The sequence below is a fragment of the Diceros bicornis genome, chromosome 23, assembly GCF_020826845.1.
Source record: "Diceros bicornis minor isolate mBicDic1 chromosome 23, mDicBic1.mat.cur, whole genome shotgun sequence".
NCBI classification, from domain to species: domain Eukaryota; kingdom Metazoa; phylum Chordata; class Mammalia; order Perissodactyla; family Rhinocerotidae; genus Diceros; species Diceros bicornis.
The window spans coordinates 57537811-57609899 of NC_080762.1; the positions used below are offsets into that span (position 1 = coordinate 57537811).

The 72089-nt window shown below is 42.0% G+C and overlaps 1 protein-coding gene and 1 long non-coding RNA gene across 7 annotated transcripts; one reads left to right on the forward strand and one right to left on the reverse strand.

Annotated features, from left to right (window-relative positions):
* Window positions 1–10032: 10032 nt before the first annotated feature.
* Window positions 10033–26802, reverse strand: LOC131420614 (uncharacterized). 5 transcript variants are annotated; one of them, XR_009223597.1, is made up of 3 exons: window positions 26687–26802; window positions 25714–25975; window positions 10033–10181 (listed from the first exon to the last, which is right to left on the reverse strand). It is a non-coding gene; the product is annotated as an uncharacterized LOC131420614 (long non-coding RNA). The 5 variants fall into 5 exon arrangements; XR_009223600.1 differs by lacking the exon at window positions 10033–10181 and adding an exon at window positions 11525–11733; XR_009223596.1 differs by lacking the exon at window positions 10033–10181 and adding an exon at window positions 22820–22880.
* LOC131420598 (ral guanine nucleotide dissociation stimulator-like) lies at window positions 16298–21638 on the forward strand. 2 transcript variants are annotated; one of them, XM_058566779.1, is made up of 7 exons: window positions 16298–16500; window positions 16617–16933; window positions 17700–17879; window positions 18290–18393; window positions 20481–20552; window positions 20952–21026; window positions 21623–21638. In XM_058566779.1, exons 1-6 carry the CDS (start codon window positions 16398–16400, stop codon window positions 20992–20994), a joined length of 819 nt encoding a protein of 272 aa, XP_058422762.1. In that variant the 5' UTR covers window positions 16298–16397; the 3' UTR covers window positions 20995–21026; window positions 21623–21638. The 2 variants fall into 2 exon arrangements, with proteins under 2 accessions (XP_058422762.1, XP_058422763.1); XM_058566780.1 differs by lacking the exon at window positions 20481–20552.
* Window positions 26803–72089: the final 45287 nt, after the last annotated feature.

Below are 72089 nucleotides of genomic sequence, written 5' to 3' on the forward strand. Positions count from 1 at the left end.
CCCATCAGACTGGCAAAACTTTAAAAATCTGACAATGCTGACCTGACAATTCCCAGGGCAAGGGTGACTCAGACACTGTTGGTGGGAATGGAAATTGTTAAAACTTCAGAGGATGATTTGGCTGCAGCTTGTCAAGTTTCAGATGCACGTCAGCCTCTGGCCCAGCAATCCACTCACAGGCAGGTGTCCATTCTAGGGAGTCCTCCACACATGTGCTCAAGGAGACACGCACAAGGATAGTCATTAAACATGGTATGGGAATGAATTAATTGTGGTTAGTAGTTATTTAAAAAAGAAAGGAAAAAACGCATATGGGAAAGAATCAACCCTGCTGGCTACATATATGATTTGAGAAGGTAACTCACTGCTTTGTCTCCTTAATAGTACGTAGCACAGAGAGCACTGTATTAGGAATCCTGAGACAAGCATCTGAGCATTTAGTTCCAACTCTGCCACTACGTAGCATTCAGACTATGGACAACTTAACTCGAGAAACCTCACTTTCCATTTCCTGGAAAATGAAGAGGTTAGACTCTACGACCACTAAAATTATTTCCAACTCAACAATTCTATGATTCAATAAGTCAACAACCAAATTTATATTCCAAAGTACCTATGTTGAGAAACTGCTTTTCCCCAGACACCCTGAAATCAGAAACTATCAGAGAAATAGGACATCTTAATATATTGATACATAAAATGGTCCAAATTTCTTGGTATGTCTATGATGAGCGTTTTAATCAAGATCGTAACTCAGAAAGAGCATATAAACAGCTAAACCCACCATATTGACTTGGGTCACCCTCAGGTAAAACTTATATATCCTCTCCCACTTTAACATTCCAAAACAAATTCACCATACTAATGAGTCTATCTTGTCAAGTTCAGGTCTGTCTAGCCAAAAGTCATTCATGTATATGGTAAGATTTTAACAAAGATAAAATGATGAAGGGCTTTTTGTATTTTTGCCTGTTTCATCTATAAAGATCTTACATTATAATTTAATAGCTTCAGCCTGCTACAATAATTTAAAGAGCCTTTTGAATCTTGTAATATGCTATGTCCAACAGGATCTAGTAAAAAAATCAGTAGTTCAGAATCCAAAAAAGCGTATTTAAAAATTTCATTACCGCCAATACTTACACTTCAAAGACACCAATAACCAACATGTCATTTCTTCCTACTGCAGAATTTAATAGGTTATTAACTTCTGGTATCATCAAAAAGCATAATTAGGATGATATCATTAAAATGTATTTTTTAAATCAGAAATATTAAAACTAATGATTAAACTATTAAACTAAATGATTAACTAAATATTAAAACTAATGACAACTAACAATCTGTTGTCTTTCCCTATGGTTTATCTTTTCTAGAATATCATATAAATGATATCCTACGGTATTTGACCCTATGACCTTTCACCTTGTCAGTCAAATCAAAATTTCAAAATTCTTTTTCCTTGGGCTTTCCAAATCTAAATTCTTACATCTAAATGAGTACGGAGACAAAACACACACTACACACTACTTCTAAAATCCTCCTCCTGATCCGATTTTAATTTTAGCACCAACTGCCTAGAAAATCTTTTTGACTGAAACCAAAATTCCGTACAGATTATGTCAATCATCAATTGATCAGTCATCAGTCTATGTTAACAGAAGGTGAGTTATTATTAGGAAGTTACATAATTTGCACCAACGATTGTTTAAAGCTTCTTTCATTAAATGCAGTTTACAACAATTCACAGGCTTCAAAGTTCGCCTTGCAAATATAGAGTCAATTACCAGAAACCATTAATGGGATTAGGCTTTTCTATAAAGGTGGTCCCAAGGAAGTAGGAACGTTTATTTGTTTAATGAAGGCAATGAGGAGCCCAATAGCCTGAGCCAGAGGTTGGGCTCCCACCGCCTGGGGCAGCCTGCCAGGAGCCCCGTCCCCCGCCCCCGACACCGCGCTCCCGCCATCTGTGGTGGAGATCTCCAAACCGAGCCCACCGCCCAGCACCTACCTCAGCGCTGCCTCCTGCCCAGCGCTCCTCCACACTGTAGAAAGGAGAGCTCCCCAGCGCTGAAAATCCTGGAGAAAGGATCCAGAAACCGCCAATTCCCACCACACAAACCCCTGCAGCACCACCTCCGCACCAGGGACCCCGCCTCCAGTGCACGCGCCTGGGGCGCTCCAGCTCGCTGGCGCCTCTGCCGCTATGAGCGCCGGTCCTGCGCATGCGCGGGCCTCCGAGGCTGCAATGGGAACCGCTGGGGGCCAGCCGGGAGCGGGTGAGGGGTTGGAGACCGACGTGTCCCTGAGATGGAGAGCAGTGGCGCTCTGCAGCCCTCGACTCTGCTCTCCTTGGATGACCTTCAGCTCCTGGAGAAGATCTGTCTTCCCTTGAGGCGGCTCCTCCTGTCCTGAGAAGCACGTGACATGATCTAAAATTTGTTTAAAAAAGGACAATGACATTGTCGGGGGGAGAGGGAGAATCTCCCTCTGCCCTTTTCCTTAAGGTTCTTATGGCTGGCCAAATAATCAACAAGACAGGTTAGCAGGAGAAAATAATACCAAGTTTAATAACATGTATACATGGGAGAAACTCAGAAATGAGCAACTCGTCCCTCCGTCTAAGCTGCTTGCTTAAGTATTATAGCTAAAGGTGAGGAACGTGTTGGGGGTGGGTAGTGGCCTGGGACTTCAGAGGGCAGGAGGACAATTCTTTTCAGGGTCATCTATAGATAATGTGGTCAGGGAGAGACAGAGTTTTTGATAAAAGGGGCTTGGTGCATTTCCTATTGTAACCTCTATCCTACATTATCTTTACAGCCATCATGCTAGAAGATCTGTTCCAGGAAGGAGCCACCATGTCAAATTCTTTAGGCAGTTAGTGGGGGAGGTCAAATGTCCTTCAGAGAAAACAATCAAGGTTAAGAGATATATTTTAGGATGGCCAAATCTTGACCTCCCACAGTCCCACCTTTGAAACTAAAAGTTTCACAGTCCTTTTGAAACTTAAAGAAGCTTCATAGTCCAGAAGCTGTGTTGGTAGATTGTTTCATCTCACTGAACACATTTCTTAGTCCTGATAATAGATCAGTTCAATTAAGTTCCTTTTGGAAGGTGGTGATGCAGATGGGCTCTCAGGGTTATGCCTATTTTATGGAAGCAAGCAATCAAGTATTTAATAGAAGCATTTCTATGGAAACAAAAGAAAAACAAGGTTAATGGTTGGAGCAAATTGTAAACCAGTTTCTGAGGTCAGAGAACAGCCAGTTAAGATGATTTTTAGATGTCAGCGTCAAAGTATCTTTTGCAGTTTAAAATGTCTCTGATGATGTCATCAGGTCATCTCAAGTTTATATCAAGTCCATCAGCTTCAGTTTGTGAGGCTTCAGGAAAAAGGGCAGGTTCAGTTCTCAGTGATTCCAAATGAAAATGATGGAAAAAATCAAAAACGTTAGTTTGGAGATCTGTAGCCAGATATTTTAGGAGACTAGAAGAAATCAGGATCCAGTCCAGTCAACAGATATAAAACAAAAACCTCAAAAGACAACAAAACTAGGATCTAATATCCGCAAATGTATACTAGAGGTTTTACTGAAATATACTTTTTTCTCTCTAAATTCACCCTCATTTTTATTAAGATAGCAAAATTGAAACTAGTTTGCAAAATAAGTCTAGTTCCAATAGAGTTGGCCCAATTATTTACATAAGTACAGCAAGAATAGCAATTGATCACATAGGCTCTTTTAAATCTGCTTTGTTGGAACTTTTATAAGGAATCTCAGATTGAACTTTAAAGGTCTCTCGAGGCCAGGAAAGCCAAGCCAAGGATTTTGTCAGACTTTGCCTGCAATACCTATAGATTTGGGTGAATTCCTCTCTTCCGAGGTTCCCCAAAATATTTCGAGGTTCCTTATACCTGCCAGATAAGTGACATTCTTTACTTATCCTGGTAAGTGCTGCTTGGAACATAAGGTACCAGGCCAATATTTCCACGTGGCTTTATTCCATAAAGTCCAATTTTCATTCCTCCAAAGCTGTATGGTTATATCTCAAATATGATGTTCCAGTCACAACCTTGGTAATATAACCAGTGTTTCCAATTGTGTCCTGTTACAAGGAGAACAGATTCTTATTGAACTTATGCAAATAACTATATTGCCATGAAAACAACAATACTCACTCACTAAGAGTTTCCAAATTCGAGAGATCAGATAGAGAGAAAAAGATAAATATTTCAATTTTGCTTACAAAAGTATCATTTACCAAATTGTTATGTCATAGTTAGCTCAGGAGAAAAGAGAAAAAGTTTTCCTTAAATCTGAAAAAACAAAACATTAAAAATTCAGCAATACTTCAAATGAAAAATCATAAAAATTATAATCATCTTTATCAGTTCATTCAGTCCTGTGTAATCCACTTTTGATCCCAATCTTTTTGTTAGCAGCTTCATGAAGTCATCAGTTTCTCCATCAGATTTCTGTAATTTCTTACCAAGTTCAGTTTTATGATCAGAAAGTTTGTCAGACCTGTATTCCAGTGTAGATGTCAGAGTCCTTTCCATGAATTTTTCTGAAGTTGAATGCATTTTGCAAAAGCATTAGAGCAAAGAAATAAGTCTGTAAACAACAAGACCTCAAAATGGCAACTGACAGAGAAATTTGGTTAATTTTGTGACATACAACACTTTAAAATAATAATAACCAGAATTATGACTGATAATCAGGACAGATCAGCATTTCAGTAATGTTATACAATTTTAAAACACCTATATCAATAACATTTGCCCACATAATAGCACCTAAGCAGACTTATCATCACTTGTCTGACAATGCTTTCCATATAATTTAACATACTGAATAAGCCTAATAAGTTTAGTATCTTCCTCCTTATAGAAAGAGAGCAAATTTCTTTGAGAAGTTCCAGGGCCCTTTGAAAATTCTCAAAGAAAAAAAAACACTTTATTTAAGATATGAATTTTGGGGAGCTTGTCAAAAATATAAAAAGTCAAAGCAAACAGAGCATTAACAGTCCAAAAAGCCTTAATAGAGAGACCTCAGTCTTTTGAACACAGGAAATTATTTTAACAGTTTTTTTTTTTCTGTCTTTTAGGTAGACTTACTCAAAGGTAAAGAAAAATCTTTTATAACCTCTTTATCAAGTTTAAGAAAATTATCCTTTTAAGAGAAATAAGACCAAATTATAATTTTGTACCAGCTTACTCTTGATATTAAAACTCATTTACTTAATAAATTTATTTTAATCTTAGCCAACTTGACCATGTAAAAACTCTTTTTCTAGAATTCTTTCTACAAACCTTCTATAACTTTTTTTTTTACATTCAGAGTTTGTCCCACGTCTTTCTTTTCCCTCCTAGTACTTGAGGACAAATTTATCTTTCTTAATCAATCAAACAAAATATTTCCATTCTTTGTTCCTTCTTTATACATCTTTCCTTGTACACAGACATATTTTTCTTAATTTTTTGGTAGCTTCAATCACATATACTAATTAGAAATTTTAACCTTTAGAAACCTTAATTTGTAAGTAAAAACTAAGTAAACAATTATAGACTTTTACATTAGTATCTTGTGGCTTGGAAAATTTATAAACACATCATAATTTCTAGACATATGTTACTTTATAGTACAATCTTTTAATAAAACACATGTTTACCAATAGACCCAAAACACCTTTTAGTTTTCCTGTAATGAAAAGCCAAAAGTAGACAAACGTACATTTAGCAATCAATGTCTAATATCTTATGTTATTTGGAAATGATGATACTCAGAGAATTTTTATCATAAAACTTAGCAAAACTCTCAAGTTTTAAGTCACCAAAAAGAGTTTGGAAGCTATAACCACCGTAACACATAATTATTGTTTAAAGTTCATCCAACATTCATCTTTTTCACAACTATTTAGTTACTTATTCCCAATAATTATTTAGATTGCCTACAAGACTTCATAAGACATTAGATAAAATTAGCCATCATTTAAATTACTATTTTTGTTAACCAGTTCTGTAATAGAAATAACATCAGTTTTTTTCCTACAAAATTTCATGTAAATTTCATCACCTCTTATACCTTTAGACATAGTTATCATTAAGATTTTTATCAATAGGTCTTCGTCTTCTAATTTTGGACAAGGGAAGCATTCCCAGTCAGACATTTTAAAACATACTCAGGCAAAGTTGATGTAACCTCTTTATATAAAATTAGCTCAAACATTCCAACCTTTATAATCTTATCAACACTTACACTTTTACATATTCTCAGTTCAATTGTAACCTGAGTCAAAGTCTTAAGGCTAGTCTAATTTCTCCCTTCCTTTTTCTGGCCTTTTCTTAGGTACCAAATAAATAATTATGTGAGAGCTCTCAAAACAATTTTTTTCCCCAATTTAGAAGTTTTCCCAATTCAAAGAATCCGTCGTCTGGCCATTGACGAGTAGGATCTTCATTGGTATATTTATTCCAATAGTGACTCGATCCAATAAGCCTTTTTAAGGAAAGACCCGGAGGTAACTTTCCATGCTTAGAATAAATCTTTACCAGGAACGCAAGAGGCATCCCTGGTGAGCGCGCAGATGATGTAGCCCCCATGATCCACAGAATTCACTCCCAAAGATATTCAGAGAAAGTAAAGTAAAGACCTTCATTGCACAGGCGGTATGGATGGTGTCTCCGGTCTCCCACAATAGTGTGGGACGCCTCCAGTCACAGACCCGCTAATCTGTGACACCAGGCAGGTGATACTGGAAAGGGATTTTTCCGGCACTAACAAGCAACAAAGGTTAAGATGACAAAAGACCTTATGGAGTGGGCACTTTATGACAAACTCCCCTGAGAGCTTGGCACAGCCGGACAAAGACAGTTTGGAACCCCAGTCTACTCGACTGACCACCAACGTGCACTCCAGTAAATGCACCTTCCGTATGGTGGAGACCAAGGAGAATATTCTCACTGGTCACAAAGCCAAGTTCTCAAGACACAGAACAAGACAGAGACTACTCTGGGAGGAAAAGGGATCAAGATCAAAACCAAGAGTACTCTACCAAATTTAAACCAAGAGTCACTAAAAGCACAAGAAACTAGTTTCCCAAATATTTTCTCCTGCCAATCTAAATTTAGAAAGAGAAAAAATTCTCACCACTTCCTTCCATTGGACTCCGCAGATAGAGATTCCAGGAGGCTGACGTGGTAAGAAGTTTTACCTTTTGCCAGCTTTTGTCAGGCGTTCCCGTATCTCACCATCTGCAGTAGTCCAGGGAGAAGGCAGGTCTTCCAGCCAGAGAAGGCAACTTGCCACCAGTGTGGATCCTGCCGACTACGCCAAAACTGTTGGGGGAAGAGGGAGAATCTCCCTCTGCCCTTTTCCTTAAGGTTCTTATGGCTGGCCCAATAATTAACAAGACAGGTTAGCAGGAGAAAATAATACCAAGTTTAATAACATGTATACATGGGAGAAACTCAGAAATGAGCAACTCGTCCCTCTGTCTAAGCTGCTTGCTTAAGTATTACAGCTAAAGGCGAGGAACGTGTTGGGGGTGAGTAGTGGCCTGGGACTTCAGAGGGCAGGAGAACAATTCTTTTCAGGGTCATCTATAGATAATGTGGTCAGGGAGAGACAGAGTTTTTGATAAAAGGGGCTTGGTGCCTTTCCTATTGTAACCTCTATCCTACATTATCTTTACAGCCATCATGCTAGACGATCTGTTCCAGGAAGGAGCCACCATGTCAAATTCTTTAGGCAGTTAGTGGGGGAGGTCAAATGTCCTTCAGAGAAAACATTCAAGGTAAAGAGATATATTTTAGGATGGCCAAATCTTGACCTCCTACAACATCCTTAACACCCGATGTGTGTCGTGTCCCCAGAAGAATTCTCTGCTTCCCCAGAAGACTAGACAGCGAGCAGCTGGGACCAAGTTCTGTCCCAGGAAGGAAGGATGCTGAGTGCGCAGCTGTCTCCCCTACCCTGACTCCTTCCCCTGATCTGTGGCCCTGATGGTGTTGGGGGTGCGTGTAGGTGATGACTCTCAAGTGTTTGCCCACGGTATTACATTTCTTATGGTTTAGTGGTTAAAACGGGAGGCTAGCTGTCAGTTTCTCAGAGGATTTCACTTGCAGAAATGTCTTTGGACAAAGTTTGTTTTCTTCATTTCTGATTTTTAAATTCAATAATAATTAAAATACTTATTTTCTTAATTTCATTGGCATGCTAAAACAAACTTAAGTCACTTCGTTTTCACCAAATTGCCCACATTTTCCTTAAAATTTTGGAAGTATTGCTGTTTGAGGTAAAGAAAGTGGGAAGAACAATTACCCTCAGATAATATCTTCCCAGGTAAAGGTACGAACACATAGTTAAGAGCCATTTTGAGGTGGCTGGCGAATACATCCAGTTTGAGTTCTACAATGGATGGTCCAAAGTAAAGGTCAAATTAGTAATTTTCTGAGGAGTTTGCAAGTAAATGTTCATGTCGCCTTCACCTAATAGGTCTGCTGATTTAAATGAAGGTTGAGCTTAATGATAAAAGTTTTCAAGAGACTGAGAAATATTAAGTAAATGTACTTTAAAAACAAAAGTGCAAATTAAAGTAAAGCCCGCCATTATCCTCTTTAAAACAGAGTCACAGTAGCACTATTGTCAAGGTTTAAGAAGGAATAGAAATGCTTTATAAAGTCAATTCTTCACTTCTAAAGGACCTAATGTGACATTCTAGAAGTCTCCATAGTCTTTTAGTCATCTACATTTAAATTGCTCAATTTATGTTTTAAAGACTAATGAATCTGAGGGCAAAATATTCAAAGTCAGTGTTTAATTGTTTTTCATTGTTGCAAAGTACATGGGTATAAAGTGTGGCTGAAATCCATGGTCTTGGAGAAGAAAAATATACAGAACTTATTTATTACTCTCACAGTGTGTCCTGACTTAATCCTACAAATGTCCCAAGAATAAAGCCTCAGTGAATTCCATTCTGTTCTTAGATATGACATCTTTCATTCATAATGAATAGTCTCAAATTAGGCTCTAGCTAGTAACTATGTTCCTGATGCAAATAGGCAATAAAAAAGAAGCCGTGCTTGATTAAATTGGGCTCAAGAGGAGTACTTAGAACCAATATTTGTTTTTGGCTTTGTTTTTCTTTATCAATTTCTTTCTCCTCAGCAGAGTCAGCAGATAAATGACACAGAAAACTGAGAGACTGGAGGGCAGGGTCTTGAGGAATATGAGATTTCCTAATCTTCAAGATCCTTTTTATCTTTAAAATTCTATGGTTTTTGCTGTTTATGTAGGGGTTCATTTTTTTCATTATTTCTAATAGTGATCATAATAGTGAGACTAACACAACTTAGCACCTGTGGAACACTTTTCAACGTAAAAATTTAAGTTATTCTGACAATTGTTAATATTTTAAAAAGCTGTTAAGAGCTAATCTGATGCTCAGAGGATTTTTAGCTTAGTGAGACTGTTCTGTACATAATAGTGGCTACATGTCACTATATGTGTGTCAAAACCCATTGAACTGTACAACACAAAGAGTGACCCTTAAACTAGGGACTGTAGTTCATAATAACGTATTAATAGTATGTCAACAAAAAATAACTTTAAGCAAGGGGCATTGACTGATGGAATTGTGGACTTAAATTTAGTTATACGGATAGCCAACAGGCACATGAAAAGATGTTCAACATCAATAACTTTCAGGGAAATGCAAATCAAAACTACAATGAAATATCACCTCACACCTATCAGAATGGCTGTAATTAACAACACAGGAAACAAGTGTTGGAGAGGATGTTAAGAGAAGGGAACTCTCGTACACGGCTGATGGGAGTGCAAATTAGTGCAGTCACTATGGAAAACAGTATGGAGATTGTTCAAAAAATTAAGACTAGAACCACCATACAATCCAGCTCTTCCACTGCTGCGTATTTATCCAAAGAACATGAAAAAACTAATGTGTAAAGATACATGCATTCATTCATTGTGGGTTTCTGCACTACTACCTCAAGGAGTGCCACCCCCTCAACCTGAACAGCCACCTGGCACTACTAGAAATGAAAGACATCCCCTCACCATGGATTGGAGGACTCCTTATTCTGACGATGTCAACATTATCCAAAGAGATCAACAAATCCAGTGCAGTCCTTATCAAAATCCCAAGGACATTTTGTGCTAAAATAGAAAAAAACCCATCCTAAGATTCTTATGGAATCTCAAGTAAGCCCAGATACCAAAAATAATCTTGAAAGGAGGTAGTAAGTTGGAGGACAGATTCTTCCTAATTGAAAACTTACTACAAATCTACAGTATCAAAACAGCATTGTCATGACATAAAGACAGACATATTGACCAATAGAAACAGAATTGAGAGCCCAGACATTAACCCTCACCCATGCGATCAAATTGTTTGACAAGGGTGACAAGATTATTCAATGGGGAAAAGTCTTTTCAACAAGTTGTGCTGGAAAAAGTGGATATCTACATGCAAAAGAATCAACTTGGACCCTTACCTAACACTGTATACAAAACTTGATTCCCAGTGAATCAAAGACCTAAAGGTAAGAGCTAACACTATAATACCCTTAGAAGAAAACATAAGACAAATCATTACAAGATGGGACTTGGTAATGATTTCATGGATATGACACCCAAGGAGCAGGCAATAAAATAAGAAAATACACATGCTGGGCTTCATGGATATTAAAAAGTTTTATGTCTCAAAATTCATTATCAACAGAGTAAAAGCACAGCCCACAGGATGGGAGACCATATTTGCAAACCATGTATCTGACAAGGGCTTAATATCCAGAATATATAGAGAACTCCTAAACTCCACAACAAACAACAACCTAAATAAAAATTGAACAAAGTACATGAATAGACATTTCCTCAAAGAATATCTGCAAATGACCAATAAGCATATGAAAAGATGCCCAACATCTGTAATCATTAGGGAAATGTAAATCAGAAACATAGCGAGAGACCACCTCACATTCATTAGGATGGCATCTATCCAAAAAAAAAAAAAGAAGAAGAAAAATACTAGAACCAATGTTGGCCAAGATGTGGAGAAAAAGGAACCCTTGTGCACTGTGGAGGGAATATATAATATATAGTTGATGTAGAAATCAATATAACAATTCCTAAAAAAAAAATAAAAAATATAATTATATAGGATCAAGCAATTCCAATTCTGGGTCTATACCCCCCAAAGAGTAGAAAGCATGTTCTCAAAAGCATAGTTCAACACTCATGTTCATAGCATCATTATTCATAATAGTTAAAACATGGAAACCACACAAGTATTGTAACTGACAGAGGGCTCTCTGCCCAAACACCTCTTAAGCCAACCATGGGCTACCCACTCTTCGTAATAAAGGGAAAAAGCTTTATTACGAAGTTGGCCAGCAAGGAGACAGAAGACAAAGGTTAAATCGTTCTCCCCGATGGGCTGTTGAAAAGGGCTTTTTAAGGAAAAAGGAGCGGGTGCGGGAAGGTTGGGGGCAGTCCTAGGCATTTTGTGCAAGTGCAGAAGATTTTAATGTTCTGTCATACATCCTATGTTCAAAAGGTGGTGTTCTTAACATGATCGGCAGGGGAGTTCTTGGTCTCCCAGGTTATCCGCCAGTCACTTGTGCAGTAGCGGTTTGAGTCTTGCCAGCTGTCTTGTAGTCTCACTGGCTCAAAGCTGTTGAAATTTGCTCAAGGAGGAAAAACGGAGTTTCTGAAAAACAACTCACGGCCCAAGATTAGATCCTTAGTAAATATCACATGGGACAAGGTTTAAGAAAGTAGTCTCCAAGAGACCGTTGATAAAAATCTGGCTGGGGCCCCATTTTATTTTGGGCTTGGTTTTGAGCCTGGCTATGGTATCAGTCCAGGGATGTATGGATGAGCAAAATGTGGAATATGCATACAATGGCATATTATTCATTACTAACAAAGGAAGGAAATTCTAAGATATGGCACACCGTGGATGAACCTTCATGATATTACTCTAAATGAAATAAGCCAGTCACAAAAATACAACCTTGTGTGATTTCCCTTCTATGAGATTCCTGAAATTGCCAGATTCAGAGAGACAGAAAGTAGAATGGTGTTTGTCAGAGGCTGGGGGGAGGCGGAATGGGGAGTTTTTCATGAATGAGTGTAGAGTTTCAGTTTTGCAAGATGAGAAGAGTTCTGAAGATGGATCGTGGTGATGATTGCACAGCAATATTAATGTCTTCAATACACTTAAAACGTACTTAATGTATCTATGGGGCCTGATGACTTGTCCTGGCCGAGCACATGCTTGTGCTGTTGCACATTTTACCCCTCACTGTATAGTTGACAAACTGGCCCAGAAAGAGGCAAGTACTGTCCCAGACCACAGGAGGTGGTCAGAGTCCTGAAGACTAGAGAGAGCTCCAGCTTCCTTGGCCAAGGCTCCACCCCTTCCCTCAGGTTTCCTTTGGCAATGAGAGGCATTAAGATCCTAGGGGATTGCTGCCCACCCCTCTCCATATGGGGTCATTTTCCTCTCCTCATCATCGAATGTGCACAGGCACACCCACTCTCACTGACGTCTCATGTGGGGACCACGGAGGTGCAGTCAAGAAAGAGCCAACACCGGGGAAGTGACAAGAGGCAGGAGGGAGAGAAGTTGCAGGCAACTCTCCCACGGGGCAGTAACATCTGTTCTCCTAGATACATGCCCAGGGCCCCAGAGATGGGCAGAGGAATGTGTAAGGTTCCTAGGTTTCTACCTGTTCCAGACCTATCCCTGGCCCAGCCTAGGGAGCACAGGACTAGGGTCCTGCAGTCCACCTCTGTGGTCACCCAGAGTTGTGATGAGCCCATCCTCCCCCTTGTGTAGGCATTGGGAAGAGGAGAGAAGACCTCAGTGATGGTCCTCCTGTATAAAGTGGAGTGCATCCAGTGGGTGACTCCAAGTGTTCCATGCACTCACAGCATGTCTGTTGGACTGGGTTCTCTGTCGATGACCTACTGTGCTCTGAAACCCTGAGTAAACGCTTTCCAGCCCCTGGAGATCCTTTAGAACTGAGGCGGCTTGGGGGTTTGGAAACATGAGAACTGTGGATAAGGAAGAAGATGCCAGAGCACTGGACACCAAGTCCAGAGTCCAGGGAGAAGAGTAATTCTTGTGGGAACCTCAAGGTCCTCATCTGGAGGTAGGGGGAATCATTGTCCTGGTTGAGGTTAGGATGCCTCAGGAGTGAAGAGGACACCTGGTGGGAGACAGCAAGAGTGGGGGAAAGTAGGCTCCCGAGATTGCTCCCACTCCCTCGAAGCCAACAGGTCCTGCTCCTTTAAGCCTGGGACCCTGGAGAGCCTCTGCTTTGAGGACACCTGGAGAAAGTTTCCTTTCTGTTTGATGGAGTTCCTCCCTGGGTTGCAGTGGTAGTGCTGGACATCAGGGGGTGGGCAGCCTCTTGTGTCAGTGGTGGCCAGTGAGTTTTTTGATTTTTTTCTTTTCCGGTTGTATTGAGATATACTTGATATACAGCACTGTGCAAGTTAACACTGCTGTGTGGTATATTTGAAAGTTGCTAAGAGAGTAGATGCTAAAACTTCTCATCCCCAGGAGAAAATGTTTTATTTCTGTTTGGTGATTGATGTGAACTAAACTTATTTTGGTAACCATTACATAATATATATACATCAAGTCCTTCTGCTGTAAACCTGGAATTTACACAGTGTCCACTGAACTTTGCTAGAGCTCCTGGAGCAGTGATGAGTCAAACAGAAGTATTTCTGGCTGTTCCCCTGCCTCAGAAACAACTTGTACCTCCTATTACTAGTGTTCATCTCCACAATCAAAGTTGGTCATAAGCAGGGGGAGGGGTGCAAGAGCTTCCCATGTACTCATTCAGCAGCTGTGCACTGAACAGTCACCCTGTGCCAGGTGCCCTGGTGGGGTGAAGTGTAGGATGAAAATGACCAAGTGGTCCCTGCCTGCCAAGAGCTCACAGTCTAGAAGGGAAAGGGACAAAAGCAAAGACATGAGAAAGAAAAGAGCAAGTGCTGTAGAGAAACACAGCAGGGGGCTGTGAGGGAGGGCTGGGGGTCACTGGGTAGGAGGGTCTGAAAGGCCTCACTGGGGTGACATTTGATGGGACAAGAATGACAAGAGGGATCCAGCTCTGCATGAGTCTGGGAGCAGTGTGTCACGGAGATGGCACCACTAGTCCTAAGTCTCACAGGCAGAAGTGAGTTTGGCCAGAAGAGGTTAGAAAGATGGCCAGTGCGGCTGGAGGGAGGCTGAGAGGAGAGAACAGGAGCTGGGGTGGAAGGTAGGGCCAGGGCCTGGTAGGCTGTGTCAGTTACCTTTCCCTTTCTGACTTTATTGCCCCTAACCTTGCATTTCAAAACTACAAATGTTGACTATCTCACAATTTGTGTGGAACAGCAATCAGGCACGTTTTAGCTGGGCGCCTCTGCCTCAATTAGTTTAACAGGTTGGGGCAGTGGCCTCAACTGAGGCTTGACTAGAGGAACACTGGCCCCCAAGTTCACTCTCAGCCTTCAGGGTTCAGTTTGGACTGAGAGCCTGAGTTTCTTTCTGTCTGTTGGCCTGGGCACTCCCTTGCTTCTCCCCTCTATAGACCTCCATATTGGGCAGCACCAAAACACCAGTATTTGATTCTTCACTTCCAGGGATTCGACAGAGCGAGAGAGCGAGAGGGATGGAACATGAGAGAGAGAGTAAAAGGAAGTGAGAGACATTTTTAGTTAAAATTTAGATGAAACATCCCATCACTTTGGTTGCTATTATGTTCAGAAGCCAGTTACTAACCACCTAGTGGTTCCACAGGGATGGCTATATCATGGGTGGGGCTTACTGGGTACCACTGTGGAGGCTGCCCACCTCATAAGCCAAGATGAGGCACATGGCTCTCATTCTACGTAAAGCAGCAAACAATTGAATGGTTTTATGCCACAGTATGGCAATATCTGAATTTCCATTAGTATTAAACCCCTCATGATGCTGACCTGAAAATGAGGCCAAGCTGGAAGTCACTGTCCCAATATTACATTCCTGGAACACAGGCCTGTTTTGAGTGGTGTTCTGTGCTATCTCCCACCCCTCCTTGTTATTCTTCCACCTCTAAGTTTGGGCCTTAGCTACATATGACACCAGCCCAAAGGGGTAACAGATATTATCTCATATACACTGGGTGACGCCCCTAGGAAGTAGATTCTAGCCTGATCCCCATGGTACAGGTTTGGAGACTGAGGAGGACCTGAGAGACACAGTGACTTTCCCAGGATGCAGAACTGGTAAGAAAAAGGAGATCTGCATTCATCTCTGTCTCCCAAAGCTAGGACCCTAGTGAGGTTTGCAGGGAGCTGTGGCTAGGGATGTGTGGGCTCCTTGTGTACAGTTCAGGAGATGACATGGGGGAGGAGGGTGAGCAGCCCGGGGGCAGGGAGCAGCTCTGGGCAAGTTTGATTGAGGGAAGGGGCCCAGGTAATGGAATCTTGAAAAATGACCTCACTTCTTTGGTCATAGACCTCAACAGATCTTAGAACTCTGGTAACCAGGCACCCACAGACCCCCATCCAGCTCACTTGACTGGCGACGGTCAACAGACAAAGATGTTTAGTTGTTGTGTCCCGATTTTTGGAAGATCTGGGCTCAAAAAAGCCCAGAAAGAGAATCTTTTTCGTCGTTGCCGACGTTGGCTCAGCCCTCTTCCCCAATGCCTCTGGGCATCTGGCAGGAGGCAGCGAAAAGTAACAACGGGGCAGCCCAGGAAAGGCTAGTGCAGGCCAGGGCACAACTGTGGTCCCACCTGATCAGCCCCACACTCCTTGCACCTCTTCGTGTGTGTGTGCATGTGTCTGTGTGGAGGGGGTAAGGCAGGGCATGAGGGGCGGGTCATTCTCAGCCAGGATCAGGTTGTTAGGTGTTGGAAGCCTGGTGGGTCTGTCATGTCCATACCCCACATCATGGTTGGCAGCATGAGAAGGTGAGTTCCTCTACTCATATGTTACCGAGCCCTAGAGGTTTCATCTCTTTCCCTCCCTGACCACAGTTCTTTGCAGGGATGCCCCTCTGTGCCTGAACTGAGGAGCAGACTTTCTCTTGGGGGTCGGCACCAATGGCAGTGTGCAAGCAGCCCCTGATTCCTTCTGGCCCAGCTCCCAGGCAGTCTTTGCAGAACTCCACTCAGGAGGTCGTCGAGGAGCTGCCCAATGGTTTCGACTCCACCAACTCACTAGACGAGGGGCAGGTGCACGAGGCCACCTGCACCATCCAGTGTTGCTCTGAGATGAGAGCAGGAGCAGAGGGTCTCCACACTCAGGACCTTGAGACGCCGGGCTTGGACCAGAACTAGGGCGGGACCAGACTGGGGCTGTCCCTTTTTCAAGCTAAAGGGGATGTACATGCAGGTCACCTTGCCTGGTTCGGAGCTGAGCTGCCGTGACCCTCTTTCCCTTGCCCGGTGTGAGCTTCTGGAGGCCACTGAGGCAGAGCCAGAGGGTAAAGGGGACTGCAGGCTGGGTATTCCCGGAAGGGAAGTGGGATCTTTCCTGTGTTTAGAAGGACACGTGGAAAGTCAGCTATGTGGGTGAACCTTTCCCTTTATCCCGCTGCAGCGCCAGCTGCAGAGCTCCAGCCGGCCGCAGAAGCAGGGCAGTGGACAGTGGTGGAGGTAGAGCTGGCTCCAGCTCCGTCAATACCACCCCCTCTAGCGCTGGAGCCAGCGTCCCCTCCCTCAGCAGTGTTGGAGCTGGAGCAAGGGCCCACGTCGGCTCCAGCAGGAGTGGGAGCTGCTGAGCTGGAGTCACCTGGACCATCACTTCTAGTGGGAAGTCCATCTCCACCTGTGGCCATTAAGGAGGGTGAGAAGAAGCCTAACCTCACGGCCTTCCCTCCTAAGCTTGTGGTGGAGCAGTTGACCGTGATGGATGCGGTGAGTAGCTGGGCTCTCAGGGCAGAGGGGCAGGCCTTCCCTCTGCCGTCAGTGCCCCAGACCTGATCCGGACTCCTATGATCTGGGCCCAAATCCTGGCGCTCCCCCTTACCAACCTTACGACCTGGGCAACTTTCTGAACCCCCAAGGCTTTGCTGTCCACCTGCAGACCGTAGAGGTGGACACTAACAGGACCTGCTGCACAGAGTGGCTGTGCCGGCTCCATGAGGTAGAAGAGATGGAAAGCTGCGCGGGGCCTGGCCCATCAGTGGGGGAAGGGAACTCACTGTGTGCAGCCAGGTCCCTGGTGGCCCAACCGGCTGCTCAGGAGGCTCAACAGCCTCAGCATTTATTAGAGACCTGATGTGTACTTCACTACAAGGGAGACAGACAGAGCCTGTGGTTGTAGCTGCCGCAGGGGAATGTGCATCAGAATCGGAGTGGGACCAGAGGGGACATCAGGGTGGTGGAAGATGCCCCCTTGGGATGAGCCTAGTTGAGCCACCGTCTGGAGCTTGGAGTTAGCCAGGACGGGCTGGGTGCAAATGCCCCCTCCCTTCCCTGCTAGTATTGGGTCCTGGGTCATCCTGTGCTGGGTGCCCGCAGTGGACAGAGAAGAAAACCCAGGGACTCTCACAAGGCTCAGACCACATCCTGAGCTTCCTGAGCTCCAGCTCTAAACTGTGACCCCTGTGCAGCACTTTGGGGGCGGTAGACACGGAGCTGGGGTGTGGCAGGGCTGGGTGACACTCCCCCTGTTCCCCAGGAGCTCTTCCGGAAGGTGGTGCCCTCTCAGTGCCTGGGCTCCACCTGGGGCAAGAGGAACAAGCCCGGCAATGAGCACCTGGCACCCACCGTCCAGGCCACCGTCGACCACTTCAGAAGGGTGGTCAGCCTTGTCATCACCACCTGCCTCGGGGACCCGAGCATGATGGCCCAGGACAGGGTGAGGGTGGTGGAGCACTGGATCCAGGTGGCCCAGGTGTGCTGCGGCAGGCCCAGTGGAGCCACTCTCTGGAGCCTTGGGAACGGCCTCTCCACCTTTATCAGCTCCCAGGATTGCAGTGTGTGATCTAAGCCCCTGCACAGTCCCTAGGCCCTTCCTGCCAGGGGCCCGCTGACCTTGACTCCAGGTCCCAGTGGGAGGATGCTCACTTCCTCCCTGGCTCCTTCCCTGGGTTGAGCTAAAATCCTCCTCCTTGTGAGTGTTACTCTCTGGGTCCTAAATGTGCCCTTCTGGGGCTCCCTGAGCATCTGTCTCATCCAGGAGGGGAGATTTAAATAGAAGGGGACTGAAGCTAGAGCAAGCGGGTCTCCAGCGCCCCACCTCACAGCTCATTCTCTTCCCTTCCCCAGGAGTGCGAGATCCTGAAGAACTTCTCCTCGCTCCGCGCTGTCATCTCTGCTCTGCAGAAAACCTCCATAAGCCACCTGAAGAACACGTGGGCGGATGTTTCCCGGTGGGTAGGCCCCTCTCCATAGGAGGATCAGGGTGGATGGGGGATCTCTCGTATGTCTGCCATTGCCCCCTCACTCACGTGGGAACTCCTGGGAGGCAGCAAACGCTGGGGACAGGGCCTGGGCCATGGTGAGGGGTCTCTAAGCCTCCCTGGGTCCTTAGTGCACCAGTTCTGCTTCAGGACTCAGTTTCCCTAAATGCCAGGGTTGAGCCACATTGGAGATTTTCAAGTGTTTATGGCAACAGAACTCTAGGCCCAGTTGAAACTCAAAGTGGTCAAAACAGAGGTGCTCTGTAGAGCTGGGGAATGGAGACCCCAGTGACCAACAGGAGAGCCCCCGCCCAGTCCCACGAGACCTTAGCGCTCAGAGGAGCCCAGTGAGAACACTCCTCCAGGCAGGTTGCATCTCTTGGGTTTGCAAAGAAAAGGGATTTGCACTCAGACCCCTCACATTATCCCTCAATTTATCCTTCCTTCTTTCCACTCCCCTCAGGGAGAGCTCGGAAAAACTTAAGGAGCTCTATAGCCAAGACAAGTCTTTGAGCAGAAAACTGATGACCAACTTAGAGTGGAGGCTTGGGGTCTGGAAAGAGAGGAGGGGGTGGGAGGAGGGGGATTGGAAATTCTGTGGTTTTGATAGTTTCTCACTTGAACGTTCTCTGAAACATTCATGTCTATCTTGTCCAGATTAACAAACAGAGGGATCTGTTTGGTCCATGGGTGGGCGGGGTGCTGTTTGTGGGCAGGAGGCCCTGGTCGTGGGACACAGTAGTGTTGGCTGGGCTGTTCCAGGAGGAGTTGCTGAGCTGGTGTCATCAGCAGGTCTCTGGCTTCCATGCATGGACATCCTGCTGGATGTAGCTTCTTCCAGGCTGTTGGGTGTTTGGGGTGGGTTTAGCCCTCAGCCTAAACCTGTCCTCAAGAAGCCAGGCCCCTGCTGCTCCTTCTGTCTTCACCAAGTCTCAAAGTGGAGGGCATCCTGCCTACCCCAGGTTTGGGAACGACAGGAGATTCCCATGGCCCAGGTGGACAAACAGTCTGCTCATCCTTGGGTCTGAACATCTGGACCAGAGACAGATGTGTGTGCATTCTGGGACTCCCCACTGGACCCCTAGAGCAGTCACTTGAGTCAATCACAGGAGTCTCACCTGAGTGCCCAGTTGGCAATGACATATGCCCCAGGTGGCTTATGTGAAGAGTCTAGGCAACTGATGGATTCTTAGTGGATACTGCTGAAAGCACCTTGGGATCTGACATAAATGAGGAAGCAGAGCCTCCTGTCACTCCCCTCCCTGTGGATCAGAGTATACACCTTGGGTGTCCAGTTCCCGAGTGGATAAAGAAAGAGTTCAGTGCAGGAGAATATCCCGAGGGTTTCCTTGGGGAGGAGAAGGCATTGGCATGGCCTCTGTTCCAGCCCGGGGGCCAGACACCCATGAGACAGGGGAAGGCAGGAGCCACTCAACCAGACTCCCAAGACACCCCTTCGTCTCCATCCATGGCTTGGCCCAGGATCACGCTTTGAGAGCTCAGGGGACAGTACTGTGGTCAGTGGTGGGGCGGGGGTTAGGTGAGGACGATGGAACATGGCCTCTGGCTGGGAGGGGCAAGCGGCCTTTCCTCTGTGGGCCCCTGAGCAACTCACTGCCCCTGTTTGGGCCTCTGCCTCCTCATCAGGGAAGGGAGGGATGGTGATTGTGTGGTGCAGGCCTCATACGGTGGTGATGAGATAAGAGGGAGAAAAGGAATGTGGGAGCTTTCTGCCTGCTCCACACGGAGGGGTGAGGGCGAGGACAACGATGACAGTCATATGCCACTGAGTCCTCAGGAGAACCTGTAGGGTAGCTGGAGTTCTCAGACCTTCCAGATGAGGAAAGAGGATTGGGGAGGCCAGGCCACAAGCCCAAGCTCACACTCAGAGTGAGAGTTGGAGCTGGGCTTGTTCTAGAATCACAAGACCTTGGAGGATGGAGTGGCATTGCTACCAGTTGACTCGAGTCAGATGTCCAGGGTCGGAGGCCAGTGGTGCTGGAGAGAAATGGGGTGAGGGGAGGATGGCCTGCTGACACTGTCCTCGACCCTGGCAGGAGGGGCCCTCCACGTTTGCCCCCCCGGAGATCATCCCCCAGAGAGTGCAGGAGAAACAGCAGCAGCAGCAGGTGAGTGTGCCTGTGGGGGAGGGGCTCTGCCTTCCCAGCTGGAGGCCTCAAATCAAGAGAGGAGGGCCCTTCCTCCTGGTGCCACAGTGCCTGAGTCCCCCAGTAGAAGTGACCAGGAGGGGGACCTGGAAGAGCTGGTGCAGGATGGGTTGTTGCGGGGAGGGCCGGGGACCGCATACCCTGTGATTTGCCAGAAGCTGGCGCTGGGAGGTTAGGAGCAGGAGTCTGGTTTTATTGGGCTGTGAAGGGAGGAAGAATTGAGGGGAGGTGCTGAGGGTCCTAGGCTGCTCCCCGTGGGAACCCTGGGGTGGGCCAGGAGGCTGAGGGTGAGAACTTTTCAAGGGAGGGTCTGCAGAGGGTCGACTTGACAGCAAAGGCTCATCTCACCCGATGTGACAGGGTGTCGTCCCCTATCTTGGCACTTTCCTCGGTGACCTGCTGATGCTGCACCTGGCGATGGGTGATTATCTCGAGGTGGGTGAACATGGGGGCCAGGCAGGGAGGACCAGGATCCTGAGTCTGGGGATGCAGGAGCCCCAGAACTGAGCTCTGAGCTCTCAGCAATGGGCACTTCTCTCACGAGAGCCTTGCAGCTGCCCCTGGGAGCTGGGGCATCAGGCCCATCTTAGGGATGAGTGAACAGAGGCTCCGTCTGAGACACCCATTCTGGTTCCCCAGGCTGGGGAAGATCAGAGCTGCCTGATGGCAGAGCTGCGTGAGGTTTTATCTGAGCTGGACTCAGCCTCTCCGTCCCATGCTGCCCATGGTGAGAGAGATGTCGGGTCCCCCCAAGTCAGGCAGCACATATGTGGCTGAGCAGTCCCCTCTGCCTGAGGCCTCAGCCTCCAAGTCTGTCATCAGAGAGGGTTGTCCTGCCAGGTCCCTCAGTGTCACGCCCCTGTCCTCCTCCTCTGGAGCCCAGAGCCCTGCCTAGGTCCAAGTCCTGTTTTCTCTGGATCCCCGGCTCCCTCTTGGGACCTGGCAGTAGTACAACATGATAAGAGGTGGGCATAGGGGGCTACTTAAGCTAGGGGGCTCTGTCTGATGGACTCTGGCTGTCTGCCTTCCAGGGGAATGAGATCAACCTTGAGTAAAGGACTGAAGTAAGCAACTGTGGCCCTCCCTGCAGGGGAAGGGAAGGAGGTGGACATCAGAGACCCTCTGGGCAGAACAGCCCCTGGCTCCACCCCCTGTATCTTACATTGAGTGGAAGAGTTTGATAAGGGAGAAGAGGGAGATCCATCCAATTGTCGGGTGGGTTGAGGGGAGGATGGCTTCAAGGACAACATCCTGGAGGAGGGGCTGATTATTCCCATTCTGAGAACAGGTAGAGCCTGGATGGGACTGGAGGGAAGGATGGTTCCCAGGACTGGTTCCCTGCCCCACTTCTCACCCCCCACAAGGCCCCTGCAGCATCCCCCACCCAGGCCCTATCTGCATCCTCTCCTTCCCTCTGGCCCCAGGAATACCGAGTCATGAGGGAGATCCTGCTGCTCCAGGTGGCTTCAAAGAATTACAACCTAGAGCTCGAGGATCGATTTGGGGCCTGGTCCCAGGACATGAAGCTGCTCAACGAGAGTGAAAGGTGAGGCAGGGCAGGAGTTGGGTGAGGGCAGGAGTGGACTCTCCCTGTTGGCCAGTCCAGATAGCATGTGTCTATGGCTCCCTGGTCAGCCCCAGGTCTTATTGTGTTGCAACCTCTGGGACACCCAGACTCCAACTGCTGGGCAGGCAGTGGGGGGACACCTGAGGTGTGGCTCCTGGTAGACTCACAGGTCCCTCTCTCTCCTGTAGCTACAGCCTGTCCTGCCAGCTGGACCCCCAGGCCTAGTTGGCCTGCAGAATACTCAAGTCTCAGAAGAACCGGCCACATCAAGGTCAGGGGTGAGTGAGTGTCTGGGCTGGGGGGACTACTCCTAGGGTTTCAGTAAAGTGAGCTAAGCGTGGCCTTGGGAAGTTGGACAGCTGGCACTGAGATCCCAGCTCCACTACTGAGCAGTCCTGTGACTGGGGTGACTCTCTTCAGCTTCCTGAGACTCCGTTTCGTCCTCTGTGAAATAGGTGATACTAAATGATCGCTCATGTGACAGGGACAAATGGGGTACTGGTGGCTGACAGCACTGAGCACAGGGACTGGAGCACCCAATGCAGTGGGGACAGGTTGCAGGGCCATGATTCTGAGGGAGGCCCTTCAAAGATAACCCGACTCTTCTACTCAGCCCCCAGGCCCCAACACCGAGCCCTGTACCAGTGGCTGATCACAGCCCCATCCTCATCAGCATGGACACAGCTGGGACGCTTGCGATGCACCGGGCCAGCTCCTCCCACCTAACGGGAAGGGGAGAATTGCAAGCTGATTCCTGGGGCCTCCTGTGGCCCAAGAGAGTGGGGACGAACCCACCCCAGTTCCCTGATATCTCTACCTCAGCACCTCATCACCCATTGGGGAGGGACAGTAGTTATGTGTTGTAAATAATAAATGCCATATTTGAATATTGTATTAAAGTCCTGTTCCCTTTACAGCCTGGGAGTTGTGGTGTGGTTCCATTGCTTTCTGTAGGCATGTAAGGGAGACACAGAATCTCACATTTCTCCTTGAATCAAGAACACTTCCGGGTCATCAGCTTATTGTACGTGGGAGAAGGGAGAAGGGCCAGGCCCTTCTCTGGCTAGTGGGGACACTCCCAAGTCCCCCTAACCCAGAGGACAAGTTCATTTCAGTATCATTCAGCTGCTCCCAGAGCAGACACAGCCCGCTGCCCGTTCTCTTGGGATTTAAATGTTGAAGGTACTTTCACAGGCAGAGCAACGACCACTGAAATGTCGGTGTCTTTAAAACAGCACTACCCAGGACCATGTCATGTCACAGGCAGGGGCTGCCTTTCTACATTCTGGAGGAAGAGGGAATAGTTTCTGCTTCTCTTGTGGAGGTTTCTTTTGAGCAAATTTTAGGATCTTGTAGTTTTCTAGTTCAATCTCTGGAATTGCATCAGCTGTAAGTGGGGAAAACAATGTAAAAAGATCAAAACTTGCACGGGGAGAGGACAAGGCCCGAGGAAGGTCATTTGCAAATGGTCTAAAAGCAGGCAGGACTCTCCCTCCTCAGGCCTCTCTAGGGTCTCCGTGTTCACCCCTGACCTAGGTTTGAATCCTGCTGGCATCCTTGTCCAGGACTGTGAATTCCTTTTCCTGCTCGTTTTGAATCCATAGGGAAAGATTTGCGACACAGCTTTTAAGGCTACCGCAGGGCCTTATTCCATTCACATGACTGCTCCCTGTGAACTAGGATTTTCAGCACCCCTGCCTTCCTTATGCAATTCCCTTTAGGGCAGAAATTCCCCAGAAGGTCCCCAGCCTCTCTCTCAGGTTCATCCTGGCTCCTCCTCCCTGGCTTGGCCTGACGGTCATGGGTGAGCTCTGCTTTGACAGGATAAGGGACCACAATCCTGGACTGTGAGTGACCCTACACTCTCCCTTGCTGTCCAGGGTGACTTCTGATCCCATGTCATTCTGAGGTCCATGGTCTCAGACAATCTTCCAGTTTATGCACTCAGTGTTGGTGTTACCATCTCGTCCAAAAGGGGCAATTGGGTCCGAGCACTTGAAGTGTGTCATCCCTGGGTTGCTCTGTTTTTTTCCCCACTCGTGCTGTGGTTACATCACAACCACCTGTTGGGGTGTGATTTCTGTTGGGAGCTTTGAAAGATGAAGCATGAGAGGGGTGTGGGGTGTCCAGCAGGGAATGCCACAACACTGATGATCCATGGACATGCATGAACAGCCTTATCAATTAAAATACTGAAATGTTTCCCATCTAGTGTTGAACAGACACTGCTCTGAGCTCACACCGAGAACCCACCCCATGACTAGGAACTTTCAAAGGGTTACCACGTGGCATTTTGAACCTCATCCCTTAGGAACACCCTGAAGACAAGGGCCAGATGAATTGCTTGGCACTTGTGAGTTATCCCCTCCTTTCTGATGGCTACAAGTGTCACCTAGACACACAGGCTGGATTCCTCCAGGAAGCTTCTCAGGACAGCCAGAAGCTGAGGCTGAATCCTGGTTCCCAGCATCCCAGACCCTTCCTGACATGGCACAGCCATCTAGTAAAGTCTTTTGGTAACAGAAAGACTGGGAAGGCTGTAATTCCCTCCAAAGAGAAAGAGAAGAGCCAATAGTGAAAGCTTGATCCCTCACATAGAAAATTAAATCCCAACAAGCAGTGGGTTCTTCACAGATTACTGATGCTGAAAAGGTCTCTTTTGATGACAGCTCGATCCCCCAACTGCCATGTCCATCTTCATGAATCAAATTTCCAACACATATGGATCTAAAAACCTGAGGGAAATCTGGTATTTCCTTAGATGCAACTCTGAATTAGCATGCAACAAAGAACATAAAAATGGAGACCTAGAAGTAAATATCTAATTTGAGGACATAGACATAAAAGCAATTTTGAAATAATATTTTGTAATCTATTGGAATATTACACAAAAAGAATAATCCACTTTAAGTAGGTTTTACTGTGACTGTGAGGGGAAAAACTGAATAATCCCCTGACGTTGATAACTCGCTGCTGACTTTCAAGTACAAATAAATAACGTAAATAGTAAAGAAAGAGGAGAGAACAGCATGAAAAAGGAAGATCTTGCTCTCCTCACCTGAAACCCAACCTCTCACCTCAGAAAGAAACCGCTGTCAATATTTTCTGTGTCACGCAGTGGAGTTTAATAAAAGTATTGGTATATGTTAAAGTTTCAAGAGCTCAAAGCAAGGAAACATTAGGGAAGCTGCCAAGAGACCTCACTGAGATGCCTGCTTCATTTCATCTGCTCTCTGGACGTCCTCCTTGGCCCCTCACTTTCTCTGCCTCGCTAGCAAGTCTGTCTGTCATCAGTGCTATCACCAGTCTCTCTCCTGTGCTCTTCACTGCCCTCTCCTCCTTCCTGATACCTTCCTCAGTCACCAGAAATTGTTGGCAGTGGAGCTGTGGAATGCCCAGAGCAGCTCCTGGAATCATCTCTGCCAAATCTGAAGACCGGCAGGAGTGGGCATGGGACCTGGAGTGCAGACCATCTATGAGCACACCTGGCAGGGATTCACCTGTGTGACTAGGTGCAAGTTTTTGCAACGCTTTGGCAAGATTGAAAGGACTTACCAGTTGTCTTGCACTGCTGCAGGCCTGGAGTCCTTGCGGTCTCTCGGGCCAGCAGACCTGGTGGGGCTGGTCCAAGGTGTCCTCCCAGAGATCTGTCATTGCCAGGATGGGATAGGATTCTAGTAACCGGCCTCTCGAATATGTCACTGGACAGCCTCAAAGGGAAGGAGATGCTTAAACCAGGCTTTGGTTTAGACTGGTTCCCACAGTCACGCTGCTTCCTCTGTGAAGACGTGACTATCATCCTTCTTTTCCTCTTATTCTACAAAAATAAATCATGAAAGTGGGTCAAATGATAAAGGAAGCCTGCCTTTTTAGGACAATTATCCTGGCTGTTTTGTACTTCCACCCTCCCTCTATCCTCTGGGGATAGATCTGACCTGTGTCCCGGGATGTCATCAGGCAGATTTGCATCAAGAACAGAACGCTCAAGGTCAAAACTCAAGGCTACTCCAGATCATTTCTCCCCCTCCATCCTGTTAATACCCCCTCCTTGTTTGAGTGTTATTCTATTCTCTTCTTGTCCTTGTCAATCTCAACCGCACAAGTCTTGGCACTCCCTCTCAGGACAGTCGGTCCTCAGTCTTTTACTAAATCCCAAATCCTACCATTTCTGTGTTTTCTGACTACTCATTTGCTTAATCCATTGACCACTTGGTGTTCATAGAAGTTAAATCAACAATGACATTATCAACCACCTCTTTTCAGCGACTTACTCCCATGTCCCAGATGTTCACATAATCCAAATGGTTATGTTCAAAAGTAAATAATTCAGAAAACATATTCACCCACCACAAATTACTGATGGCTAACATTTTTATTCAAACACTCATGCAGTAGATACCTGTCCCTCAAGATCAGAAGTAACGCCAGATCACCAATCCTCACCTTAATGTCCTCCTACACCTATCAATCCTGGATTCCATGGACTATGATCTCAATAATTTCCTTGGAATAATAAAAAATTCCTTACCACTCTTTTATGTTGTAAACCTCCAAACCCAGAAGATCCCGATTATCTGCTATGCCGTAGCTACTGCTGGCCTTATAACAAGCTGAAGAAAAAGCACGAAACATGATCTTTTGGTACCCCTGTAAATACAAAACCATCTGCATCAACTGGGAAGCACCCATAACGCCTGGAAATTTTGTTCTCTTTTTTTGTTGTTGGCTCAATAGGAAAAAGACAAATCAATTAAAAAAATCGGCAAGGGAACAGAATAGAGTTTTTCCAATGAAGACATACAAATGGCCAACAGGTGTATGAAAAGATGTTCAGCATCACTAATCATCAGATAATGCAAATCAAAACCACAATGTGCTATCACTTCACACCTGTTAAGATGGCGATTATCAAAAAAAATTAGATGACAAATGGTGGTGAGGATGTAGAGAAAGGAACCCTTGTGGGAATTTAAACTAGTACAGCCATTATGGAAAACAGTATGGAGGTTCCTCCAAAAATTAAAACTAGACTATGACCCAGCAATCCCACTTCTGGTGTATACCCACAGGAATTGAAATCAAGGTCTAGAAGAGATACCTGCACTCTAATGTTCATTGCAGCTAATTCACAATAGCCAAGATACGGAAGTAACCTAAATGTCACTGATGGATGAAATGGATAAAGAAATGGAATATTAGTCAACCTTGAAAAAAGAAGGAATTCCTGCCATTTTTGACAACATGGATGGACCTAGAAGACATTATGCTAAGTGAAATAAGGCAGACAGAGAATGGCAAATATTTCTATGTGAAATCTAAAATAGTCAAACTCATAGAAGCAGACGTTAGAATGGTGATTGCCAGGAGTTGGGGGGATAGAGAAATGGAGAGCTGATGGTAAAAGTTTACAAAGTTTCAGTTATCAAGATAAATAAGTTCTGGAGATGTAGGATATGGCATAGTGCCTACAACTAACAAGACTGTATTGCATATGTCACATTTGCTAATAGAGTAGATATTATGTTAAGAGTTCTTACCACAGAATAATAGTAATAAAGGAGGTGAGAGAAAACTTTGGGAGGTGATGGATATGTTTGTGGCCTTGATTGTGGTGACAGTCTCAAGGGTGTACACTTACGTCCAAATTCATCAAGTTGTATATGGAAAAGTATGACATCATCATTGATTCTTCTTCACCTTGAAATACGCCATGTCCTCATCACAAGAGAAAAAAAATTGTAACTATGTATGGGGACGGATGTTAACTGGACTTATTGTGCTGATCATTTCAACATATACTCAAACATTGAATCATTATGTTGTGCCCCTGAAACTAATTTAATGATGTATGTCAACTTTACCTCAATAAAAAAACACAACAGACAAAACCATTTGGATTTTGTAAATGAGTTCAGTGAATCCCTGAGACTGCCCCATTCCCATTTGGGAGTTACAGGAAGCAGAGAGGATGAAGGAAGATGGAAGAAAGTTGTACAAAACAGTATTCAAATTAAAATCATTTAAGTTGCTATCAGCTCCTTGTGGCAGAGTTCTGTGAGCACTGGTCTTCTTTCACATTTTTCCTGGAAAAGCATACTTTCAGATCCAACCCATAATAGTTTCATCATTTGCTCTAATAAGACACTTTCAACTTAATAAATAAAACCAAAAGCATCGCTTATGTATGAATAAAGTTAGTGAACTTCACAGAGAAAAGAGCATATTTGCACAATCTCAATAAAGGAAACAGAAGAACTGAATGATGATCGAGACTCATCCAAGCTTCTCTTTGAAAGCCAGTGAAACCAGGTTATCTTTTCAAGGATGTGTGTAGAGCTATCAGCTTTGGAAGATAGAAAGAGTGGCCTCCTGTGGAGCAAAGGGCAGGCTCGCTTACTGCCCAGTATAATAAAAATAACAACCCCCAGGCCAAAGATCAGCAGATCTCCTGCCCGTTATCAAAGATTTGAGTTAGTTCCTTGAGCTCTGAGATTTTGCAACTTTCTGCATGTCACCTGGCCCACTGTGTATCACCCTGTAGGAAGTGGGATTTAGTGAAATGGTGCAAATTCTGATACTCTGGCCACTGCTATTGCTATGTCATCAAGTCCTCTGTCTCTGACCCATGGGTCTCGTGTCTTTTGCCAGCATCTGTAAGACCATGGTAGGCTAACTTATTGGTTTGCAGGTAAGGTAAAATATCAGACCTTTCACAGTTCCTGACAAACCCTTAAAGTAACTAGTAGTCTTAGGAACAGAGAGCTTATCCAGAACAATATGCATGGATGGTCTTCATAGTAGACGTCATAAGTCTCCAAAACTTCAGTAAGTCTCTCTGACTTCTTTTATTTCTACCCCAAGTAGAAGGAGAGACACCAAGCTGTTACAGACCTAGGGCTTGTGCAAGACACCTGGAGACCTAGTGACCAGAAACTTCCCATGGGGAGCAAAGATAGATGGGCATATTTCCAAAATGGACCCATGTGCCTCCCGATCATCCAAAAGCTAGTACATAATCTTAATTTATGATGATTTGATTCATTACATTTTTATGATGGGTCAAAGATACACTTCTAAGAGGAGTGAGGCACATGGCAGTTGTAAGCAGATTAACACATTTGGTGAATATCAAACTCTGAACTAAATTTAGTGTTCTAATCAATTATAAGGTACAACAAATTTACTTAGGTAGATTAAATGATATTTAATGGTATGCCTGATTATTACTCTGCAATAATGAACAAACAGCTCATGTAAATAACTATAATTGGTCTTACTTTAAAATATGATAGTCAGGGGCCTGCACCGTGGCTTAGCGGTTAAGTGCACGCACTCCACTACAGGCGGCCCAGGTTCGGATCCTAGAGCACACAGACCCACCGCTTCTCCGGCCACGCTGAGGCCGCGTCCCACATACAGCAACTAGAAGGATGTGCAACTATGACATACAACTATCTACTAGGACTTTGGGGAAAAAAAGGAGGAAGATTGGCAATAGATGTTAGTTCAGAGCCAGTCTTCCTCAGCAAAAAGAGGAGGATTAGCATGGATGTTAACACAGGGCTGATCTTCCTCACACACACACACAAAAATGATAGTCAAGACTGTTTGAGATAAGCTGGAGAGAAGGAAGGGGAGAAATATAAAAGGTAGCTGCTCTGAAGCCACTCTCAAGACCCCTGGATCTACATGTAACCCAGGAGATCCAGGCAGATGGCTGTGTGCCTAGATCCTCCTGCACTGTGGTTCTCAGGGATGTCACAGGGCTGAAGCAGCTTCCTGAATCGTGTTTACACATCCATGTGTACAATACCCCTGACCATGGGGATGAACCACCATTCAATCATCCCTTACACCCCTGTAATTAACAATTAGATTTCAAAATCATTGTATCATTACATGATAATTTATTCCTCAAACCTGTAGGATGCCGAGCTAAAAGAAAATCAAATTTCAATGGCTTATTTTCTTTGAAGGACCAAGATGTTCTTTCACACTTGGAATCCGGATTAGAGGATAAATCCATCAAATCAATGGAAACAACTTAAGAAATGGGCAGAGGGATATTTCATTCATATATAGACAGTTTGAACTGTGGCAAAAATAGAGTTATATTTTTAAAAAATTAGAATTTTTTGAAATTTGTAGATATTAAAGACTTTGTTCTGCTTATACTCCCTTTGGTTTACCAAATCAAAATCACTCTTTAATGGGCATTTCTAGCATTGAGTGCTAATAACAGCAGCTTTTTAAAATTCTTATTTTTCCCAGGTCAAAGACCAAGGGCAGAGGTCTTCCAGAAGTCAAGTCTAATCTACCTATGGATGTGGCAGACTTAGCTATGGATGTGGCAGACTTAGCTATGGATGTTCAAGGCAGACATTGCCAGCAGAACCACATCTCTTCACCCATAGGTGAGTTTTTACTAGTAATCACAGAGACTTGAGGCTATCAAAAGAAATTCTTTATTAAGAACCAAAGTTATAGATTCCTATCTTGGGTTCATTACTTTGAATTTTTGACCCAAATCATATATATCTATTGGACCATATTCAATTCTATGATCTTTAGAAGATGCAGCCTACAGCTGAAGAGAAACAGATACGACACCAGTATCTTATCCTCTCTGAAGCCCAACTGAGAGCCCCTGGAGTCAAAAGTTTTCAAGACAGGAAAAAGTCATCCTTCTTCTGAAAAGAGAAAGTAGAGGCTATTCAAAGACTCAACTTTAAATTGTTAACATGACTTGTTAGAATGTGATGGAGCAAGCAGAATACCTTCTAAGTTTCATGATTTTTCTCCAGAATACTGAGATGGATGACCTTGAAGTGCAGTTTCTCCATAAAAGTCTTTATTCGGTGATAAAATTAATTTCCCTATAAAATAATTCCCATAAAAATGTTAAAAATATATCATAGTCTCCGACTAAAAGGAAACAAAGCAAATTGAGCGGTTGAATAGCAGTGCAATAAATTCCATACAAGGATCTTACTACAGCATTATGTATAATAGTGAAACTGGACATCATCCCATCTCTATCGAAGAAGAAATAAACAGATCATGGTATTCCTGTTCTTTGAATACCTCTAAAACGTCTAAAAAGCTAAGTTAGAGTGACGTGCATGGATAAGGAGAGACATCTATGATATATGGTTTGGGAAACAGCAAATTGCAAAAAGATGCAGTTATGTAATTTATGTTAAAAAATCTTTATGTGTATTTATAAATTCATAGGAAATGTCCAGAAGGATAAACCCCAACCTCTTAACAATAGTTCCTTCTGAGTAGGGGAGCCAGTTTGCAGGGAAGGGGATGGAAGGGGAAGGCTTCACTTTACTCAACAAAGATCTGTGTAATTTGACTTTTTTTACAGAATGTATTTCTTTCACAATTAGAAAAATGAGTGATGTGACCGTTGGTGCAGGGCAACTGTATTATGTTCACTAGTCTCTGTAATGTATGTTATTGCACGGCAGGGACTGTAGGAGAAGCCCAGAGGAGCAATGAAGACAAAGAAGACATGACACCTGCAAAAAGTCAGTGGAGTATTTCTACATAACAAACCTTCCTGGTGAATGACAGTCAGTATCTTCCGCTGCTCCAGCTCTCACAATGAACCTAGAACATGCCCAGGGTAAGCCTGAGGACCACGTACCGCTAGTCCACTCCCTGCCCAGAGCCTGTTTGTGCAGGTGACTGCCATCAAGCAGACAATGGACTCAGGATGGGGCGTGTGACTTGAGGGGGTCTGGCAGAGAGGCACAAAGTGGAACACCAGCTAAGTGCACACTCCTGAGAGGCAGGTTCCAGGAGGAGACTCAAAATGTACCAAGAAACTGTGTGAAGTGAAGGAAGCTACTTGACGTCTCTGAGCCTCAGTGTCCCCCCCTGTAATATGTGGATCACAGACCTACTTCACAGAGCTGTTGGGGAAGATACATAAAAGTGCCTGTGACAGCCAGTGTCCACATTATTAACAAAGTCGTATCCGACTTCAAAATAATCGATGAAAAGAATAATCTTGATGAGACCAAAGACGAGATGCCCAGCTTCGTAAGCAGCCCCAGCAGCGTGAGAATGAGAGGAGCTCCAAGTAAGCAGGGTTCTTCACAGCGCCACTAGAGACGATGAACACAGGCTACACCAGGATAAAGGGCTGTTGTACAGTGACTCATGTAGTGAGGGTGGATCCCTAAAGACGCTGTGGAATACAGTTACACACAGTGGCTCCTAGGAAACAACTACAAAGCAATCAACACAGCAGATAGGAATGGGAAGGAGGCAAGCAGAGGAGGGTCAGAGCCACAAAATATGACAGAAGACACTGCACCATGATGAGCGCCCAGCTCTGTCAACAGCTGCTGTGGTTGCGCCAGGATATCAAACGTCTGAGACAACAATTGTGGGGACTGCTGGGAGCACAGTGGTCACTGCAGCCACACCCCAACAGCAGTGCATCGGAGCACACAGACCCTGAGACTTTCCTCAACATTAATCCTTGTTTCAAGATGATGCATATCCTCATCTTACAATGTCTCTTTCCAACATTTGTGTAAGAGTGTCATCAGAACCCCCTGAAGAGGGCACAGGCCAGTGTGGGATGGAACACTGGGGACTAGGGGAGTGGCACTACACCTGACCACATGGACTATCAGTTGGGCCTATTGAACATGAGAGAAGAACCCGAGGATGTGGTCTAATGAGAATTCCCTGCCTTGTCACATTCAGAGACACTACAGAGTTTCTCTTCCGTTCTTTACAAAAATGTTAAAGAATTCACTTGTCACTAATTCATAAAGAGGCAATTCTTGACAAAGTGACAGGGTCCAGTTTCCATGACCAGGTTTTTCAGTTGTTTTGATAATATGCCACATTCAGGAATCGGAAATGTAACCTATTGGGCTGTGTAATATAAACAAGGACGTTTTTTCATGTAGATCAACGCCCAGATTTTTAGGGAGGACGTAAATCATGAAAGCTGCTAACCACTCCTCCACACCTTTCACTGAAACTTTTAAGTTAATTTACCAATATCAGGAAAAGAGAATTTGGCAATTCAAGTTTTTTGTTTCTGCATTCAAGCATACAGTACAGTCAAGAGAATGAGCAGAAAAAAATTAACAAGAAGGTCTTGGTTGCATTTCATCTTTTGCAAATAAGCAGGATACTTTATGCTCTGTTCCTTTCACCAATCTAATCAATTTTTAAAGAATACGGTACATCTGACTATCCCTAAGCATGTTTATCCTGGAACCTTGCCAGAATCCAAAGCAGAGATGTTAAAGCTGACGGGTTTCAAATGCTGCCCAAGTGCTGTCTACCTTGAACATCCCTCTCCCAAAGCTGGACCACAAGTCTCTTCCTGAGGGATGAGAGTCATCACCCGTGTCCCTGAGAGACTGGCCACTCATGCCTGGGCTGAGATTAGGTGATCAATCAAAAGGGCAAAATGCTTAAGCTATTCTCATTTTAAGGATGCTGTTTCAGAGGCCTCTGCACTAGAATGTGTTGATGAAAACGTTCTACTGGATACTTGCCTGGGAAATGGGTTGTTCTCCTCTGCTCTCAGCGGCTCCTGGGGAAACTAATGATTAACCTCATGGATGCCTCAACTTCCACATCTGCAAAAAAGGCAAGCAACAGCCAATGTTACCACCCTGCACAGTTCTTAAGTTGTGCTTGCAAGAGGGGCCACAGGAGCGAATTTCTCTCAAAAGCTGATGAAATGATTGCACTTTTGCTGGAGAAGGCAGAGGGCAGCAGGCAAAGTGGAAAGTTTCTGGGATGTCAAACCAGTTCCCATAAGCAATTTAGAGAAGCACCTGGCCCTGGACTAGGTAGGAGGCTGTGGAAAGACCCACAGGCATGCAGGTGGGAGGAGGAATCAAGCAGAGGAGTGAGGCAGTGGAGAAGAGGCACGAGTCCAGCTTCTATTTTGGACAAAAGCAGTTGCACTCTGCAGGCCCGAGGCTGCCCATGCAGCCACCACAGCTTCCTAACTCACTGGTCCCGCTCGTCCCATCACATCCCTCTGAGACTCAGTCCACGTGGAGCAGGTGAAGAACCAGAGTCCTAAGCCCAGGGCAGTTTGGCCCTTGGCAAAGAGCACACTGCCCTCCTCCTCTCCCCGGGGCTAAGCACCGCCCCATGCCCAGAGCATCCTGGGAGTTGTAGTCCTGCAGCCCTGCAGGCTGCTGGCTGGGAGCGATTAAGAGACAAAAGCTCCCAGCATGCACAGCTAGGGGGCCCAACTCCCTCATTGTCCCTCCACCACTGGGCCCCACTCTGCTTCTCCACCCCACCCTCTACCCTGCCTCTTCTCTATACCATGCCCACCCTCCATGCCCTGTCCACCACCCAGAGTATGTGCAGGGTGGTTGGGCCGCATCCCTTGAGACAGTACTCAGGTAGGGATGGGGCTCACCAGCCTGGCTCTTGCTGACGATGCTTGCAGCCCTCGTGGAAGCTCCCCGGACGGTATTTGAAATGTAAATTCAATATCTAAAATGGAAATACAGGGTGACTGGGATCCTGGAATTTGCCTTTTCAAGGCCACCTGTCCTATCATCCCCTCCATCCCTCCAGGCTGCCATGATCCTCCCTCTGGACTCCATGGTCAGGGTCGCTGCAGAGATCCTCTTTGGAACCCGCCTGCAAGAAGGGCCCATACCTTGGTCAGGCATCTTAGAAGGACTGCCCTGAGCCATGTTATAAAAAGGAGAAAACATCACAGTGGGCAGCCCCAATTCCTGCATTATACAGACAGGAAACTCAGGTGCACTTGTAAGTGACCCCTAAGCCACTTCAGGGGACCACACGCATGTCCCTTCTCTGACAATGCACGCAGGCTTCTTCACTGGACTTCCTTATCCAAGTGTGGACCTCTTGGTCTCGTTAACACAGGCAACAACACCGAAACTTCCCGTTGGTCCTTCCCACAACGTTAGGCAAGTTTGTGTAGGAAGGTAATATGCAATTTCTGCTCTACTATAGGGCTGGCTCCTTGGGAACCAGTTTTAATATCCCTTTTTAAATATACCCTCAGAATCACAAAATAATTAAGAAAAATAATTTGTTGCTCTTGGGCGTTAAGGTGATAATTCTCCTAAGTCATTTTTCCATTTAGCTTCTCTGATTGACTCTAAATATTACAGGACCACACCCTTCTCAGACTGGGATGCACAGCTCCACTAGTTTGCAGAGAGGACGCACAACAGCAGAATATCCGTGGTCAAACTTCTGAAGCATCAGTATTATCACAAGATTTGGAAGAAGCAAAGTTATGTCATTTCCAAGGTAAGGAATTAAAAACTTAAAACTAAGATGAGGTGGGAAAGTCATATGCCATTAATAGTTGTCAGTAATCTGTGCTTGAAATGTCAGACTTTCTCTGAGAAAGAACTCTGAGACTCTATTTCCCATTGTTTTAAATAGGAAAAATTAGAAGGCATAACAAGTCCATCGAAAAATCCTACCAATTTCCTAAGTCACGATATGGCATCTAGATATAAGTTACGAACATTGTTGCTCCTTGTTTTGTTCCTCATTCAACCCAGTCCCACAGGTTTTGAGTGCATGCTGTGAACAAGGCACTGTGCTAGGTGTCAAGGCCTTGGTGAGCATCATCGTGGGGATGGACCTTGCTGGGAAAAGATTGCATCATAAAAACTCAAAGCCACACCACTTGCCAAATTGAGGCAAAAATGGAAAGACCCAGGGTGCCACGCAAGGGTGAGGGCATTAATATATACTTGGGAATATTAAAATCCATCTGATAACGTCATGAGTGAATGTGTTCCACTTTAAAACAAAACGCTGCTGTTATTCTGAGATATTGAGTTAGTATCTTTGTGCAAATATGCAGGATTTAAAATATTTGTTGATGTATAACATGAGTACAGAAATATATGCATAAGTCATCCATGTAAACCTCAAAGAATTATTACAAAGTGAACACACTCCTGTGACCAAGAACTAGCACCAGCTTCACTCAGGCCACAACAACCCCTTGCTCCCTCCTTCCTCCCCAAAGGTAACCGATATCTTACCAGCGAACACTGTATATTGAGTTTGTCTTCTTATACAAGTGTTTTATTACGGAAAAATTTAAACAGTATACAAAATAAACAAAATAGCATAGTAGGCCCATCACCCAGCTTCAACAACTACTTACCGTCTGCCATTTTTGTTTCATCCACACTCCTTCCCATTCCCACCTGACTTTATTATTCTTTTAGTCCTTTTTGTGTGTGTGGTGGGGTAAGATGTACGCACACTGAAAGGCACAAGTCTCAATCATAAAGTTTTGGTAAATAAACATGCCCATATAACCTTCACCCCTTTAAGAATAGATTATTTCCATCACCCCCAGAAAACTCCTTCCTGTTCCTTCCCAGGCAATTTTTTCCTTCCCCCGAGGCAACCACTGTTCTGGTTTTTTCACCATAGGTTCATCTTGGCTGAAATCATCCCACGTGTATTGTTTTCTGTCCAGCTTGCCTCCCTCGCACGAGGTGGAAGAGACTCACCCAGCATGTGTGTGTCAGCGTTTGCTCCTCTGCACGGCTGAGGGCGTTCTGCTCTGTGGATGCCCCGCAGTGCGCTTGTCTTTCTCTTGGGGGTGTGCAGGTCATCTCCTGCAAACATTCTTATACAAACCCTTTTTGTATGCTGTTTAATTCCTTTATTAGCATTTAAGTGACACACCTTTGCAGTTTTTAGTGGTAGGTCCAGATTACAGTATGCATCTTTAACATAGCACAGCCTACCTAGACTCAATAGTGCACCAGTTTAATCAACGTAAAATATAGAAGCCTTGCTACAGAACAGTTCCATTTACCTCTGTCTGTCCTTTGTGCTATTGTCATAAATTTTACATCACCCATGTTATAAATCCCACAATACAGTGTTATAATTTTTGCTTTAAATAGTCATAGGTCTTTTAAAGAAATTAAGAGAAAAAAGTTAAGTATTTGGAGGGAGATGCTTTGAGGATCTGCAAATGTACTGTTTCTTCTTTAAGTTTCACTCACAGTTTTTGCATTCATCAGTCAGTCTTGCCCACAGTAATTGTTACTGTGGTGTTCTAGTGGCGATTTTCTATTTCATGCTATCCAGCCACATTTATTATTTGGAATTCTGTGAGGAAGATCCCCCACCCCTTCTTCCTTTCTTTCTCTCTTTCTCTCATTCTATTTTCCCCCTTTTTTTCTTCTTTTCTTCCTTTCTTATGTAATCTTTTTTATATCAGTATAGACTCATGGATATTTATTTTATTCTCTGGGTAATAATCCAATGCTACCATTATTTATTTTGTTGCTCACAGTTTTCCAACTTGAGCCATTGGGAAGTCTTTCAGATTGATTCCTTTTGACACATCTCATCACTTTCTGTGTTTTTTCTTAAAAGAACTTTCCTACTTTCTGGCACTACAAGATGCTCCAGGATCATCTTGTATTTTCCATCCCCAGCCCTAGTATTAGCCGTTTCTCCAAGAAAATCTGGTTCTTTTTGTTGGAGAATGATATTTAGAAACCAAGATCTGGGAGCTAGATGTGCTCATTGATACTAGGGTGTCACTGCTTCTAGACCCTCTCAGCAGAGCTTGGAACTGTATATATGAATATAAACTCTATCTATCAACCTATCTATCTATCTGGATAGATATATGAAAAGAGATATGGATTCATACTGATACTTCCAACTCCAATCCAGCACCACAGAGTTTATTCTAGCATTCTCCTTTTGTTTATTTGTAACTTCTTTCACCAACAGTGAGAAACTTAACTCCAGTTAGCTACAATATATTTACTAATGTGTCAACTAATTTCAGAATCGCTAATCCATACCCTTATGAAAAACAAATTTACCACCTAGAGTACAGTGTTTGTGTCCAGTACTTTAGTTTTACAGTATCCCATCAAAACACTGTCTTCCAAAGTTACTTAGGTCAGGACTTTTCATCCCCACCCCTTCTGTGTGGTTATGTCACATGCTTGTAATACAGTGACGTTCAATTGTCACTGCATTCCATCTGAGTTCCCCAGCATGCTGATTGATTTTTAAAATTTGCAGAGTAAAATTCACTCTTTGAGGTGTACAGTTCTATGGGTTTTGAAAATTTTATGGTCATGTCTCCACGTCCACAGTGCCACACAAAGCTGTTTCTTTCACCCCCAAAATTCTCTCATACTGTCTCATTGTAGTCAACCCCTTCCCCCACTCCATCCCTTGGCAACCACTGATCATTTTCCATCCCTGAAATTCTGCCTTTTCTAGAAAGTCATATAAATGGAATCATATACTATATAGCCTGTTGAATCTGGCTTCCTTCATTTAGAGATATGCATCCAAGATTCATCCATGTTGTTGTGTGAATCAAGAGTTTATCCTTTTTATTGCCAAGTAGTATTCTAATGTACTGATGCACCACAGTTTCTTTCTCCATTCACCTGATGAAGGACATTTAGTTTATTTCCAGCTTTTGGCAATTATGAATAAAATGGCTATGAAGATTCACACAAAGATTTTTGTTTAAACATTAGTTTTCAATTTGCTTCAGAAAATACGTAGGAGTGGGATATCTGAGTCATATGATAAGTGTATGCTTAAATTTATAAGAACCTGCTAAACTGTTTTCCAAATGCAACTATCATGTTGCGTTCCCAGTTCTAGTTGCTCCTAGTCCTCAACAGCACTTGGTGTTTGAAATTTTATTTTTTATTTTAGCCACCTAATAGGTGTGCAGTCTCTTATTTTGGCTTCTGTTTTGTTTTTGAAAGTGAGTTCTGCTAAATATAGATTTCTGTTTTGACTTTTGGGTTTTATTTCTGCACTTGAAAGATGTCATTTTGTTGTTGATTTGTCTCTTTTGTTTTTCATAATATATCATCCATCAGTCACATTATTTCTCCCTGTATGTAATGTCTTCCCCTGTATATATGTATTTCCCTGACTGCTTTCAAAATTTTCATTTTATCTTTGGATTTTAGCAGCTTGACTATCATGTGCCTAGGTATGGTTTTATTTTGTATTTTATTTTGTGGATTTCCTGACTTTCTTGGATCTAAAATTTTAGATTTTCCACCAAATTTTGGAAGTTTTGTGCTATTACTTATTGGTTTGCCTTTCTGCCTCATTTAATTTTCTATCTCTCCTCTCTCGGCTGGGGACTCAATCATCTCACAGGTTGTAAGGATCTCTTCATTTTTCTTCAAAATTTTTACTTTCTTTTCTTCAGACTGGATAATTTCTATTGCTCTATATTCATGTTTCTTCTACTGTTTCTAATCTATTGGTAAACTCAAAAGTATTTTTTTATTTCATCTTCCTATTTGGTTCTTTTCTGTAATTTCCATTTCTCTGCTGAGTTTCCAGACCTGTTCATTCATTATGAGAATATTTTTCTTTATAAAAGCTGCTTTCTTATCTTTGTCTGCTAATTGCAACACCTTGGAGATAGTTTCTACTGCCTGCTTTTTGTCGTGTATGGATTATATTTTCCTATTTCTTCAAATCTCATGATTTTTTAAATTATGTACTGGAAACCATGGATGATAGTTATAGAGACTCTGGATTCTATTGTATTCCTTTGAAGAGTGTTGTTATTTTGCTAACAGGGATTTAACTTGGCTGGACTGAAACTCCAATCCTCTCTCCTTTACAGTGGGCATAGCTGAAATCCTCATTCAGTTCTTTCATATTCCAACTGCTGTTTTTACACTAGGCCCCCTGGGGCCTACACTGCATGTGTGTTGTTCAAAGATCTGCCAATTTCGTGTTTGTGTGGGACAGACTTTCATACATATTTTAACATTTTCCGGTTGTGGCTCCCTCCCTTGCAGAATTTCTTCCCTAATTTTCCAGCTACTCTGCCAGCTCCAAAATACATCCTCTAACATTACAAGTAAGACTGTAGTTTTTCCCCTGTATGGGCTATGCACAAATTTTGGAATGCTTTAAGGCAAAAAACTCAAGCTTGCATATATCTCCTGGTGCAATTCCCATCATTCAAGGGAAGACTCCCTCTCAGTTCTGCTTCCTTTGGAAGAGATTTATACATACACACATATACACATTTATTATGCCATCAACTTCCACAGCCATCAGGAAATTCTATAACTTCTGCAAGATTAACAATTTTACCTTACACTATATTTATCTCATGTGGTTTAAAACATCCAGAAATCATTGATAAACTGACCCTGCCAAAACTAAAGCCTGTTGAATTTTAAGAGATGGTCTCTGTTAACTAGGGAGGGATTTCAGATTGAACTTAATTTTATAAGTGGTCAATTTATTACAGTGTATTGTTCTATTATGTATTTCACTTCTTTTTTTAAAAAAGTGTTAGTTGAGGGCACTTAAATAATAAAACGTTGAGAAGATAAGGAACTGATATACTCTGTAAGCTTCAAATGTTTTCAAGCATAAGATACAATAAGAACTAAAACTAAGAAATGGCAGAGGGAATAGAGATAAGAGGATGAAATTGCAAAACTGAATCTATAATAATATCTCAATGGCTAGCGTTGTGGTGCCAAGAAGGTGGTGAAGTCAAAGAATTCATAAAGATGATAATAGACTGCAAAGAAAAAAGACTGAAATTTTTGTAGAGGGAATTTTTACAGCGATATTACAGATAGAGAACAGGGAAGATAAGTTGGAGTGAGAGACTGTTTCTTAAATTACTTCCACTGTAGAGAACAAAAAAACAATTTTCTGAAATCTTTATTCCTCTCTATGACCCTATCTTTACCTGCAAACTCTCAGCCCTGAATCAATGTCACAGTCCTTCTTTTCCATCCCTGGGGAATAGGGCAAATAAACTCATCTGAAACCTCAACTGCCCAGCCTGTGAAATAAGACCAGCCATCCATTCTCACAGAGAAGCCAACTGGAGGTAGGATTTTTAGTTCTGAATTCCGCTAAACATCTTCAAAGAATTGCATCTGGCCTTCCTTATCCAGGGCTATCAGTGAAGGGCTGGCTGGCTTTCAGAGAAGACCAATTCACAGTCAGCTGAGACTTTTTCTGTTGAGCTCTCTAGTGAAGGCTGTGGGGCTTGTCAGTAAGAGTTGATTTCTATATGGGTTATAATTTTTTTATTTTATTCATAGATTTATAAAGAAATTTACATGGTAAGTATTACTTATTATCAAGAATAAAGGTTGTCTATTCTCTAGTCATTTAGGCAAAATCCTCCTCTCAGGCCCCACCCATGGACAAAGCTCAGATTTAATCTCCAAGAATCTGCCAGGCACTCTGTGGTCCATGGGAAGCCCTCAAGTTGGCAACGTGTCCCCTTGTGTCCTGTGCTGGTACTTAATCTTCCATCTCTTCAGGGTACAACTAGACAGAGACTCAAAGGACTTGACATTGGATAAATGTACTTTGCATTATCTTTAGACTTCTACACTTTTCCAAAAGACTCTCAACATTTCCAGTAATTGTGTAGCAGTTTACCCAACATCAAAGTTCTCACTCTATTAAAATAAATAAATTTTGAAAAGGAAAAAAGTGATCTTTGCAATTTTGTACAGAATCTATATAATGGATGCATCCTTATAAATGGAGGAAAAATAACAAATTTAACTATTTTGGTTAGTTAACACAGTAAGTAATATACTTTATATATTACCAATTTTGAGACTATTTGTATTTAAAAATACTGCTTAAAACCCCTAAATCATTGTAAGTGGTAGAGTCTGCCATCTGCTTTGGCTGAAAAATTATATACAGTAAGTCAGCCAAAATTCCTCCATTCCTGTATAATCTTATATATGGGTGGTAATTGTCAGTTCTCATAGATTATTTGAACACGTGCATGTCACAAAATACAAGTGGCCATTAAAAATTAAAATGTTCACCAAATACAAGATTATCTCATTCCCAGGAAAAGAAAACATTACTGTAACATTAAAGCTAAAACTGTCAAAAAGGAAGGCAAGATACACTCAAGTAAAGCTTTTGTTGAAAAGTTAATTGGCTCCTCTTTGAAACTTTATCATGTTTATTATGTAAGCGAGATACTTTCCGAGCCTAGAATATAGAAAGTGCTTATTAGTAAGTTAACATTGTGATCATTTATTTTGTAAATGTTAATATGAGAGACATAATTCATTTTCTACTATATTCATATTTTCAAGTTCTGCTAAATCTAAGGCCACATTAATTGGAAGTTGGGATACCTCTAGACATCTGAAAAATATGAGTCCTACACAGAAGCATATAAATTCTCTAATCAGCAGGCTCTAAATTCTAAAACTTTCTAAGGTTTTGGAACAAACCAATGGCATTCCAAATTTACAGTAAGGTTGCATGTGCCATACATGATCCTATAGGAAGAGAAATCCAGATTTAAAATAGAGGAGACTGTGCACAAAAATAAAGTACATTTTCACGTCTGAAAGGGGATATCAAGAAAGAAGGGACTCTCAGAACATGTGGTAAATGGTAATTAACTTACCAAGGGCTCTGTAAAGGAGATCATATTGTGGACAAAAGAGCTTCACACGCAGAGAGCTAAAAGGGCATCTCTGGAATCCTTACGATGATACAGACACTGAACTACTTTTTCCTAAAATTTTTTTGTGTGTGTGTGTGTGAGGAAGATCAGCCCTGGGCTAATATCCGTGCTAATCCTCTTCTTTTTGCTGAGGAAGACCAGCTCTGAGCTAACATCTATTGCCAATCCTCCTCCTTTTTTCTTTTTTTCCCCTGTAGATAGTTGTATGTCATAGTTGCACATCCTTCTAGTTGCTGTATGTGAGATGCTGCCTCAGCATGGCCGGAGAAGCGGTGTGTCGGTGAGCGCCCAGATCCGAACCCTGGCCGCCAGTAGCAGAGTGCCCACACTTAACAACTAAGCCACGGGGCTGGCCCCTTTCCTAAAATTTAAAATGCATCTTATCCTCCAAACAAATACCACCTCCCTGCCTTGCAGCTTACCTGGGCATGGTGATGTGTGGGAATCATTTTCTAATTCATTGGCTCTTGAACTTGATGGACACCAGAAGCACCTGGTGGCCTTGTTGAAACCCAGATTGCCAGGCCCCACCCCAGAGTTTCCAGTTCAGCAGATCTGCAGCAGAACCTGAGAATTTGCATCTCTACCCAGTTCCCAGGTGATGCTGATGCTGCTGGTCCAGGGAACTCACTTTGAGAACCACAGCCTAACTTACACCCTATGTATGGTTACCAAATCCATTATATCATCATTTGGCTCCTACATTTTCTTTATCACATCAGCACCTTAGCTCCGAATCTCCTCACTTAGCAATGGGAATACTTGGAGAGTTTATAAGCTGGTCCTCCTTCCCGGCTCAGTTCTCCCTCTTCCTCTTGATACTACAATCTCTTACCAGGTAATTCTTCTTTAAACATCAGTTCATCATAGATCTTCCTCGTTCAAAAACTCATGGCTCTTATGCTGAGCACAAGGCATTTTAAATTCTCTACTTGGCTCATAAGGTCTGTAATAGCCTGTAGAATGTGGACACCCTGTTCCCTACCCTGCCTACTATAAAGGAGTATGTGAGGATTACACAAGATACGCACAGTGATGCTCGTTATGCACAGTGTGACCTTCTATAAAGTCACTGTGAACACTGAATCGGTGAATATGACCTACTGCTCCTATGGGAAATGCAGGGTTAGGGTCATGCAAGCCTTAGTCACATTTTCTTCAATGGATCAAAACATGACTTTGTTCTCTGTTTCTCTTTAAAGTCACATTATTTAATATATATTATTGATATGTTAACATTGAACTCACACCAACAACACTGTACCTCGTGTCTGAAAGAAGCTTGTCAAACACACATACTTTCTCCGTAAAGGCACGTCACAGCCTCTTGCCCTGAGGAACACCAGGCAGCATTGCAGCACTACACACGGGGGACATATTAAACAGCAAAGTCACCATCACCAACACAAGGCACAAAAAGATAAAACATGAAGCACTAAATAGACTGCAAGAAGGACACTTGTTTACAGTATGGGCTGAAACGAGGGCAGAACGTCACCTTGTTCCCCCTCAGCTGGGAACGTGCACGTCCAGTGAAACGTCCAGTGCACGTCCAAATTTTTCACCACTTTGTGCATATCTGCAAATGGACATGAAAGCCCTGTGAATGTTGATTTGGGGGCTGCCAGTACATTTTAGCTAGTGTGCAAGTGTGCAAACACGGAATCCACAAATAATGAGGATCAACTATATTATGAAGGCATCTTTCCAAAACCAGAGTATTGTTCAGATATAAGAGCAATAATGATAACATAACAGCTAACATTTTAGTGCCTACTATGTGCCAGGAGCTCTTCTAAGCACTTTATATTAGTTAATGCATTTCAATCTCACTAAAACCCTATGAGACAGGAGTTCTCAGTAGCCGCATTTTATAGATGAGGAAACTAAGGCTCGGAGAGTAAATACTTTGCACAGATTCCCCAGTTAAAAGTGGAGTAACAGGGATTGATGCCCAGACACACTGGTCTAAAGCCCACAGCCTCAACTACTATGGTAGGAATGTGAGCGAATTTTCTACCACTCCCTGAAATGCCCCTTCTGCTCCAGCAGAAGTGCCCCGAAGGTGTCAAGTACTGTGTTTAGATACTGGAGGGACAAATAGAATGTCGACGCAAATAATCCATAACCAATCTATAAATCAAAATTGCGGTGAGTTTATTATGAGCCAACCTCTGAGGACCATATAGCCTGGGAGAGTCCTTTCACGAAGAAATGGAGCACTCCAAAGACGTGGGGTGTACAGAGTGGTTCCATACCATCAAAGAGCATGTACCACATGTGATTGCAATGTCCCTTTTACAATAGCCACAACATCGACCTGTTGGCAGGTCGATTGATGGACACAGTGGGTATCAGGTCTGTTGTCTCCATGGATGTGGCTGTTGTCTTGAGTTGGGTGGTCCCAGGATGGGTGCAGCAATCAAATCCTAGCCTAGGGAGAAATGCTTATCCTTAAGGAAATGCCAATGTGGGGGAAATTGCATTTACATCTTAAGGGCATTGTTGTTGTCTTTGGGACATGTTAATTGCTTAACGGGGATATACAATGGATGAACAGAGGCTACAGGCCCCTTTTGGAAAAAAAAAAAAAAACAAGGTGAGGCCCAATTAGTTTTACACCAAATGGCTTCCTCATGTGCTCCAATGTATCCTGTTGCTCGCCATTTATTTATCAAGAAGAAGGATAGTCTCAGCATTAAGGAGCTCACTGTCTATGAGACATGAAGAAAACAACAGTTATGGAAAAGTAGATAAGTCCAGGGTTCCAGAGTGGGGACATCAAAAGGGGTCTCTGGATGGAGATCTCTCAGGAAAAGTGTCCAAGAGGAAGAAACATTTGACATGAGTTTAGATTAAGAAATAGGAATTAAGCTGATCAGAAAAGTGGGTAGGAGGACAGAAGAAACACATATCAAAATACAGATATAAAAGATGCTGAAGATTTTGGAAAATGGTATTTTTAAGGCTGGAACAAAGCGAACATGTAGGAGACAGTGGGTGATGAGGTTCAAGATGAGGACAGCAAGACAAAGCCTGCGTGTCCAGCTCAGGAGTCTGAATGATCTCTCAGATGCTCTGAGCAGTCATTGAAGGAGTCTAAGCAGATGTCAGATTTAAGCAAATTTGGATTCTAGAAGGTAACTCTGGAGGCATTGGGGAGGAAAGATTAGAAGAAATTAAGACTGGAACTAAAGGGATCTGTTGGGAGACTAGGCAGCGATCCAGATAAGATAGGCCTTGGCTCAGGCATGGGGTCTGCAGGTGGAGGAGGCCAGGAGGTGTGAAGCAGTGCTGGGCTCCTGGAGGAGGAAACTGAGCTTCCTCTCACTCACGGGAAGACTGTGCCTGTCATGGCCTCCCCACCCCAATGCCCAAATGCCATGTTCCTTTCTACATCTGTACCTTTCCTCTCTTCCCCCATCTGAAATCCTCACTCTTTCTTCCCTCCACCTGCCCAAAAGTGGTCCCTTTGAGGACTTGATCTAGTTCACCTCTCCTAGAAGCTGTCCTTAATTACAATTTCTCCGATGACATTACCATTTTTTTAAGTTCTATAATACAACATACACTAATACCTTGGCAGAATCTAATTACATCTTGAAAACAATTTCATGTATGTGGAGAGCTTATAATTGTATTTCCTTCAATACCTACTACAAATACCTTGCACATATAGGTCAATAGACGTCCAGTAAAGTTCAGTAAAGAAGAAGCACCCTTTATTAGCTAAAAACTTTTGTGAGCTAAGTTATTCCTTTAGACCAGCTGCTTGAACCATTTGTCTTTCTCCACAGGTCAACAGTGTTGCCCAGAACAAATGAATTTTACACCTTCTCAAACTCAATAGAGCAAAGATGGGACTTCATTCTCCCTGCAAGCCTTACTGCCCCAGAGAAAAGCAAAAACAACGTGTGACATCTAATTTTTTTCTCCACATTCTCATCTCAAATTGCAACTGTTTTCCAGATGCTATCTGCTTTTCATTCTTAAAACTGACAGAAAAGTTTCTCATTATTTCCTTTTCTTTTCTTTTTGTGAGGAAGATCAGCCATGAGCTCACATCCGATGCCAATCTTCCTCTTTATGCTGAGGAAGATTAGCCCTGGATTAACATCTTTGCCCATCTTCCTCTACTTTATATTGGATGTTACTGCAGCATGGCTTGACAAGCGGTACATTGGTGCGCGCCAGGATCTGAACATGTGAACCTGGGGCCGCCGCAGCATAGCACGTGCACTTAACTGCTGTGCCACAGGGCTGGCCCCTCTCTTTATTTCTAAAGCTGAAATGTCTAAATCAGTCTCTGGGCTAGCTGGAGTTTCCATAAAATGAAAATGTACATTCCAGAAAAGTCCTTAAATTTCCAGAATCATCCTTAATATATTATGGTAAACACCTTGGCAAAATGTCACTGATTTTCAATGTCAGTGCCTCCACAAGGGTATCCTCGCATTGTCTCCCCTCCCAACCACCTCTCACTTTGCCCCTCCCCAGGCTCATGGGCTCAAAGTGTTTACTGAGCACTAAGAATGATCAGAGTCTGAGGGAGACTTCAAGGATGACTAAGCCATGTTTTCTGACCCCAACCAGCTCTCTCCATCTCTCCTTTAACCTCTATTTTTCTTACTCTGGTTTCTACTTTTAGTTATTTACTTGTCTTGTGAGTTGTTGTTTTGTGGTTTATAATTACCATGTAAATTCATATTATGTTTTGCCTTAGAGTTTAGAAAGAACTTACGTTAAAAAATGTTTTTTCCCAGCGCTTGATGTGTCTAATACCTTCCAATGCAATTCAAGTGGCTTCTTGTTTTTATGTCTCCATCATTATTCCTTCAGAATTATGTTCACTCCACACTTTTGATCTGACCAATGCTGCTTTATCCTTTAAACTTTTCTATGCCGAGACTCACTTGAGGAATCCCTCAAGCACCATCAACTAGGCAATGCCACATTCCTCACATCTGTTTCCTTGATTTGTTCCTATATAAAGATGTTTCTTTTTTCTTTTTTGGTGAAGAAGATGAGCACTGAGCTAACATCCATGCTAATCCTCCTTTTCTTTTTTTGCTGAGGATGACTGGCTTTGAGCTAACATCTATTGCCAATCCTCCTTCTTTTTTTTCCCCCAAAGCCCCACTAGATAGTTGTATGTCATAGTTGAACATCCTTTTAGGTGCTGTATGTGGAACGCTGCCTCAGCATGGCCAGAGAAGCAGTATGTCAGTGCGCACCTGGGATCCGAACCCGGGCTGACAGTAGCTGAGCGTACTTAACCTCTAAGCCACGAGGCCGGCCCAAGATGTTTCTGAAACTAATAATAAATTGTACCAAGTGGTCATTGTATAAAAAGCACTATCACAGATACCTTAAAGAGAACAAATGGAAAAGAATATTCCATTCATCAGATAGGTTTGCAATCAAATGACACATTGAGGGGACCTGGGGACACCGATCAGAGCAGGATCCTAAGAGAAGAGTTTTAAGTCAATTTCAAATGAGGTTAAAACTGGAATGAGATAGTATTTTACCAGTTAGCTGAAATCATAAGCATTTTTCTGACCTTTGAGTGTTTATTTGCGTATAAACTGTACATGTGGGATAAGAGAGTGCTGATATTGTTCAATTTCTTTTTATTATTCAGCACATTGTAAGAGATGTGGCTATTCACTATTAATAAATATCATAATGTGGAGAGACCCAACTTTCAACTGCCTGATATTATCAATTCTTACACAAAGCTAGAGTTTTAAAGATCAAATTTAATTCTAGTTACCTTTCAACTAGTCCATTTATATCAGAAAGATGCTGAGTTTTAGGAAAATACTTCAAAACACAAATTTTATATGTAATTTCAAAAGCAAAGAATTAGTTAAAAACTGGGTGGTAACCCGTTTTGCTACCATATATTAATCTTTAACATGGGAGCAAACATTTTTAGAAAATATAATTGATATTTGCCTGTTTGTATATTGTAGAATGTTAAAGGATTTAAGTTTTAATAGTATTTCAAATACCAGAGAATAAAAAACCGAATTGTTTCAGTTTTGTGAAATAGATTTTTAGACATAGCAGATTTTCAGAGCATATTACTTGAAAATAAAATAATTAGTGATGTTTAAGCAATTTGGTTTTATTTTAAACTTGCTCATTCCATAGGAGCATCAGTAAAAGCCCTCCAGGGGTAGCTGACGCTCTTTCCCTCCACATGAGCACCAGCTGCGTTTGCTTTAAGCATCAGACTCTCGGGCAACACCATAGCCCTCAACTCCGTTTAGTTGAGAAAAGGCTTTATGAGTTGTGTGTTTTTTCTAGGGTTGTGGAGCTCCCAGACTTATTAACTACAGGGATAGTGTAAGAGTCAGAATGCACTCAATAAACTCCAGTGTGCTCAGGTGAGAGGGTAAGTGCCTGAACTCACATCTGAAGAAGAACTTAGAGGATGCTTTCTGACTCTGCTTCCTGCCTCTGACTAAGCAGTCCTGGACATCCCCGTTACAGCCACGGAATAACACAGGCAACCTTGATGGACCAGAAGTCCTCCTATGTCCATCATTTGTACAGAGCAAACTGGCTTAAGACCTCTCGTTTCCTGCTGCAGTGGTAATTTACAGAGATACAGAACTGCCGTCTAGTGACTAAGAAGAAAATAGCAAGATGCTTTACATGGAAAATGAAATTGTGATTTTTTTAAAAAAGAACAGTGAAGCACTGAAGTTGGTAAAGTTGACACAATGTGGCACACGAAAGTTATAATAAAACTGAAAAATGTGTAGGTGAAGTAATCACCTGCCTCTAAAACATGACTTGACATCTGACTCGTAAAGAGTATAGTTTAAGTACAGTGGAATAATTTTGGAAATAAACTTCTCATCTCATCTCATCCAATGATGTTGGCAGGAGCTGATATTAAATAGCCAGATGGTGAGTACCCATGTTGAAGTACCATTTTTATCACCGTGGAGAGAATATGAGGCATAAAACCCAACATACTGATGTTCAGATCTTCCCTCTTACATTTGATCAATTTTGCAAACATGGTCTTTTTTTATTTTATTTTTGTGAGGAAGGTCAGCCCTGTGCTAACATCTGCCAATCCTCATCATTTTTTGCTGAGGAGGACTGGCCCTGGGCTAACATCCGTGCCCATCTTCCTCCACGTTATACAGGACACCACCGCAGTGTTGGGGGAAGAGGGAGAATCTCCCTCTGCCCTTTTCCTTAAGGTTCTTATGTCTGGACAAATAATTAACAAGACAGGTTAGCAGGAGAAAATAATACCAAGTTTAATAACATGTATACATGGGAGAAACTCAGAAGTGAGCAACTCGTCCCTCTGTCTAAGCTGCTTGCTTAAGTATTGCAGCTAAAAGCGAGGAACGTGTTGGGGGTGGGTAGTGGTGTGGGACTTCAGAGGCCAGGAAGACAATTCTTTTCAGGGTCGTCTATAGATAATGTGGTCAGGAAGAGACAGAGTTTTTGATAAAAGGGGCTTGGTGCCTTTCCTATTGTAACCTCTATCCTACATTATCTTTACAGCCATCATGATAATAACTCCTTCCTGAAACAGATCTTTTGTTTTAAATTCTTTAGGCAGTTTGGGAGGGGAAACTCAAATATTCTTCCTGAGTTCTCTGAGTCCTTATTGTCTTCAGCTCGAAATAATCTGCATACCGGAGTGGTGTCTCCTGGGGTAGCTTGCCCTGAGCACCATCAACAGCATGGCTTGCCAAGCCGTGCGTCGGCGCGCACCCTGGATCCGAACCTGCGAACCCCAGGCCACCACAGCGGAGCGCACGCACTTAACCGCTTGCACCACTGGGCAGGCCCCTAAACATGGTTTTCTTTATCAGTTAAATATGAATTATAATAGTTACTTTAAAGGATTACTGTAAGAATTGCATGAGGTAATACTTACTGTCCTGAACCAGTGTAGAGTGATAATTAATTCTCCTGCCCTGTCTCTCTTCTATGATACATACACAAATCATCTAAGAAGAGAAGTCATCTATACCATAAACTTATGACAAAGAGTCAATGGCTCCAGAAGTAAGGGCCACCATTGTTGAGGGCTTAACCTCAACTGCTTCCAAATACTGTTAACTCTTAAATAATTTTATGTGTTCTCGGTCTTCCAGACACTTCGCTGGCTACAAGGAAAGGAGAAGGTGTGAAATTTAAATTGATGTATTTCACCCTTGAATGTCCAAGCTGTAATATCAGGTGTTTTAAATCACCTAGTTCATCAGGTTTTCTGCTTATTACTATATATTTTACCATGGTTCATAGCCCGAGAAAAATAGAAAATCATTATAATATTACACACATGAGTATATTTCTTGACTATTACAGCTGGAATCTTAATATATAGAGCAATGTTGTACGTTTTGTCCTTGTTAATTGTACAGAATACTTTTGTCCAGGTTTTCTTTGGCATTATCATATATAATGAAGAACTCAGTAACATATGCCTTGGAGATAAGGATTTAGAAAAATCTAACATACTATCCTAGTCATGCCTCAAAAAAAATGCTATAAAAATAATGAGAGGATATTTTGAAGGCAAAATTTTTCTTAATTATTTCCAACTTTATGTCCCTTTACCTCTTTTTAATCATTCTGCATCATATTCGCTATGGGCTAATTATCTCACAGTAATTAAATAACCCTCAGCTGAGTCCACCATGCCTCATCAAGTGCCCCAGCCTGATGTGGGTCTCAGCTCTGACAAAAAGAAGCTGGGAAAACTTGTTTTGTGGCACTATTCTTAAGGATATCTTTACTCTTACAATAATAGTTATATATTTGAAAGGCCCTAGTGGATTATAAAATCAAGTACGCGACCAATGTCGTATCCTCATTTTCCCTCCGGGGGGAGCACAACTTTCATGTGTAATGCAGGGCTGCTGCTTTATTGTTTTTTCCTTTCAATATATCACTTGTAAAACATGTCAACATAAATAATCTATAATCAATCTATAAATCAAAACTGGGGTGAGTTTATTATAAGCCAACTTTTGAGGACCATGGTCCAGGGCCTTGCTTCCCTAAGGAAGGAAGGGCACCCAAGAAGTGGAGTGTACAGAGCGGTTATATACCATCAAAGAGCATGTATCACATGAGATTGCAATGTCTCTTTCACAATAGTCACAAGATCGCCCTGCCAGATTGCCCTGCCAGAATAGCTATTGATGGACACAGTGGGGAGGGCGTGGCTGGTGTCGGGTCTGTTGTCTCCAGCTGGGTGGTCACAGGATCAGTGCAGCAGTCAAATCCCAGCCTAGGGAGAAATGTTTATCCTTAAGGAAATGCCAAGGAGGTGGAAGTTACATCCTTATCTTAAGGGCTTATATTCTTCTCTTTGCGACATGGCAAAACAGATACACAATGCAGGTGACAGGCCCTTCTGGAAAAACAAACCCAGGCCAAATTTGTTTTACCCCAAATGACTTCCTCATATGCTCCAATATATCCTATTGCTTGCCATTTATTTATCATTTTCTCACTTTCGATCAATAATCTTTTGATAGAAAGCATTGAATGATCAAAATATTGTCCCTCGGCCCCAGAGTGGTTGCTGCCTGCCCTGGGTCCCTCATGTCCCTCGTAGCCAGGCTTTTATCTCATTTATTTGCCCAGTTGTCCACCTTGGGGGGAATTAATTAGATATAGTGGACAAGCAAAATGTATATATATATTAATAGAGGAAACATTTCAAGGGTTTTGGATTAATTTTAGGTTGTTGCACAAACATTGTATATTTGCTTTTTATGACTCCTTGTATTTACGTTATTCACAATTCTAGAACAAGTACAGTAACAATGATAATAATTTAACATCTTTGAAAAGATTAGTGTAAAATGAGTTCTTAGGCATAGTCCTTATCAAAAAAGGAAGTTGGTCCAAGGTTATAAGATCAATCGACCACCTCAGCTTTCATTACTCCAGCTTACAGGACAGTCTTACAGCACTGAGTAAAGAAAATGGCAATTAGTTTAAATATTATGGCTAGTACAAGAATTCCAAGAAGTAATAGAAATAGGAATTGCAATGCAGATGGAAAAAGGGAACCAATACCAGAAGGGAGCCAACCAAACAACTCAAGACTGAACGCAGGATCGCTTAAGGCCTTCACCTGCTTTTTCATTTGCTTTAGCATAGATGACACATTGGAAGACTCGTCAGGTATGAAAACACAGCATTCAGTTTGAATGATTGTACATGTACCACCTTGGAATGTAGTTAAAATATCTAAGGCCATTCTATTTTGAAGGACAGTCTTTTTATTAAAGACATTTTAGTATTTAATAAGATAATTCCTGCTTGACTGTCATTAAGGGCTTCTGTATGTGATGTGACATCCTTTAGCCCTAAAAAAGGAACAAATATAGCTAGCTGCTCGGTGGTCATACCAGGGGAACACTGAATGAGCCTGCCTGGCCTTAAGCAGAGGAAGGTTGGTAGCAATTGTCACTGTGAATCCTTCCCTGCATTTAAGGGAAGATCAGGTGCAGTGTTTTAGCCATCAGGCCAGTAGTCAAAGCCAGAGATTTGTTCTATACAACCATTAAGTTATATTAGGAGTCACCCGATAAATGCCTGGACATTAAGACCAGTCTGTTCCAAATCAAGCACTTTCCTTAAGTATGATAGTATTCTGAAAATCTTAAATGTAACAATTATAAAATAGGTATACAGTTTAAGCATAACAAAGGTTTAAATGAGTGGATTTAAGGTTGGGAATACAGGCTTGGTCAGGAGTCTTGGGACAGCTGTCTACAACTGATGTTGTCTTCTTCTCATCCTGGTTTGGAGATATACTTATTGGCCAGTTGAAGTCAGGATTCAGAAATAGGAACTGAAACGCACTCAGGTGGAAAGACCTCTTTTTAAAACGAGAAATGTGAATCCACGAGTCTATGTCTTTTGATTCTGCAGCGCACAAACTGGTTAAAAGTACCTGGTATGGTCCTTTCCAATAGGGCTGTAGAGTCTTTTATTTGATGTCTCTTCTGATAAATAAATTTTCTAGGTTATAATCCTTAAGGTCTGGGAGCGCTCTGTAAAAAGAATTGGCTACCAACTTCTCATGTACATATATTTTTAAGTGTCTCAATGAGACCTTGGCAGTAATTAAGATATTTTCTTTAAGCAAAATTGATTCATACATTTCTTTATCTAATTGCATAGGCTGTCCAGTTATTATCTCAAAAGGAGACAGCCGATGTTTAGCAAAGGGCGTAGATGTAAGATTGAGGAACAGTAGTGGAAGAGCTTTCAGCCATGAGATGAAATGTTCCTGAAAGCTGTGCCAATTGAGTTTTGATTGTGCTGTTAGTTCTTTCCACCAATCCTGAGGATTGGGAATGTTAAGCGCAGTGGAAATGCTGTCTCATTGGCCCAATATTACAAATAGACTAGTTATTTGTCCAGTGAAATGAGTTCTCTGGTCACTATGTAACTCAGCAGGAATTCCCCAAACAGGAATTATTCTCTCTAATAGTAATTTACCTACTATTAGAGCCATTGCTCTTCTGCAAGGAAAGGCCTCAACCCAATGTGAGAACACACAGTCATTACAAGATATATTTATCCTTGAGATGGTCGCATTTGGATAAAGTCCGATTGCCATACCTCAAAGGGTCCCTTAGTAAAGGGAAAGTGGCCTTGTGATTCATTGAGTAGTTTCCCTAGATTATATTTTGGGCATATAACACAATCAGTATAGCTTTATGAGCCACTGTGGGAGAAGGTTTTTAAAAGCCTTGCTCTTCCCACAAAATTATCTTTTCAGGTGCCCAATGGGTTAATTGGTGTATATGCTGGAGCAGTGGCAATTGTGCTCCAATAGGTACTATGGGTTTTTTTACTGGGTACAAACCACATCTGTGAGGGGCTGTCAAAAACTCCCCCTTTTGACTGCTATATCTGTTTCTCTTCTTGGGTGGTGATTTCTTTCAAGCCTGTGGAAAGAAGTCTTTTATTGGGTTAGCAGTTAATAGGAATTACCAGGTGTGGGAGATCAAGATTTGGCCACCCTGAAATATATCTCTTTACTTCGATTGTTTTCTCTGACGGACATTTGACCTCCCCCACTAACTGCCTAAAGAATTTGACATAGTAACTCCTTCCTGCAACAGATCTTCCATCTGATGGCTGTAATATAATGTAAAATAGATGTTACAATAGGAAAGACACCAACAAGCCCATCTTATCAGAAGTTCTGTCTCTCTGGCCACATTCTCTGGATGGCCCTGTGAGAGAGTTGCCAGACACACATTTACATTTAAAAGGGAAATCTCCATTTGTAAAGGTATCTCCCTCTCTGTATGGGGAAGAGGGGGTATGACCTCATTTCTAGAAACTTATCAAGGTGGAAGGTGAGGCCTTAAATCTGCATAATAACCTTACTCTTGTTTACAGTGCTTTAGTGGTGATCTCCTGTAACTGACACCCCCATCCCCAACATCCTCCTCTGTCTTTAGGTGAAGACGGTATTTAAGATGAGAATTTCTGCTATTGTGTTGAGAAATGCAGTGTCCCTGGTTTCTCCCATGTATACATGTTATTATACTTGGTATTATTTTCTCCTGCTAACATGTCTTGTTAATTATTTGGCCAGCCATAAGAACCTTAAGGGAAAGGGCAGAGGGGGATTCTCCCTCTTCCCCCACACAGGCATTCTCGAGGCTGGACAGCATATCCAGCTTGGTAATATCTTGCTTATCATTTAAGTAAGACCCATCTGTAAACCAAATTAAATAGAATGCAGTCGTGGTCCTTCCTCTTATAATATAGGAAGCAAGGTAGCAGGGTTAAAATAGTGAGTAATATTACCTATGCAGTATAACCTAAGAAGTTTTATCATTCACTTGACAATGCTTCCCATGCAATTTAGCATACCAAACCTACTTAGTTTAGTATCTCTCTCTTTATAGGAAGAGATCAAATTTCCTTGAGAATTGCCAGGGCCCTTTGCAAATTCTCAAAGGAAAAAGTTATAAGAAAGACTTTATTTAGGATATGAATTTTGGGGAGATTGTCAAAAATATAGAAGAGTTTTAAACCCTTGGTCAGACAAGATCAATGAGTTGCTGCTCTTGTCGCAGTGAAACACGCTTTGTTAACAAACAGCATTTAAACAGTGAAAAAGACCTTAATAGAGAGACCTCAGTCTTTTGAACATAGGAAATTACCTTAACAAAACAGATCTCTGTTCTTGAGATAAACTGAACTCAAAGGTAAAGAAAAACCTTTTTACATAATAACCTTTATCAAGAGTAGATTAAGAGTAGAATAAAATTATCCTTTTAAAAGGAAGAAGACCAAATTTAAATTTTGTCCTAGCCTACTTTTGATATTAAATATCATTTACTTAATTGGATTTAGTTTAATCTTAGCCAACTTTACCACATATAAAACTCCTCAGGGTTTCTCTTCAACAAACCTTCTATAACTTTTTGTTTACATTCAGAATTTGTGCGATGCCTTCCTTTTTTTTTCCTTCTAGTACTTTTTAGGGCAAATTTATCTTTCTTAACCAAATAAAAATATTTCCATTTTTCATATCTTCTTAATGATAACATAAATCTTACTCTCCTTGAATACAAACATATGTTTCTTAAGTTTTTAGTAGCTTAATCACATATTAGAAAATTTTAACCCTTAGAAACCTTAATTTTTAAGTAAAAACTAAGTAAGCAATTATAGAGTTTCTTTTACATTAACATTTCATGGCTTGACAAATTTATATGGACACTTTTTTTTTTAAATTTTTATTTATTTATTTTTCCCCCCTAAGCCCCAGTAGATAGTTGTATGTCATAGCTGCACATCCTTCTAGTTGCTGTATGTGGGACACGGCCTCAGCATGGCCGGAGAAGCGGTGTGTCGGTGCGCGCCCGGGATCCGAACCTGGGCCGCCAGGAGTGGAGCGCGTGCACTTAACCGCTAAGCCACGGGGCCGGCCCCTATGGACACTTTTTATAATTTTTGGAAACATGTTACTTTATTAGTACAATCTTTTAAATAAAACACATGTTTACCAATAGACCCAAAACACCTTTTAGTTTTTCTGTAATAAGCCAAATGTAGATAAACCTATATTTAGCAATCAATGTCTAATATCTTATCTTATTTGGAAGTGATCTAGATACTCAATGAATTTTTATCATAAAATTTAGCAAAACCCTAAAATTTTAAGTCACCAAAAAGAGTTTAGAAGCTATATACACTATAACATATGATTATTGTTTAAAGTTCACTTAATACTCAGTTTTTTCACATCTATATAGTTACCTGTTCTCAATAATTATTTAGATTGCCTACAAGACTTTATGAGACATTAGATAATATTAGCCATCACTTATTATTTTTGAGACCAGTTTTGTAATAGAAATAACATCAGTTTATCTGATGAATAAAGGCTGCACATCGGCATTATATCCAATGCTGAAAACTAACGAGCTTAAATAAGCTTTTATTTACCAAAGATTATTTCATATCACGTTAACTGGAAAAACATTTGGATTTAGAAATAATTTTTGTAAGTGCTTACTTCAAGTTAATTGAATCGAGCTCTTGATTTTGACCCTACCCTCCGGAGGTAAAATACCTTGCACATATAACATACATGTAGAGACACACACATAAAGAACAGACAGATGCAACAAAGATTTTATAGCCACTGTTTTAGAAAATTTAGCAGTTTCCATCTGCAGAAAGCTCCTTTCCCATTTTTTTTTCTTTCAGTCTTAGGCCCCCTGCTGTCTTAGCACTTGTGCAAGTCTCCTGGGTTCAGAGGCCAGACTGCCCAGCTGGGAATGGTCGAGCAAACTCAATTTCCTGCTTTTCTTTTCTTTTGCTACATAGTCTGAACAATTTCTAGGGATTGTGTAGTGGGTCAGGAGTGTGCTGCTTGTGAGTTTACTCGCTAAACAAAGGTCGTAATCACTCTCTTACGTGCCTCAGTTTCTTCCGCCCGCAGTCTAGGTACTGCCGTGGGGGTTTGGAGTGCTGGTGACCAACCCCCCCCCCCCGCTCGTCCGTGGACGAACCTGTGATTAATTAATGTGAATGATAGTGGAGCTCCCTATAGGAAGGACTGTTACACGTGGTTGGGTTTGTATCTGACACCCCCGATAAGATTCTCAGTTGCATGATAATTCCCGGAATGTCAGGAAGAGCAATGTCCCTTGTCTTCAGAGCTGAACAGATTCAATCTCTCATTTCTCTATCAAGCAGTTTTGTTCAGACCTTATAAACATAATTCTTCCCAATTTTAAGCCATATTAAAAAGTCACCCTGCCCCATTCACTCCAAAAGTTCGCCCTAGGCTCCCCTGGCCTAGAAAATTCCCTCTACATTTCTCTTTCCTAGGAATTCCTCTCTAGGTTCCTCTGACCTAGGGATTGTAGCAGTACCCCCTTAAGACACCTAGCCTTAAGCCTTGAAAACAGCTCAAATAAACTCTGGGCCATTGACTTAAAATAAGAAGGTCAGGTTTCAGGAGAACTCACTGGGGTCTCCTGAAGAATGCAGTGATCTGGGGGGCACAACGGGCCCCTATGGGTACCCAAAGCCAGTTCAGTGTAGATTCCAGGTGGTCTCTGGTGGGTTTCTCTGAAATCCTGCCAGAACTACACCAAGAAATGTCTATGTAAATAATCCATAACCAATCTATAAATCAAAATTGGGGTGAGTTTATTATGAGCCAACTTTTGAGGATCATGGCCGGGGCCTTCCTTCCCTAAGGAAAGAAGGGCACCGAAGAAGTGGGGTGTACAGAGCGGTTATATATTGTCAAAGAGCATGTATCACAGAGGATTGTAATGTCTCTTTTGCAATAGCCACAAGATCGCCCTGCCAGGTTGCCCTGCCAGAATAGCTATTGATGGACACAGCAGGGAGCAGGTCTGCTGTCTCGATGGGCGTGGCTGGTGTCAGGTCTGTTGTCTGGAGCTGGGGGGTCACAGGATGACTGCAGCAGTCAAATCCCAACCTAGGGAGAAAGGTTTATCCTTAAGGCAATGCCAATGATGGGGAAGCAGCATCCTTATCTTAAGGGCATTTACTCTTCTCTTTGGGACATGGCAAAGCAGATACACAATGCAGGCGACAGGCCCTTGTGGAAAAACAAACTCAGGCAGAATTAGATTTACCCGAAATGGCTTCCTCATATGCTTCAATATATCCTATTGCTTGCTATTTATTTATCAAGCTCAGGTTGTGTCTTTCAAACAGAAATCATCGAGACTAGCATGAAGTAGTCACTTACCAACAGATATCACTGTGGCAACAGAATATTAACAAGTGGCCTTCAAATATAACCATTTTCCCAAATATTGTATTTCACTGAGCTAATCCAAAAGGGACTCTTCTCTCTTATACTGACAAATCTCCACTCTGAACTTAGCACTAGAGGTAGCCAATTTTGAATAAAGACCTTTAACATCAAAGCCAGCCAATAGATCTTGTTAAAGCAAATCCAAACTCGGGAACACTTTTGTTTTCAGTCACATGCAAACCCTTTCAAACTCAAGATAAGGCCCCGGCTTTGTGCAGATGGAGAAAAGCTTCTCTTACTCTTTTTCTATTCAGATAGTGCAAGGAAGAGACCAAAAGCTCTCCTGGTGGAACACGAACAGTTCTTTACATTAGAAACGCAGGCAGTGTTTCCTAGCTTCTTTTCTATAGGCTGAGCGAGACCTGCTGACCTGCCCAGAGGAGCAAATTTCTGGGCTCCAACAGTAAATAAGACCATGTGCAGTTTACCACAACAATGAACTACAAAGATGTATCAGGAAATATTTTGAACACCCACACCTAAGCTCTCAGTTTCCCTCTGTCTAATTCCATGGTTACCTGAACTGAATTCATTCTCCATCCCCATCTCTTTCGTGATAGTTTTTATCTCCTTGAATCAGCATGTTATAACATCTAAGAGAAATTTATCAAAACACTTTCTTCAAAATAGCTAGCTGAAGTATAAGAGTTGTAGAGGGTCAAGATTTTAAGATGAACGTGATGTACAGAGTAACTGTACAAAATAAAAAGAAAATGAATGAGAACAATAAGAGAAGAAAGAAAAAAATGCTAAGGAGAAGGAATATAATAGAGAGTAAAAGTAAGCAAGAGAGAAGAAAGAAGGCATAGGAAAGAGAAAGAGTCAGGAGAAGCATGAGAAATGGCAAAAAGGGGCACAAGCAGAGGGACAACACCATGCTCAGAGCGAATGACAAGTCAACTGGCTTCTGAGCTGGGCTCAGGTCTAGAGTCACTGGGCTGCGTTTGAAAACTCCACTCAGTTCTAACATCCAGAGAATGACCACGCCTCATCCAAACTCTGATGACACTGATTACCAGCGCTCTCCTCTCCCAGGACCTGCTGGAGCTTTGGGAACTGCCTCTCTCAACTCTGGGACTGACAGAGTCCCCATTAAATATTCATGAACTAGAATGGTAGCTTTTTTCTTAATTACTTTTTTAAAAAATTTTATTTATTTATTTTTTCCCCCAAAGCACCAGTAGATAGTTGTATCACATAGCTGCACATCCTTCTAGTTGCTGTATGTGGGACGAGGCCTCAGCATGGCCAGAGAAGTGGTGCGACCGTGCGCGCCTGGGATCCGAACCAGGGCAGCCAGCAGCGGAGCGCATGCACCCAACTGCTAAGCCACGGGGCCGGCCCAGGATGGTTGTTTTGAAAGAGTAACTCAGAGAGAGATCTCTCAAGGGTACATTTAATTCTGCCAACTCCTTCACTCACCCAGCTGAAGAATTAAGAAACTAAACTTTTTTTTTTTTTTTAATTACTGTGAATCAAAGTAGGAGAAAACTTTCCTGGCAGAACTTTAAATGTTCCAGCTTTTTTGAAGTTGCCTCACAAAATTCTGAGCATAATCTAAAATTCTGGGCTCCCTACTATTCCAAATATGTTTCAGAAATGATCTCTTTCTCATCACAACGTAAGACTATGCCTTAGAAAACAAAATAAACTTGGATGAGTTTTCTCTTGTAGAGAAGGGCAGCAAGAAAAAGAGTAGGATGTGCCTCTCTGCTATGAAGGAAAATAAATAAAATCAAAAATGTACAAAATATGCCTCTAAAACCGAATGAAGTGGTCTCTAAAGAGGATTACATTTTAAGTAAAAATGCACCTATATAAAATTATACATCAGTTTGACTAAAATCTAGTCAACATAATAGAAGAAGAATTCATTCAATTTCATTTAAATAGCATAACTAATGATTAGCTGCATAATAAATGGCAGATATTTTAATTCTGGTATACCATGTCCTTCCACCAATGAAGGTGGGGTTAAACCTGTAATTTTCCTAAAAGGGGCCAACCAGATGTTCTGCTTATTTGATTACTTAATAGTATGGATCTGCTCCTCATTGTCAATGAAGGATATCTACACACAGGCTTTAGCTTGCATATGTAAGGGGAAATGTGGGCTGAGTTTTCAAAAAGGAAAATTGAAAATGGAACATTGTCTTTAGGAGATGTGGTCAATCTGTTCAAGACCATTTTCTCCCTTGGTCAAGTGAGAAGCTGAGAGAGAATGCTGTCAGCCTCTTCCTTGTCCCCTTATAGAATTATGCATTACCTCAATTGAACATGTCCTAAGTATTTGAACTAAACTTGGAAATGAGTTAATGATACTGTATTTGCATTATGTCACACAGAATCTCTTTCATTAGGCACCATTCAAAGCACTTTTTGGGACATTAGAGGCCAGAAAAGTTTTGCTTCTCTGAGAGACTGTGGCTTTTAATCTCATGGACATGAGATGATAGAGAATTGTTCCCATTTCCCTTTCTACTTTAAACCTGAGGGATACATTTCCAACTACCTTTAAAAACTGCAGGTCCTTCTGAAACACATTTCAGTGCACTGGCTTACTTCAGCTTCATTTCATTGTTCCATCCTAAATTCCTTTCAGTTTGATCTATTTTCCTTTGTAATCCTTTTGTATTCCTAGATATTTAAAAGCTGCTCAAATCTATATTGGAGAAAAGTTGGGTTACAGTTCTTTCAGACAGCATGTAAACCCAATTTTTAGGGTTTCTACACAAAAAGTGTCTGCTGTGTTTCTACCAGCTCTCCTTCTATATTTTTTCCTCCAGGATTTCCTGTGGCAAAATTGCCTTTCTAAAAGCCAGTCCTCTGTTCACTGTCTTGGCCAGTCACATTTCCATAGAAAGATAAAGGACTGGATTTTCCAAAGATGCAACAAGAATGATCAAGTCCTGATTCACACCTAGATATCCTGCTCCTGTTCTCCATAAATTTTAAAACTAAAGTTAATTATCTCTTTCATTTTGTCTAAATCTATTGAGTAACCTTGGCACTGAGCCTCTAAACTGGTCCACAGACTGCTTCAGCAGACAGAAAACTCTCTCTCAAATGCTTGCATTCATGTGCTGAGTAGGTATTTTCTTTATTTAGATCTTATTCAACCAAAGACCTTCATTGATTCACTCAAACACTTAAGTATATACTACGTCCCCAAAGGTCTTGAAATGTTGGGGGTCTGCAACGAAGATAGATATGTATAAACAGGTAAATTATAATAGAGAAATAATTTGAATGAAAGATGGCCGGCCCCGTGGCTTAGCGGTTAAGTGCGCGTGCTCCACTGCTGGTAGCTCAGGTTCACATCCCGGGCACACACCGAGGCACCGCTTTCCCAGCCATACTGAGGCCACATCCCACATACAGCAGCTAGAAGGATGTGCAGCTATGACATACAACTATCTGCTGGGGCTTTGGGGGGAAAATAAATAAATAAATAAATAAATAAATAAAATTAATTTGAATGAAAGAGATATGAATAAACTGCCGTGGGACTCCAGGAAAAGAACCACCATGGGTTGACCTACAACAAAGATATACAGCTCTGTACTGGGGCTCTGAGGAGAAAAACAACCACCATGGGGGGTGGACAGGCTTTGTACCATCTAAGTAAAGGAAAATGAAGGGAGAGAAGATAAAGAGAAAACAAGATAAACAGAAAGGTTTTCTTCTTCTGAATGTTTCTGCCACCAACTTTTGGAGCACACTGCTTGCTGATGTCATTTCTAGCCAGTCTTATCCTTCAGCCGGCTTCTATAGACTTCAAAAATTCGATTGTAACAAGCAGGGCTCCTCCGTGCAGACAATGCCAGCTATATAGGGAGCCAGGAGGGGAGCAAAAGATTCACAGGACTCTGCAGCCCTTCTGCAGCTGACTGGTGGGGAGGGGCACCGAGGCTTCACCTTGGCCTCTGTCTCCAAGTTCACATAAAGGAGGGTCGGTTCCTTCCTCAATATATGAAGGTGGAGATAAACTTTTTTTCACTGAAGGAATTATGGAAAAATTAAAGTGAGAGCCATGATAACGGCAGAAGAGGTAGCACCATGAATCTGAAGTAACTGGACATGTGAATTAGTAACCAATATAAAGAAGAGCTGAAGACAAAAAAAAAGGCAAAAAACAAGTTCTCAATTTTCTAAGATGGAAATGCAAGTCTTTCTTCTTCAAAAAGAAAAAAGTCATTGAACTCTTTCCTTTAAAATAAAATTGAAAGGGGCCACATGTTGCAAATAATGGTTTTAACCATGAGGTCACTACACAATCACGTGTAGCAAACAGTTGTTAAGTGCACTGCAAATAGTTCATTACTTAATACTTATGTTATCAGTTTGCAATTGATATATATATGTTAGTAAATAGTAGACTTTGTGTAAAGTTGTCACTATATTATTGACAATGTCACTCTTTTACAACTGAAAACATAACTAGGAGGGAAAAGATGGTGTGACCTCAGATTGCTAGAGTCACAGGAAGAAAACTCAAGAAAATGACATCAGGTCATTTGGACAAAAGGATACTATATGGCTGTTGGGTTTATAACAGATTAACTGGAGAAAAACAAGTCACTACATTAAATTATTTTCTACTTATCTCCATCATCCTCTCCAAGAACACATATTTTAAAATGAGACAAGTTATTATATTAAAAATTACTTGCTCTGTCATTTTGAAAACTACATCAAATAATGAAGAAAAAACCAGGTTACAAACATTCTGATATCAATTCCAACTACCATCTTTTACCAAACTAAAACTCTAATGATCACTAATTCACTTGAAATCTAGTGCTCCTCCCCTATACAAAATCAATAACTTAAAATGTTTCATAGCTTTTTTTAAATTGCCCTAATATTTTAGCGGATAACGTAAATATATCTCTTGGAAAAGTTGAGAAAGAGAAAGATACTAGGAAAGGAAAAGATGAAAATATTACCCTAATCAATGATGTAAAACACAAGATATGAACAACTGTTAAAAAGAATTCTCTATGAAAAAACAGTAAGAACAAAAAAAAAAAAAAAGAATTCTCTATGAAATTGATCAATTCTACTATCGCTGCACTTGGCTATTTCCTATCAGTGATTTGATGCATAAACAAATAGAATAGTGTATTTAATGGGATCAATTCTTTTAGTTGTGTGCTTTTCCTTTTAAAACTACATATGCTTTTATGTTCTTGCATTATTTTCAGGTGGTGGCACATTAGGACACCCTTATCTCTGAAGATCTTTGCATTAAGGTGTGGAGCTTTGACCTCGGGCAGTGGCTACAACTGGACGCCAGCAGCAGTGCTTCTCAAACTTCAGTCTACACGATAATAACTGGACAAGTCCACTGTCCCCTTCCCCGGAATTCAAACTCAGCAGATTTGAAGTTGGGACGTGAGAGTTTTCCATTTAACAAGCCTACCAGTGATTTTCCTTGAGTTATCTGCAGATTATGATCAAAGGCATACCTTGAAGAGAAGCACAAACTCACTACCCAGTATGCACTGCACAGATACTTTGTGTCACACACTCTCAGAACATTCCCTGCTCCAGGGGTCCCACCTACTTCAGCACCCTTGGGCCTGTGTTCTTCATCAGCAGGTTCTGATGGTGGCAAAACAGACAGGACTCACCTGGGAAACTGCCCTTCTGTGTAATTCAGTGAGTGCGTGGGCTGCCTGCAGCCCAGGTGTAAAGCTGGTCTTGCTATATTTAAAAATAAATTTCTTTTTAATTTTATTGAGGTCATATGGCTTATAACTGTGTAAATTTCTGGTGTACATTACTATATTTCAGTTCTGTATAGACTGGATCATGTTCACCACCAATAGTCTTGTTTTTATCTGTCACCATACATATGTGAACTTTACACCTTTCCCTCTTTCCCTCTGGTAACCACAATCTGTACTCCTTATCTATGTGTTTGTTTATTTTCCACATATAAGTGAAATCAATCAGTATTTTTCTTTCTCTATCTGACTTGTTTCACTTAGTATAATACCCTCAATGTCCATCCATACTGTCACAACTGGCAAGATGTTGTCTTCTTTATGGCTGAGTAGTATTCCATGGTATATATGTATATATATCACATCTTTATTCATTCATCCATTGATAAGTACTTGAATTGCTTCCCAGTGTTGGCTATTGTGAATAATGCTGTGAAGAACATAGGGATGCATATATTTTTTTTAATTACTGACTTCATAATCTTTGGATAAATATGCAGAGGTAGAATAGCTGGATCTTATGGTATTTTTATTTTTAATTTTTTGAGTAATCTCCATCCTTTTTTCCATAGTGGCTGCAGCAGTTTGCGTTCCCACCAGCAATGTATGAGGGTTCCCTTTTCTCCACATCCTATCCAACACATTATTTCTTGCCTTTTTAATAATAGCCATTCTGATGTGTGTGAGGTGATATCTCGTTGTAGTTTTGATTTCCGTTTCCCTAATAATTAGTGATATTGAACATCTTTCATATGCCTGTTGGCCATCAGTATAACTTCTTTGGAAAATGTCTTTTCATAACTTCTGCCCATGTTTGGATCAGCTTGTTCATTTTTTTGTTGTGGAGTTGCATGAGTTCTTTATATATTTTGGAAATTAACCCCTTGTCAGATATATGATTTGAAAATATTTTCTCCCAGTTGGTAGGTTGTCTTTTCATTTTGTTGACAGTTTCTTTTGCTGTGCAGAAACTTTTTAGTCTGATGTAGTCCCATTTGCTTATTTTTTCTTTTGTTTCCCTTGCCTGACAAGAGACAAAGACAGACATTATATAAGGATAAAAGGGACATTCCACCAAGAAGACATAACACAGGAGCAACAAACTATATAAAGCAACTATTAACAGACTTAAAGGGAGAAATTGACAGCAACACAATAATTGTAGGGGACTTCCACACCCCACCCACATCAATGGATTGATCATCCACACAGAAAGTCAACAAGGAAACAGTGGCTTTAAATGAAACATCAGACCAGATGGTCTTAATAGATATATATAGAAGATTTCATCCCAAAACAGCAGAATACACATTCTTCCCAAGTTCACAGGGAACATTCTCAAAGATAGACATATGTTGGGAAACAAAGTGAGCCTCAATAATTCTAAGAAGACTGAAATCATATCACACATTTTTCTGACCACAATTGTATGAAACTAGAAATAAACTACAAGAATAAGTTGGAGAAGTCACAAATATTTGGACACTACACAACATGCTACTGAACAACTAGTGGATCAATGAATAAATCAAAGGAAAAATCAAAATATACCTAGAGACAAATGAAAATGAAAAACAACATATGAAAACTTATGGGATGCAGCATAAGTAGTACTGAGTGAAATTTATAACAATACACCTACGTCAAGGAATGAGAAAAATCCAAAATAAACAATCTAACACTGTACCTAAAAGAACAAGAAAAAGAAGAATAAACAAAGCCTAAAGTCAGTAGAAGGACAGAAATAACAAAAATCAGAGCAGAAATAGATGAAAGAGAGGCTAGAAAAAGAATAGAAACGTTCAAAGAAACTAAGAGTTGTTTCTTTGAGAAGATAAGTCTCTTTCTTTAGAGGTAGAGATGGCATATGGGCAGAGATTATAAGATCAGAAAATCCAGACACTCAATCGGAGAACTCCTTGAACTTTAAGCATCTTTTAAGCAATTTTTTAGCATATTTAATACATTCGAATATGCTGTCCCTTTAACATCTGTTTAAATACGTGTGGCAAAGTCAAAGGACAGGCTGTACTAGGCACCACAGGATGATAATAGCTTCTCTGCCTTCAACAACAAAAGGTCCAGGAAACTGACTTATCTTGGGTCCAAGTTGGGAAGTTTTTGGGGGAAATATAGTGAAAAAGTAAATAAACCAGACAAGAATAAAAGAATTGGACAGAGATGTGCTGGCAAATAAAACTTTTCCCAGCTACAGACCAATAGAATGTGGACAGAATGAGAAGGCTCATAACTACACCTGGCACCAGGGAGTAAAGTGGAAATCTCACAAAGGAGGCCACTTTGAGGCCTGTAAACACCTTACAAAACTACTCATTAAGATTTCAGAAAAACAACATATTTAGGATGTGTGTGTTCAATACATGCATGTCCTGGGTTCTCCTCATGTTATTTTCCTTATTTATATGTATATTTCCCTAAACCTTTGTGGATTATAAAGCAAAGCGAAGAGAATAAGAGTGTGGCAGAGGTAAAGAGCAAATTAAAAACAAAAAACATACCGTAGTCATCATGTTGAGACTATAAAGTAAACTGAATTAACTGATGGACGGGAGATGCTCCTTCTGTAATTTTTTTAACAAATTAAGAAATTCATAAAATATTCTTCAGCATTGATGGTAACATACAACGCACAAATCAGTTAGTTCAAGCTTTACATTCAGGGACAGTCATTGACCCTAACAGAGAATTCAGATTCCAGGGGTCAGCTAGTCTCGTATCAGAAAGTGTCACATTTCAGACCTGGCTGTGCGTTTCAGCTATTCACGTCTCTTTAAGCTAGTCATATCTTGATAAGCACCAGAGGCTTTGCTACTTAGCTTACTGAATATCAGAAATAACTTTTCATTGGTGAAATGAGTGGTTCGTTTAATTAACATGAATTTAGAAATAAGCTCTCCTTGGTGAAACTGAAGTGATTCCGTATATGTGGATTGGCCAAAACATCAGAGAATATCCTCATACTTAGAAGAAGAAGGTAAGACTCGGGCAAGGGAGGATGTCAGGCATGATGTCCTGACAGTGCTGCGCCAGCTGCTGGTTTAGGATAATGTCTCCTTGCCTGTTGCCAGCCATTAGGCACAGGATCCTGCCTCCTTCATATCTGTATCATGTGAAAGTTTCATGGAAGGTGTAGCCAGGCATCTATCCGGGTAGCAAGCTGCACATCCCCTGATGAAGAGACTCTTGCCTATAGCGCTTCATCATCCTAATAGAATGCCAGTCAGTCTTGGATTTCACTGGCTCCATGTAAAACAGGCGGCACCAACAGCTGAAGGGATAAATGGTTTCACTTCGGATTCCACGTTCACCCCAATACAAATTATGCTATAAGCACTCTATACAACCCCATATAAACTATATATATATGGAAAGTTCAGTTGGTCCTCCAGGCTTTCAGCCACACCCCAGGACTCTCACACAATACAGTGCTGTGATATAATCTCAAAACCTCTTCTTCACTGCATGTCTCCAGAAGCAGATAATAAGGAAAACACAATTTCTTTCATGGCTTTTTAGTGTCTACAGATGCCATCCCTTCAACCAAACTATCACTTAAATTTTTCTACATGCCTCCCGTCCACCCCCCAAATTCGTCTCTCCCTGTTTCCTGAGTCTAGCTCCACTCCACTAGAAGGCCCTCCCTGGTCCTCCCCTCACAGAGTCTCATCAATCACTAAAGTCGGGTTGAAGCCCCAGTTCACCTGGACCACTTTGGAATCAACACACAGACACGGCACACCTGCATCCCTCATTTTGACAATAATGTTGTGCTGTCTGGAAGGGTGGAGGCTTAAGACTTTCCTGAGTGTATCTCATCTTCCCTCAAGTGCAATGAAAGCCTCCTCAGCACGAGAAGTGTGCACACTTGTCCTGTCAATCCCCCCACTCTTGACAATGTCATGATGACTGCATAACAGCCACTTAATGTCTATTGAATGAACACGCTTGTCAGGTAGAAAAATAAAGGAGATGGCTTGTCACTATGAGCAGCAGCTGTAGCTGGTAATCTCATTTTCCTCATTTGCTTAACAAGATACCAAAAGATACCCACAAACTTTGTGGGTTTCGTTTGAAAAACCAAGGTAGCAATTTATCTGTTATATTGAAACCTAATGGCAATTACGGAAAATAAAGAAAAATACTAAGTAGACAAAACTCCTAGGATATCATCAATACTGGCGCCCAGACAGATCTCCTAACTTTACAAGGCCTCAGCGGTCTCATCAGGAAATCAGGAATGATACCCGCCCTGGCCCTGTTCATAGGGCTGGTGTGAGGCAGGAGCAAACACTATGAGGAAAGAGCTAAGACGATGACAGCTGTTATTCAGAAATAACACACCAGGACTACCACTCGTTTTGACATTTTAGAAATCTATGTTTAGTTAGAATAATCACACATTATTTCCTGTGTTTAAAAAATCCTCTTCAGAGGAATTCAAAGTCATCACCATATGTCCACATCAAGGTCTCTCCAGAAACAGTGCTGAATCTTTGCTTTATTGTGAGAAGCTAGTTGAGCAAACTTGAGACTCCAGAGCTTTCTTGGCATTTATGCTGATTGTCGCTGTTTTGCATTCAATTAATAACTTTGTTGTGACCTTTCCTCGACCATGGAGGCTCGTATTTTTCTATTCTATATTTCTGCTTAGCATTTCAGAAATTTAGTTATTTTCCAAGTAAGGTTATAAGCTCCTTGCCTCCAGGCATCATATCCTATAACCCCTGTTTTCCCCAGGGTATTACATATTCTGTATACATAACAGACACACAATGAGTACTAAGGAGCTACAAGGTCAAGATCAATAAAAAGTCTCTTTAACAAAGCAAATCATAGTTTTATATCTGGGTCAAAACAGGAATATGTGTTCCATAGCCCCACCCCACCTCCTTAAATTCTCAAGGTACATTTTGACTTCTGTTGAACTGAATCATTTCTTCCTCTTAATGAAACAAATACAAGCTTTCTACCATAGACAGATCAGAAGATTTAAAATCACAACCTAAAAGTGGCATAAACAGACCATGGGCCTGCAATCTCAAAAAAAAAAAAAAAGAAAAAGTGTTACTTTTAGCAGATATTGACCCATCTTTTAACTGACTTATAAATAATAATCCCCAAAATAACTCAGAGCTAGAATCCAGAAATAGTTCATTTTAGAGGGTGCACTAGAAAATAATAATGCTCAAAGTTAGGCATTCTAATTGGGCTTCATGGAGATTTTTCTAACCACGATGAGGCTTTGGTTGTCACTTCACACTATTTTAGGTGAACCTCTTTCTTACAGTACTATATGCAAGAAAACATCATTGCCCATTAGCCTGTATATTAAAGCAGAATGTAAGTTACTTTCTAAGAGGATTGTTGCCCTTCCCACTGATGTTCCTATGACTCCTCAGTGAGGGGAGACCGAATGTCCACACATGTGGGAATAAATCTTAGTTTGGGTTTCTCACTTCTTCTTTTTTTTTTTTAAATAGTTGTATGTCATAGATGCACATCCTTTTAGTTGCTGTACATGGGACGTGACCTCAGCATGGCCAGAGAAGTGATACGTCGGTGCGCGCCCGGGATCCGAACCCAGGCCACCAGCAGCGGAGAACGCGCACTTAACCACCAAGCGACTGGGCCGGCCCGGGTTTCTCACTTCTTAAGAAGCTCTTGGCACCACCCCTGCTCAAGTGTCCATCAAGGCCAAGAAAATCTCTATTTGAATGATAAAGTATCATTGAGGAAGAGGGAGAATCCCCCTCCACCCTTTCCCTTAAGGTTATTATGTGTGGTCAAATAATTAAAAGACAGGTTAGCAGGAGAAAATGCTACTAAGTTTAATAACATGTATACATTGGAGAAACCAGGGAAATTGAGTTTCTCAACAAAGTGGCAGAGATTCTCATCTTAAATACCATCTTCATGTAAAGACAAAGGAGGATGTGGGGGTTGGGGAGGGAGACAGAAGGAAAACAGAAATCATAGTAATCAAGGGCTTGCAGATTTAAGTCTTCTTCTTCCATACTGATAAGAGTTTCCAGAGATAAGACCAACCCCCCTCTTCCCAATACAGAGAGGGAGATACCTTTACAAATGGAGATTTCCTTTATAAACGTAAATATTTGTCCAGCAACTCTTTGTATGGCCACCTAGAGAATGTGGCCTGGAAGACAGAATTTTTGATAAGATGGGCTTGTTGGTGCCTTTCCTATTGTAACATCTATTTACATTATATTGTAGCCATCATGTGATAATAACTCCTTCCTGAAACAGGACTTCTATGTTAAATTCTTTAGGCAGTTAGTGGGGGAGGTCAAATGTCCATCAGAGAAAATAATCAAGGTAAAGAGATGTATTTCAGCATGGCCAATTTTGATCTCCCACAGTATAGTAACTGTATCTCACACATTCTAGGTAGTGCAATCTCCCGCCAAATATCAACAGTTCGACTGAGGGGAAAAAATGTAAAAATTTCCCCAAAGTACACAGCTCCTCAATTTCTTTACATCTACTCAATCTACCCATAGAAGCAGAGATAAAATCTATCCCAGGCCAGCAGAGGGCTCTTCACCTGGGCCTGATCACACTGGCCTCAAGAATGGCCTCAACTCAACTGTGCTTGGGGGTGACCTCTAAGAAAAGAATGCTGGGTCCAGTGGAGGAGGCTGCTGCAGTGTCCGCCCCATCACACAAAAGCTGCTGTAGGAGGTTCTGAAGATAAATGTATTTCTGATCTTAGAATGTTACAGCTTCACCTGAAGAATTAAATAGTTGGATGATATTTAGAGTTTATTTGTGTTTTTTTAATCTTATGGACCACTGTGTTGATCAGATTTACTTTTCCTTTTGGCTATTAGAAAATTTGAAATTAGTATACCACTCACCTGCCACATGTTTTGGGTTCCAGAATATATGTTTTTGATTAGCCTCATTCCTGGCACCATTTTATGTTCCTCCCCAGTTTTGTTTTATCTTTACTTTGCTTTTCACTGATAGCTAATTTTTTTTATCTTATAGTATCTTACTGTTCTTATTAATTTTGTAAATACTTTTTAGAATAAAGGGGCAATAAACACATAATTAGTATTAGGAAAATGATGGAAGATCCATTTATTTATTTATTGAAACTATTTTTGGTGAAGAAGATAGGCCCTGAGATAACATCTATGCCAATCTTGCTCTATTTTTTTTTTGTATGTGGAATGCCACCACTGCATGGCTTGATGAGCACTGTGCAGGTCCATGCTTGGGATCTGAACCCATGAACCCTGGGCTGCAGAAGTGGAGCATGCAAACTTAACCACTATGCTACTGG

Bases quoted from the DNA above. Each gene is read 5' to 3' on its own strand.
- LOC131420598 (XM_058566779.1), top strand. From the start codon at position 16,398: ATGTACATGCAGGTCACCTTGCCTGGTTCGGAGCTGAGCTGCCGTGAC. The intron at 16,501-16,616 runs GTAAAGGGGACT...ATCCCGCTGCAG, and splicing joins CACTGAGGCAGAGCCAGAGG to CGCCAGCTGCAGAGCTCCAG. The intron at 17,880-18,289 runs GTGAGGGTGGTG...TCCCTTCCCCAG, and splicing joins GCATGATGGCCCAGGACAGG to GAGTGCGAGATCCTGAAGAA.